Raw genomic sequence first — 69831 nt, forward strand, 5'->3', positions numbered from 1 at the left:
ATTGGACAGGCAGGCAGACAGCTACTCATGGACAATTGGACAGGCAGGAAGGCAGACAGCTACTCATAGACAGACAGACAGCTACTCATGGACAATTGGACAGGCAGGAAGGCAGACAGCTACTCATAGACAGACAGACAGCTACTCATAGACAATTGGGCAGGCAGGCAGACAGCTACTCATAGACAGACAGACAGCTACTCATGGACAATTAGGCAGGCAGGCAGACAGCTACTCAGACAGGCAGACAGACAGCTACTCATGGACAATTGGACAGGCAGGCAGGCAGACAGACAGCTACCATTAGACAGGCAGGCAGACAGCTACTCATAGACAGGCAGACAGTAAGACAGCTACTCATTGACAGACAGACAAATAACTACTCATGGACAGACAGACAGACAGGCAGGCAGGCAGGCAGGCAGGCAGGCAAAGAGCTACTCATGTTATGTTATTATGTTATTATAACAGCTACTCATGTTATGTGCAATAATTTGTGCAGTTATGGAAACAGCTCTTTGTGTTTATGCAAGAAAATGTAACACATTTATTTATTTACATATTGTGTGCATGCATGCACATTGTACTTTGATACATTTTGCGAAAATAAAGCAATTGAAAGAGAGAAGTTATCAAGTATCATTAATGTCGTAATTCTATCTACTGGCCCCTGGCCCCTTGCCATTTTTGTAATGTGGCCCACAGGTAAATCTATTTGAGTATCCCTGCTTTAAGGGATACGGGGTGGCGCAAGATACAGCCCACGGCATTTAGCCCCCTTTTTAATTCATGTTATTTTGGTCCATCTGTAGCTCTCGCTACAATAATAAGTATCCATCTAGGTGTTTTCAGGCAGCCATCCGTGGCTGGGCTGAAAACACTCTAAAGCAATTAGACCATCAGACATCATTGGCCACCTCCGACACCTCACACTCTCGCTCTGCCCGCCTCCAGTAGTTTTATACTGCCACAACGTGTGTGTATATCAATGATGGGATATGGGTTTTTTTTTATCCAATTCTGATCTGAGATCAGACCTGCAAGCTCGTAGCGCGCCACTCTGTGGCCCGCTATGAGCTTGTAGAGCTTCTATTTTTCAATAGCTAAAGCATAGCATAATGCTGACACCAAAAGGGGTTCCCGCCCAAGATGGGTTATATTGTAGGCAAGCAGGCCGCCCCAAGGTGTGTAGCCTTTTTACTATACACGTTTGTCACAACTACCAGGCCTTATATTCATGAAATATTTCTGTACATAAATGTATTCATGAAGGGCTGTGTATATGATGTGGGCAGATGTTGCTGTGGCTGTCAATCCACTTATTTATCACTGCATATAGAGATGAACCTGCACAGGCAGCTAGAAACATACGCTGTGTGTGTATGACTGTATTGTGCATGTGTGCACCCGAGATGGCACTTATTTGTGACGTGGTCTCCTCCCTCAACAGCGTTGATGTGGTTTGAGTTATACTGTCAGGTAGAGAATGATTGTGAATTATGTTTCACTGTTATGTACTGTAATTCATGCCATGCAAAGGACAGAAATTCAACTCTTGTTTAAAGGAGAATTCCATGCAGGCTTTCTTACCTTTATTTGTAGTTGTTACGTCGCCACCAACGAGGTCCAGGTGTTATTTTGTGCAAACGTGCATTATTGGCTATTTCCCCTAATCATATTAGGGGAAATAGCCAATAATGCACGCATACTTTTTATAAGCCCTCAATGGGGGTTGGGTTTTTGTGCTAATTTGCTTATTTGCATCGAAATAAGTAGTAAAGTGTGCCGCTTGGGATACTATTTACATTATGAAGAGAGGATATATACAAACAAAAAGCGATGGAAATTAAGCGAATTAGCACAACAACCCAATACCCCATCCGATTCAATGCAATTCAATTGAATTCAGGGCTTATAAGGGGAAATATAGCCAATAATGCGCTTTTGCACAAAATAACACCTGGACATCTTTGGTGGGGACGTAACCACTACAAATAAAGGTAATGGAATAGCATGGAATTCTCCTTTAATGCTTTTACCGCTGTACCCTCACCTACTGCATCACAGCTTGGTATGGACGTTGTACTGTTTTTGAGTGGAAATCTGCACTGCAGAGGTGGTGAGAACTGCTCGTATCAACGGTATCATAGGCCCTTATCATTACCACCATGAGTACCGTATTCACAAGGCCCTAACCACACCAACCGTTTAACCGCACCTAACCTAACCACACCAACCGTTTAACCACCCCTTAACCGAACCACACCAACCGTTTAACCACACCTAACCTTACCACACCTAACCGTTTGGACCCAAGGAGTTGCATGGTGACCCTTTGGTGTGATTAGGGCTTTAGGCCCTTAGTATCATCAAGGATGCCTCCCAGCCCAACATGTCAGTCTATAAGGCCCTTATAGAAGGATGCCTCCCAGCCCAACATGTCAGTCTATAAGGCCCTTATAGAAGGATGCCTCCCAGCCCAACATGTCAGTCTATAAGGCCCTTATAGAAGGATGCCTCCCACCCCAACATCAGACTGTCGACTGGCCAAAGGGCTACAGATGCCTCAAACACCTCGACCGCCAGATCCCGGAACACAGCATTCCTATAGTACCTCAGCCGTTATTAACCCTCCCCCCGCCCCACTCCGCTGTACAATATTAACTCACTGACTTTTCCTATTTTTTGTATTATTGGCATTATTTTATGTAGCTCTTTTGCATTGCATTGGATTGATGCCATCATGGATGGATGACTCATCCATCCATCCATCCATCCATCCATCCATCAATAAATGAATTATTGGTTCTTCTCATAGAAATGCTTTGGTTTAAGATTGCTGGTGCAATATAGCAAATAACACATGGCAAGGCCTCTACCGTCATGGTAAAGCACACCACTCAAGGGTGTGCTTTAACATGATTATTGGCACTTCAGTGCGTAACTGGACTGCACCTGGCCTCTGACCACATGGCCTCTGACCGCACCACTGTCCTGTCAATAATCATGGTACAGCACACCCTCAAGTGCGATATTGCTTGAATGAAGATCAATATTGATGAATCTTGAAATGTCAAACAACTTCATCATTTTCATTTTTAAATGAGCAAGTAATGGATTTCACATTCAGTATACCAATCCCAATATTAAAAGTATTGTTATATTATTGTAATGTAGTATCCCACCAGCATACATTTGGTTCCTTTTGAAAAATGATCCCATGTGTCAAATATCAATCTCTTACCCTTTCTCTGTAATATGGCTTTTTCGCCACTGATGTGGCAGTGGCTCAGGGGGTAGAGTGGCCGTCCTGCAGGTTCAATCCCCGGCTCCTCCTCCTGGCTACGTGTCAAAGTGTCCTTGAGTCAAATAAGCGACACTGTGCTTTGCATGGTTTCCTCCGCCATCGCTGTGTGAACGTCAAATATATCGAATAGTGCTATATGATATAAATGCAGTCTATTTATGATGCCTAATCATGGGCCATGCCGCAAAACCCTTATTTTTGCACCAAGAACCTGCATAATGCAGATGACCAGCAGGTTTCCGTTCCTCGACAGACTAGCTTATTAGGCGTGACAGCCTGCAGGCCCTCAAATTTCATCACACGCAATCTTCTTCATCTGACTGGAGTTTTGGCAGTACACAAAGCAGGCGGTGACAGTATCTGTCTTGAGCCTGTAGGGTTTGGATTTGAAATGCTCATCATAGTGACAGTGCCTAGCTGTGCGTGCTCTTTGAGATGTCACTATGAATTGAACATTGAGAGATTTGCTGAATGCGAAGGGAGGAAATAGTCTAATGGACGCTATTGCTTAGTATGCACTGGCTCTCTCTCTCTCACACACACACACACACACACACACACGGTGCCTAATGCGAAGGCTAAATGTTATGTAGACAGATGCCAGGCCATATTGATCTGACATCCTATAGTGTTTAAATATTCTAGCCTGGTTTCCAGACCATAGACCCACTCCACTGCTTCAGAAAGCTCAGAGTCTGATAATCAGGCTACAAATATATTCTACTGTTAGAATGGTGATAGGTTATTTGTTTACTTATGATTCTATTTCTATGCATTTGATGCATTACCATGTGTTGTTCTTGCTTACTGTAAATCACTCTGGATTAAGTGTCTGCTGGAGTGTGTGTGTGCGCATGCGTGTGTGTGTGTGCATCAGTTTGTATGTGTGGGGGCACACTTTGACTTAAATGAAAGGCATTCTCAGTAAATATAACTGGAACAGATAAAGCACCTCTCAGTGGGTAATGAGAGAGCTGGAATGTTATAGAGGAGCCCTGTGGGAGACATGAAATGAAGCATTACAGAAGATTGGAAAATACATGTGTACACACACACACACACACACACACACACACAGTCACACACACACACACACACACACACACACACACACACACGACACGACACACACGACACGACACACACACACACACAGGTAACAAAGCATTGAGGGAAAGAGAGCCTGGTTGAGGCTGATAACATCCCACGGTGGCAGATGGGGGACAATGGGCCGTGCAAATGGTGCCACGCTGTCTGATTCCTCGCTGTACACAGCTGCACCACGCACGCCCGCACCGCACCGCACCGCACGCTCACCCGCACGACGACGGATGGACTCGCCGGGAAAGTGGGAGCACGCGATAAGGAGGGAGGAGGACTGAGGAGGCAACGGTATATATCTCGGAACAAAGGGTGATCAACAACCGTCCGAGGCTGGCTGGCTGGCTGCGGTTGGCACTCGGCATGCAGGGCGTCGCGATGGCTTCGTGCCCGCATGTGCCACGGCTGACGGGGACAAAACCGAACAGCTTTCCCACCCTGATCCTATAGACCAGATTAAAACAAACGACACGTTGTAATTGAATTACAGGTGCGGCGTGCGTGGGTGAGGCCGGCCGGTGTTACAGTTTGACTAGTGCCTGGTTTGTCTGGTTCCCTGGGCTGGCTTTGCGCGTGCATGAGCCGTCTTTCACAGCTGTTTCATGAAGGGGGCGGAGCTATCTTCTATCTTCTCAGAGCTCGGAGCTATCTTCTATCTTCTCATTAAATATCCATCCGATTGTTTGTGGAATCTCACTTGTATGAAACAGTGACAACATGCACTTATAAAACACAGTTAGAATGATGAAAATAAAAAAATAAATGAAAATATCTGTGGGATTCGAACCGTCTTTGCAATGAACCAAAATAACCTGGGAAGCTGTGCGCAGCGAATCACACTATGATGCGCTGACAACTGCTGTAGGAAACGATGTAATTGATCCTATGTGTGTCTGTCCAGGCGTGAACTTGGGAACAGTATAGTCACATCATGCCATTTCATCTTGTGACTCTGGTTTTTTAACGAATATAACCACTCCGATTGAACTGATCAATGAATAGCTGTAGAAACAAGTCAATGATGTTGGTATAGTCACATCATGAAACACAAAGGGCCGATTCATACTCCTATTTTACGCTGTTTCGGCGCTGTAGTGCCGAAAATGACAATGCAATGGCAAGAGTTTGTTTCACGTGTGACTATACCATATTATATCACAGTCACAAGTTGACATGTTGCACTGCCTGCTAGACAACAGCAGGTGGTGCTGTTTTATGCTCTGCACAGTGTACTCAGTTAAAGTAGTCTCTTCGGTGCTACTGAAAATTTCTGACGAGCCGAAATCATTTTCGGCACTACAGCGCCGAAACAGCGTAAAATAGGAGTATGAATCGGCCCTTTGTGTTTCATGATGTGACTATACCAACATCATTGACTTGTTTCTACAGCTATTCATTGATCAGTTCAATCGGAGTGGTTATATTCGTTAAAAAACCAGAGTCACAAGATGAAATGGCATGATGTGACTATACTGTTCCCAAGTTCACGCCTGGACACACACATAGGATCAATTACATCGTTTCCTACAGCAGTTGTCAGCGCATCATAGTGTGATTCGCTGCGCACAGCTTCCCAGGTTATTTTGGTTCATTGCAAAGACGGTTCGAATCCCACAGATATTTTCATTTATTTTTTATTTTCATCATTCTAACTGTGTTTTATAAGTGCATGTTGTCACTGTTTCATACAAGTGAGATTCCACAAACAATCGGATGGATATTTAATGAGAAGATAGAAGATAGCTCCGAGCTCTGAGAAGATAGAAGATAGCTCCGCCCCCTTCATGAAACAGCTGTGAAAGACGGCTCATGCACGCGCAAAGCCAGCCCAGGGAACCAGACAAACCAGGCACTAGTCAAACTGTAACACCGGTCCCCGACTCCCTTGTGATCTGTCGCTTTTAATACGGACACCTGTCGGAGCTGCTGTTAAGCAGCCTAGATATAAAGATCGCCATGCATGGCATCAGCACTGAGAAGGTATATACAGTATGTGTACTGTAGCCTATCAATCTCAGTGGTTCCATAACTTGTTCATGTCAAGTATAGGCCTACCCCCAAATCGACACTAATTATCCCGCGGACGGCGGACCCCCATTTGAAAAGACCCCCCCATAAGAGAAGATTCTTACGGCTCTATAGCAGTGATTCTCAACCAGTTTAATTTCAAGGACCCCCAGTTTGGCATGCATTTGGTCTATACGGACCCCCCCCCCCCCCCCCATTTAATGGCATTTCTAACTCTGGGACGCCAATTTGGGGAAGCAATCCGATTGGTTGAAACGGTTTCTAGCCGTGGATCAAACCAGCACCGTTCAACCACCTAATCAAAACAAAGAATTCAGCCGCTCTGTTTTCCCAGAGCGCTAGCAAACTCGGTGGCTATGGCTAGCTAGTTTCTTGGGACATTTGTGGTCGTAGTGACATGATGTCACTACAAACACAAATGACATCCAAGAGGCATGGCATCAGTGATACTTGCGGAACTCTACTTCGTCTCTCCTCCTTACCGCATCACTGTCGTGGCAATAATCACGTTAAACAACACCCTCTCGTGTAATATTGCTTAAATCAATGTCAATTTAACTGTGAGAGTGAACAAATGGAACCAAATGGACCTGCAGTTATAGGGTCCATTTGGTTCCATTTGTACACTCTCAGAGTTACAGGACCCATGAGGGTCCATTTGGTTGCAAACTATCATTTAGCCCCCTGCAGGAACTCCCTCGAGGACCCCTGGGGGAACCACTGTTCTATCTGATGTACAGTATATGTTCTATCTGATGTACAGTATGTTCTATCTGATCCCTGCCATGCCTTTTGGACGTGTTATAAGCCAATATGGTGAAGCTCCCCGTTTAGCCGACAATCCAGGGCTTTGACACGTTGAGTCTTTGCGCGCCTGCAGCTTCCTGACACAAATGCAGACGCGTCTTTTTTTTTATCTTGGGAGGCCAGATGGAGAGAGAAACCGGCATGGAACTGATGACAGCTCCTTGTCCGGGTGAGATATATAGAGTTCGCTGCAGGGGCGGCCGGGATTTTGAGAATTACGATGTGGTTTGTTATGTTTTGGCTAGACAGTTTTTTGTTTGGCTGGATAATTAAGTGTTATTGATATGGCAACAAGCAAACGGAGAAATGTGAGTATAGGGGAAATGGATCCTTAAGAGTCAATTAACCCTGGCTAGATGGGGGTTGCAATGCACTTGCTTTCAAATGCCAGGCTGTAAATTATAGATCTCTTGGCAAAGCATGGCCTGGGGAAGAGATGTCCGCGTGCCATTATAAACAGGCTGGCATGCATTCCCTTGAAATCATTTCAATTATGTGAAATCATCAGCGAGCAAATTTTCAAATTAAAAAAAGTGTCAACGTTATGGCGGAAGGAAGGAAAGAAAATATTGAAATATTGAGAGAGGAGAGGAGGCTGCCAGGACATGTTTGAGATTTCATAGAACTATAGGATTGATGTAGCTTAGATTATAATGTAGATGAATTCCATAAATAAAAATAATAAGTAGTGAAAATAGCTGATCTATAAGCTCGCAAAACACAGCGCGAAGCGACGTGCTGTGCACTTGTATAGATCTGCTATTTTCACTAGTTTGGTGCAAAAACGTCTAATCTCTCTTTTGGGTATCGTGACCTGAAAAGTCTGGGAACCACTGGTCTAAATGTAGGAGAGCAGACCCCCCCCCCCCCCCCCCCCACCCCGTCCAATGATCCGTGGGTCGGAGGTTCGAATCCTGGCTATACTCCTCCTGTCCACATGTCGAAGTGTCCTTAAATTGGGCAAGACACTAAAAACCCTACATTGCCTCCAAAAGTGAGGACGCTGGCGTCGACTGTTCGCTCATAGCGCAGCACCTAGTGCTATGAGCTATGAGCTTACGGATCTGCTATTTTTGAAAAATCGTGAAAATGTGCATACATGGTGCAGGCTGGTGGTAATCCAGTCTGGCAGTGTGCCGCGGGTTCGACTCCCGATCCCGACGGCCTTTACTGCATGTCACCCCCCTCCCCCGCCATCTCTCTCCCCATTTCCTGTCAGCCTACTGTCTTTCCCTCCATAAAAAAATATAAAATAAAGGTGAATAATAATTAAAAAAAATAATAATAAAAAAAGTGGCGCAAATCTTTGTGTGTATATATATTCTTTCAGAGCGAACGCCAATTTAATATATTTGTACAGGGGGTGCTTGACGTGAAAATGTTTTGAGAACGACACAGAAACATGAGGTTTTTCAGAAAACACAAGAGCCCAGCCGAGCCGTGGCCTGGTTTGGTTTTAGAGAGTCAGACACTGCGAGTCAGCTGGCTCCAGACCACATGTGCGCAGCCTCCGGGCCCGGGGACACAGAGAAGCATCAGCTCCACAGCTTTCATGGTGTATTCATGACCCTGCCGGGCTTTCAACAAGCGCCAGCTGAAACAGTTTAAAAATAAATCATGCTCGCGCATCCCTTCGTGTCTCTGTCAAGTATACAGCGGCCATCATCACATGGCTAAAAAGATTGTAGATACAGTACACTGCATGGCATGGCTCTGTCTGGCGAGGGCACACCGAGGTGCTCAAAGAAAGTGCCAACTTCCCCCCCCCCCCCCCCCCAATGTTCAAACGGTGCCAGCTGTGATTCTTTGCCTCCTCGCAGGAGATGAATAGCACTCTATGGCTGTGTTACACTGTGTGCGTGTGCGTGTGTGTGCGCGTGTGTGTGCGTGTGTGTGTGCGTGTGCGTGCATGCATCGTTTTTTTGGGAGACAAATAACACTCCAGATATAACTCCTTCCCTCCTGTGAGAAACCCTCAAAGCATTTATATCAGCACCAAACAAACGAAAACAGCTCATATACTGTAAAATAAAATGGTTCACACACACACACACACACATCCATACACTGATTGCAGCGGAAGCCATGCAAGGTACCAACCATGCACATCGGGAGCAATTAGGGGTTCAGTGTCTTGCTCGAGGACACTTCGACAGGAGGAGCCGGGATTCGAGCCGCCGACCCATGGATCATTGCACGACCTGCTCTATACCTCCTGAGCCCCCCGAGTGCTGCGCTATAGCCTATACTGTACTAATAAAATAAGCAAAACAAAAATCGATAGATGCAATAACGGATTTGTTTTGCGTCGTTGCTCCCTGGTGCCGTCCCCAGAAGTTCATAAAGAACATCTTGGGTCTCCAGACAGAGCTTTAATCTTATTAGCACAAGAGAAGCAGATTGGACGGCGTGGCTCATTGTAACCCCAACCCAAAGGCAGAGACAGTGTTGGCACGCCGACTGAAAAGCAGATTAGAGTTCTCAGTGGACCTGAAATCTTTTAACCCGAACTGAACCGACGCCCGTGGATTGATTGGCTCAGCGAGTCCCACAGAAACAGGGGCTCTCCGAAGAGCTTTTGGCTGTTTGCGTCAGTATATCACATACCACTGCATCGATTGTCATTGTCAATATATCACACATCACTGTGTTCTATTGTCAGTATATCACACGTCACTGTGTTCTATCGTCAGTACGTATATCACACATCACTGTGTTCTATCGTCACAGTACGTATATCACACATCACTGTGTTCTCTGTGCATTCAGACCAAAGGGTTTTCGCTGTTATCAAACTTTGATAAACCGGCATTGGTTTGTTTTATGATTTTATCATTGTTTTGTGCATCAGTGCATATTATTGATCTCCATATATTTACATTTGTCTCCATCTACCGACCGCACCACCTATTAATTGTAATGTAGGGTGTGTTATCATATTAAAGATTACGACAGGGTGGACACAGCAATCTGTAAACTCTAAAACTCCTTCACAAGAACCCTTTTTGGCAAGATTCCCTGATAGATTATAGGCACTCACTCTCTCAATGACTTTGATTTCATGGTTGTTCAGACATGGTGTTTTTGTGAAGCGGTTTTGTACTTGAATTTATTTAATTTGCCAATGAGACAGCAACAGTAAGACGCCTAATTCTGTACTGGCCATATAAAGAGCGTGTCTTGAGTGTACAGGGCTTGATGAGACCAGATCAACATTATGGAATGTCAGAACAGGTAAGCTCCATATATGGAGATCTAAGGGTGGCAGCGGGGGCAGTGTCTTGAGTGTACAGGGTTTGACGAGGGCCCATACCCGAGGCGGGGTTGGCGAAAGGGCCTTTCTGTGTGGAGTTTGCATGCTCTCCCCGTGTCCCCTAGGGTATAGGCTCACAAAAACATGCATTAATCCTGGTCTCTAAACTGCCTCCCCCTGGCCAGCTGGGGCACCTGATGGAGGGGAAAAGGAACTGGTTGGAATAACGTGTTCCTTCCACGCGCTACGTCCAACCTGCAGGGAAACTCCCCCCTGTCTGGAGTAAAGGAGCAACTTGGACACTCAGGCATGAAGGAAGCATGAGTTCAAGTCCGTTCTCCGATTCTACAAAATGTCTTCTAAATCATGACAGTTTTCTTAAAGACCTATGTTTCTATGTCAGTCATTCTCAAACATTTTCATGTCAAGGACCCCCAAAAATATATGTAATTGGCCGCCGACCGTCAGCTGAAAATATGTTGTTCCAGGGACCACCCCAGAAGCAAAGATTTGAGTTAAAAACGTTCACTCTGAACGAATATATATTCAAAGATTTGTGCCACATTTTCACGATTTTTCAAAAATAGCAGACCTATACAAGCTCATAGCGCCCCACTTGTAGATCTGCTATTTTTCAATAGCTAAATTATAACATAATGTTTAAAACACCAAAAGGGGTTCCCGCCCAAAATGGGTTAACTGCGACAGCAGGTCGCAGTTACTACGACATATAACCGTCCCTGGTGATGTCACGTGATGTCACGATGACATGGGCACCATATATGGTGGCTGATGTCACGTGATGTCACAAGGACCGGGCGGGCTTGCGACGTTGTTGGGCCAATTGTATAGTGTGGCTGATTCTTTAATTTGCTTCGAGCCATTGTTAATTAATGTTGAAGTAGAATTATGCAATTTGCATAGCAGTTGATGACTAGGAGTGCTCCATAGCTGACGGAGAACTCAAATCAGCATCTTGTTTTTCACAACATGGCTTTGAAAACATTTCTTTAGCCCATTTTGGACGGGAACCCCTTTTGGTGTTTTAAATATTGTTATAATTTAGCTATTGAAAAATAGCAGATATATATACAAGCTCATAGCGGGCCACCGAGTGGTGTGCTACGAGCTTGTAGGTCTGCAATTTTTGAAAAATCTGGAAAATGAAGTGCAAATCTTTGAATATATATTCTTTAAGAGCGAACATTTTTAACTAAAATCTTTGCTTCTGGGGAGGTTCCTGGAACAACATATTTTCAGATGGGGGGGGGCGGAGGCCAATTACATATCATTTTTGGGGTCCTTGACATGAAATATTGAGAACCACTGATACAGAAACATGAGGTTTTTCAGAAGGAAAGAAAAAAAATACATTTTAAAAAGGCAATTCTTAAAATGTCGACGTCGGGCCTAAAGGCGTTAGTAAATAAGATAAGCGCCGCAGCTCAAGAAACCGGCTCGCAGAATGAACACACGCAATCTGCCTTTTGTGGCAACGGAGCGTTAGTTATCTGGCTCTCAGTGTGTGCCAAAACCCCGACTGTGAAGCGACGGCTGAACAGGATATCACCACATGACAGTATGTGCAATCTCCGACTTACAGAGCTTGTTGTGACGAGAGAGGGTCAGTGGAAGGGACCCCATGGTGGTTGTGTGTGTACACACACAAGGCACGCACGCACGCACGCACGCACGCGTTCGGGGGGGGGGGGGATCCGAGTGAGGGATGAGGACAGGGTGTCAGACCACATCCTTTGACATTTACTGACCTTTCGCTGCATTATCAGCTCCTCTGCAGGCAAGCCTCAGTGAGCAAAGGAATCAACGTAGAGGGAAGGGAAGGCCTCTCGCGGAGGAAATGAACAGACGGCTTCCCTAAACCCAGCAAGAGATAGACATGCTAATCAGGAGGTGTGTGCGTGTGCGTGTGCGTGTGCGTGTGCGTGCGTGTGTGTGTGTGCGTGCGTGTGTGTGTGTGTGAAAAATGAAAAGATGAGAGATCTAGACATGCTAATCAGGTGTTTTGCGTGTTGGGGTGGAAGAGTTCTGAAAGAATATGATGATTAAATTCGCTGTCGGCGAACCAAGTCCCAATTTATCCCTGTGGCTTTTTGTGTGCACATTTGTGTGCCACGTGCAGGGAACACAATCGTGTTTGTGTGTGCGTGCGCGCGCGCGTGCGTGCGTGCGTGCGTGTGTGTGTGTGCGAGTGTGTGTGCGCCTCCATAGGGCCCTGCCGCAGAGATCCCTCTTCATATTGGGCCCCCCGCGGTGCGGCGGCTCCGCCGACACTCGCTCGTTATCCTGCCCTTCCGTGTCTCTGAATCCCTGGTAATGCCCAGCGATCTGTACAGAGGCAGATCATTTACCCCCCTGTCTCCATGTGAGACAATGACGCTTCACAGGGGGTTCCAAGACGTTCCCCTCCCCTCCCCTCCCCCACACACAGACATAATGAGGCCTGGCCACCTGGAAAGATGACCAGTATAATGTGCTGCTGGCATTTTACTGCATAGCTATAGTAAAATGTCTTATTGTCTTCTAGGAAGTCTCATACTCACCCTATAGAAAAATGTCTTATTGTCTTCTAGGAAGTCTCATACTCACCCTATAGAAAAATGTCTTATTGTCTTCTAGGAAGTCTCATATACTCACCCTATAGTAAAATGTCTTATTGTCTTCTAGGAAGTCTCATACTCACCCTATAGTAAAATGTATTATTGTCTTCTAGGACTGTGGTTCCCAAAGTGGGGTCCGGGGACCCCCAGGGGTACTTGAGGGAGTTCCAGGGGGTGCCCTGCAGCTAAATGACTCTTAAATCAAGCGTGCAAATAAATCAACATTGATTTTACAATATAAATTGAGGGTCCCAGAGAATGATAAAGTATATTAAATGGGGGTCCGTAGCCTATAGCTAATGCATGTCAAGCTGGGGGTCCGACAGGCATTAGTTCAACAACGCCGTCGCTCCCGACATGCACTGCCGGTTACAATGAATGAACCCGTGGCAGGTTAAAACTAACCCGTGCTGCGGGTTAAAACTCACATGTGGCTCCCGACATGCGCGGCAGGTTAACCACTTGACGCGTTTTCGCGTGGAAATCTGTCAGAGGGTTAACACACTAATTACCGTGTGTGTGTGTGTCTTTCTAAGATGTGCGGTCTATACAGCAGACCGGCAAAGTAGGTCGACTTATAAAACATCGGGGTCATTAGGATTAGATATAGTATAGCTCAATTTAACCAAATTATTTACACACAGTAGCCATGTATATATGCATACTAACTGGAAGGAAGTGCTTTTAAGAATTCTAATTCAATCCCTTGGTTTTCTGTGCCATGCCAATAATGTAATAGAACATTTTGTGTATTAAGAGCTAATTCTGAGACATGTTTTGTGTGTGTGTGTGTGTGTGTGTGTGTGTGTGTGTGTGTGTGTGCGTGTGCGTGTGTGTGCTTTGTGTAATGTCAAGTGAAGAGCTCAGAAAAACAGAAAGTCGATTCCTAGCGTTCTGTCTGTAGCAGAAAGTAATGATGCAGGATGCTCTCTCTATGCTTTTTATTTAAACAAAAGTATGTCCCTTATGAAAAGAAATATGACTCAGTCCTATATTTCAAGCTATGATAAGTTCTAACTTTTACTGGAGCAATTCTTGCCCTGTTTTGTGGGACAAGTATTAAACATAAATGGAACATCAAGGGTTCCATCTCACCCTTATCCCATACCCCTAAACTTATTTGCCATTTTTTTTACTGCAAGATATAACCCATACTGTAAAACCTGAATACCGTTATGTCTAAAGATGAGTGAGCAGTGTGTGACCATAGCCATGAAATTGAACAAAATATACAATAACAATTCATAAAGGCCTAAAGCTGTGTCAGCAATGTGAAGCTTAATGAAAAGGAAGGGGATTACACTTGCTATTTGAATGTTCTGATTAACAAAACAGGATAGGATCCAGAATTCTAACTGGAAAAACCCGCCTGTTCAAGTTGTTTTTGATTATTACTTCAGTATTAAAAAAATAGGTTTTCTAAAAACGGTTGGTCCCAATACTTGATGCTGGTTGGCTGGTACGAGTCGATAATCCACACCTTCAATCACTTTATATAAAAATAAAATGTATTGACTACGAGAAGGCGTTTGACAGTGTGGATAGACAGACCATCTGGAGACTGCTGAGACACTATGGGGTACGTGAGAAGATCACCAACATCATCAGGAAGTCCTACGAAGGGCTGACCTGCAGGGTGATACACGGGCAGCAACTCACCCATGCCTTCCAAGTGAAGACAGGAGTGAGGCAAGGCTGTTTATTGTCACCTTTTCGGTTCCTGTTGGCCATTGACTGGGTCATGAAGACATCCACAGCAGCGCAGAAAATAAATGGCATCCAGTGGACACCTTGGACACAGTTAGATGACCTTGATTTTGCTGATGACCTGGCCCTTCTTTCCCACACTCACCACCAAATGCAAGAGAAAACCAACATAGTATCATCAAACTCAACACGCCTTGGCCTCACCATCCACAGAGGAAAGAGCAAGGTCCTCAAAATAAATACAGACAGCGTTACCCCCATCAAACTAGAAGGACAAGCACTAGAGGAGGTGGAGAGCTTCACCCATCTAGGCAGTGTTGTCGACAAACAGGGCGGAACAGATGCCGACGTAAAAGTCAGGATTGGCAAGGCAAGAGCAGCTTTCCATCAGCTGAAGCATGTCTGGGGAGCCTCAGATCTTCCCACAAACACAAAGATCAGGATTTTTTAATTATATGGTGAAGTCGGTCCTGCTGTACGGAGCAGAAACCTGGAGAACAACTTGACAAGAATCCAGACATTCATAAACACCTGCCTCAGAAGAATCCTCCGAATACGCTGGCCAAATAAAATCAGTAACCGGGAACTGTGGCAGCGAACAAGTCAACACCCGGGTGGAGGAGGAAATCATCCAAAGGCGCTGGCGATGGGTCAGCCACAGTCTTCCCAAGCCTGCATCTAGCATCACAAGGTATGCCCTGTTCTGGAACCCACAAGGGAAAAGGAAGAGAGGCAGACCACGAAACACCTGGCGCCGTGAGCTGGATGCAGATGTGAAGAGATCTGGCCACACATGGGGACAAGCTGGAGAAGATGGCCCAGGACCGTGATGTCTGGAGAGCTCTTGTTCGTGGCCTATGCCCAAAGTTGGGCTATAGGCGTAAGCAATCACTTAGTAAGTAATCACTTTATGTCATTCCCAGCTGATCCCGCAGCTCTGCGGTTGAACTGGGGAAGGGGAGCGCTTGATTGCCTTATACACACCCTGGCCGTGCCGGCTTCTAAGCACCGCCCGCGCTCATATGACTGTGAATGTGTGGCGCCTCGTAAAGACATCAAGCACCTCCTATTCGTCACAGTGAATTTAGTAGTTTTATGAGGTTAATATTGCTGTTTGCTGTTTGTAACCATTTTAGAAAAGCAATAGGCCACGTGAGGTCCCAGCTTACCGTGTATTTTATAATGACTGACAGGGTCGGAGACCCTCCGCTGCGCGTCGGGTCTCACAGTTATAAAATTCACGGTAACCTGACACCTCTTATTGCTTTAGAATAGGAGTGGTAAGTGGCTAATAATGTAAGTTGTTTGCAACAGATTAGGTTCCATTTTCACATGCAGGACATAATTAAGGTGTTTGCAAACACACTACTGTTATTAACCATAATTAGGCCTGACGTCGTTTAGTGTTCTAAATCCTGACAGTTTTCTGAAATACCTGTTTCTATATCAGTGGTTCTCAAACTATTTCATGTCAAGGACCCCCACAAATACATGTAATTGGCCACCGACCCCCCCATCTGAAAATATGTTGTTCCAGAGAGAAGCAAAGATTAGAGTTAAAAATGTTCGTTCTGAAAGAATATTCAAAGCTTTGCGCCACATTTTCACGATTCTTCAAAAATAGCAGACCTATACAAGCTTGTAGCGCGGCACCAAGTGCCGCACCGAGTGCGAGCTTGTAGATCTGCTATTTTTCAATAGCTAAAGTATAACACAATGCTTAAAACACCAAAAGGGGGTTCCCGCCCCGGAATGGGTTAACCATTTTCAACCTGGCATCCCTATTTTGGAACAGTGTTGCATTGTAACACAGTGTGACAAGTTAACTATAAAATAGGGTTTAAATGCTACCTGGGGAGAGTCCCGAACTGAGTTCTTATTTTCTGATACATAACACTGACACACATCCAACATCTCCTAGCTCACCAACATGGCCTCCTATATAATTGCTTAATTGAGCCCAGGAAGAGGAGATTTAAGATGCAAAAGAAACTGAACAAAGAGAGAGAGAGATGATCGTCAACAAGACTGCATGCAATGGAAACACGAGAATAAAGGTCTAATTTAAGCAGAAAGTAAGAAGGTGTTCTTGTGGGGAAAGAAGAAAAACACTATAGGGACCAAGTCTGTGTTTGCTGCCCTGTGGGAGAGTGGAATACAAATCATCCCCATCTCTGGAATATCTGGGGGGGGGGAAATCCATATTCATGATGGCAGAAAACTGGAGCGACTCACTGTGTGAGTCTCTCGCGCGCACACACACACACACACACACACACACACACACACACACACACACACACACACACACATATTGAATACAATAATGACATTTGGGTCAAAGCCAGGGGGAAGGTAGGTATGGATGAAGACAGGGCATTGATACCCAGGGTGGTGCCAGCAGTTTCTGGTTCAGTGCAAAGCTTTGCATAATTACAGTTGGACAGACACCTCTCTCTCTCTCTCTCTCTCTCTCTCCCTCTCTCTCTCTCTCTCTCTCCCTCCTGCAAGAACACGAACACTTTAATCTTTTTGGTGTAATATTCAAAGGTCAGACTTTCTCCCAGAACTTCTCCTCTCTTCTCATTTCCTCTCCTCCTCTCCAGCAGCCCCCCCCCACACACACACACACACACACCTTAACTGCTATCTCTGGCCACCCCCACCACACACACACACACACACCTCCAGCTGGCTGCTATCAGGAGTTAGCTGCCAGTGCGGCTGACAGGCCACCAGCCTCAGTGGAGCGCACTGGCATGGCATCCCTCCGCGGGGGGCCCCCGAGGACGCGACGTGTCGTGATCCGAGCAACAGATACAGGTTTCCTCAGGTATCATCTCTGGCCTGCCCTCGCTGCCCTCAAAGATAAGGTGGTGGAAATTATGCATGCAACTGTGTGGACCTGCAGAAATGATGGACCACGTGGAATAGCGAGAGAGAGAGAGAGAGAGAGAGAGAGAGAGATGGAAACAGACGCAGCACCCCCACAGAGCCAACATCCACCACATTTTGCACATTCATGTGATTCTTGGCCGTGACTGAGAGTGTGCACACATAGCCTCTCCCCTTGACAGAGTGCATGATGCGTTGCTTCACTACTTCATTGAAGCGCAAAGGGATTGAGGAATCCCTTCCGGAAATCCAAAATACTGCGTGGCTGATGGGTCCAAGTGTCGCTGTATTTTGTGGATGATGTGGGATGGAGAAAGAGAGGACAGACACAGATTATTGATACTGCAGAGGCTCATTGCATACAGGAGGGACTGGGTACAAGAGCTGAATACACAACACCGCCCCAAATCATCTTCTGCAACCATAGGCACGCACGCACCCACACACACACGGGGGTCGAATAATGGAACTGAATTAGGGACATGAGAAAGATGCAAATATAATGCCGTATACAGATAATACACACAGACTGAGTTAAAAGTCAAACGCCTGAGCCCCTTCATCAGCCAGTGGAAATAATAGAGCCCTAAAGACAGCGGCAAAATCCTCCGCATAAATCGATGTCGAAATAATCTAGGAGCTGTTCTTGCATTCATTATCTCTTGACCCATTACACTCAATCCAATTCCAAACGCTCGTCTTCTCAGCCTCTTTTTGGACTCCGTCAATGCTCCTGCTGCCACTCTGCTGCCACTCGGGCCTCAGCCTGAATTCAGGCTTCAGATGCTGGCAACTATATATATATATAGCATTAATGTGTACTTTTTAAAAGTCTGCCTGATCCCAAGTCCAAGGTTCAAGGTCTTTATTAATGTCCCAGAAGGGCAATTAGGTTTACAGCAAGCGTAGTGGTTTAAAACATACAAACAATACAGGACAACAACAGACATGAGACGCCATACACAGGCTTAAATTTCCTCTGAGGAAATTTAAGGCACCAATAAAGCAACGGAGAGACTATAGCAATAATATTGTATTCAGGTAATGCCCTAACAACTACTTAACAAACTTCCAACTTCCCAATTGTAATATAGGATATCATTGTTTGTCAAACTTATAGGGCTCAGCTGGGCACCCCTGTAAATATACCTTTTCCATCCATGGCACATGACTGTTACTTTTTAACACCTTATTGCATTTACAGCACGGAAATATGTCAATCTTTCCCCCTAAGATACAGTATGTCACAAGAGAATATCCGTTTCCATTAGGAGGACAGATTGAAAATAACTTTATACTCGACATTTAACCACTTGAACGTGACACGTTTGGAGCTTGTAGATTGGCTGTTGTTGGTGAAGAGAAAAAGATAGAAAAAGAACAGATCAGGCATATTTGTTTCAAATTTGCAGTGTCTCTGGGGTCAGATGTTGAGTCTTTTGTGTGTGTGTGTGTGTGTGTGTGTGTGTGTGTGTGTGTGCGCGCGCGTGTGCGTGCGCCTGCGTGTGTATGTGCTTCTTTGTCTGCTAATTATGCCAAAGTATTGCCATGTTCCTTCAATTAATGTTGAAGTACAGAAAAACATGGCTTGCTTATTGTAGCTATCAATTGGGCACATCGTGTGTTGTAGGGCAGCTGATAGGTCATTTATTGATTGCAGGTTTTCAGCTTAACGACTGTCGGTGCACATGGGCGGACGCCAAGGGCTTTTGGGCAAGATTACAGTTGAAGTGAAATCTCTCGTTATTGTCCATTATTGTGTGTGTGTGTGTGTGTGTGTGTGTGTGTGTGTGTGTGTGTTGTTTATTGTTTATTGAATGGATCCCCATTAGCTGACGCCGTGGCGACAGCCAATATTTCTGGTAAGAAAGTAATCTTCCAGGGGGCCATATAAAATACATGCAAAAAGTACATAAATACATAATTACAAATACATTCAACAAGATTAAATACATGAAAATACATAATTACAATTTTATTCTATAAAATTACATTATGGTCATCTGGTCAGCTGTATAGTGTTCCTTTAAAGCATATTTGAAGCATATTTGTGCGTGTGTGTGTGTGTGTGTGTGTGCGTGTGTACAAGTCGTTTCATACACCTCTCTCCGTTTATCTATACTGTATCACTGCACCCCCCCCCCCCCCCACCTCTCTCTCTCTGATGACAGCCATCAGTGTCAGAGGATGCTTTTCCAATTCAGAGTCAATCAGGGAGAAAATGAAAATCTTGCTGTTCTGTATTATTTATACACAAAGACCTTGTCTCCTTCAGCACACGCGCACACACACACACACACACACACACACACACACACGATGGCTGATTCTTCGCTTGTGAAGATCATAGGAGGAGTTTATAGAGTTAGGGGTCCTATAGCTTTGCTTTGCGGCAGCCAGGCACGTTCATGTTGGTATAATCCGATCCTTGATACGCAGATTCTCGGGCAACTGCATGGTGCACTTGAACCCCTGTCCTGATGCGGCTGCGGTAGAGGTCTGGGTGGCCTGCATGGTCACCCTTTCGGCGAGCACGTTTGTGCATTGCAGCTAGCCGTCTGCCTGATGTTGCTGAGCTAGCTTCACAGCAGCTACATTTACAGCAGAGCGCCAATAGTTTGTGTCAGTGGCAGTGGACTCCCGCGTTTTCGCTTGTTGTAAGCCTGCTATACCGTAAATTGGTATTTGAGCTGGTCTTTGAAACGTTTACGAGGTCCGCTTCTGTCCTGCTTTCCCTGACACAGCTCACTGTTTTGGCAGCCTGGTGTGTCCTCCATGCGTGAGACCAGGTGACACATTAACACACCTGCATGTGGTGAGTAGGCCAGAAGACACATTAACACACCTGCATGTGGTGAGTAGGCCAGAAGACACATTAACACACCTGCATGTGGTGAGTAGGCCAGGTGACACATTAACACACCTGCATGTGGTGAGTAGGCCAGAAGACACATTAACACACCTGCATGTGGTGAGTAGACCAGGTGACACATTAACACACCTGCATGTGGTGAGTAGGCCAGAAGACACATTAACACACCTGCATGTGGTGAGTAGGCCAGGTGACACATTAACACACCTGCATGTGGTGAGTAGGCCAGAAGACACATTAACACACCTGCATGTGGTGAGTAGGCCAGAAGACACATTAACACACCTGCATGTGGTGAGTAGGCCAGAAGACACATTAACACACCTGCATGTGGTGAGTAGGCCAGAAGACACATTAACACACCTGCATGTGGTGAGGGGGCCAGAAGACACATTAACACACCTGCCTCTGATGGAAGAACAAAGAGGACGCCAGGGACGTGCAGAGATTGTTAGAGGGGCAGCTAGGGGCTGAAATCCCGTAAGAGGGCCTTTTTGGACAAAAATAGCAGATCTACAAGCTCACAACACGTCGCGCTGCGACGCGTTGAGAGCTTGTAGATCAGCTATTTTCGGGGCGCAGCCAAGCACTCTTTATCTACTGGAGATGCGGTGTAAACGACATGGATTTCGAAAACAAATTTGTACAACACAAAGGGCTGTATTTTGCGTGTCTTAAGTACCAGGTCTTATTCCCTAACTTGAGTAAACTAAAGACCTGGAGGCGTGATCAATGCCATTTGGCTATTCTGAGTGGCCAAAGAGCATTGACCACGCCTCCGGGTCTTTAGTTTACTCAAGTTAGGGAATAAGACCTGGTACTTAAGACACGCAAAATACAGCCCAAAATGCTGTGTTCCAAGCAATTCTCCGAAATGCTGCCTTTTTCCGGCACGGCATGGAAAGGAGGGGCATTTCTTTCACCATAGCAAATGCTGCATTCGTGGTCTGGAGAGGGCAGTTGTTTTACAGACCGGTAAAAGGGCAAGGGGCTGAAGCCCCCTTTGATTGCACATCCCTGGAGGACACCAGGTTGCAGCAGTGGAAAATTGCATCTGTGGGGGAGTGAGATGTGACGAGGACCATGCATTCCCTTGACATGGGAGAGGTTAAATCCTCCCTCATTCCCGATGTGGGTTTCATACGCCAGCACACATTTATTCATATAGCTTTGCGTGGCAGTTCGCTAATACTAAAGTGTCATCTCCAGTCTCAGACCAGGATGGAAATGTAGAATAGCCATGTTCCTCACAAATATATACAGCTGTGATATGAGATGGTTCAGCAAGATACGTTTAGGGCTGTCAAACGATTAACATTTTTAATCACATTAATCACAAGTTTAAAATGAATTAATCATGATTAATCACCATTCCAACTATGTCCAAAATATCCCATGTCTTTTTTCTGTATATTGTTGTGGGAATGGAAAGATAAATGACAGAAGGCGGATACATTTAACACACTGCACATACATATAATTTGTTATGCTGAACAGCACTTTATTCGTGCCCCTTTGCACATTTTCCCACTATTAATGCACTGTTGCTGACTTTGCCACTATTGAATGTCATACATTCTCTGTCTCTATAGTCTATAGTGCCCTGTCCAATTTCCCACAAGGGACAAAGCTAAGCATGATACAGCGGCGCTTGTCCATGACTCACTCGAACATGCATGCACGGTACTCGTTCACATGTTTTCGGCCCAGCACGTTCACTTATGGCCCAATTCCATCCCAGAATGCACTCTGTTGCAACCCGGGAAGAAGGGGTGAAAACACCTTATGCGCTGTGGGAGAAACTCAATGCAAGAGAAGTGGATGCAGGGAGAAGAAATCCGGTGACGTCTCTATTATTTATAACTCCATGGGACAGCACCTATCTTGCATGTGGTTTGCACCTCTGTTCTTAAAAAAGGCAAATGGAGTGAAATACTGGCACTTTAGAGCCCTGGAGTAGCATCCCATATAGCCTGAAGGGATGATTGTGCAGATTGACTTGGTCGTTACTCGTTAGGCCAATTGCCGTAACTTCTTTATTCCGTGATCCATTTTCGGAGAGCTTGGGGCCGCATGTTGTGGTCGAGCTAAAAACTACGAGGCAGACTTTACTTTGAAGCTGCAGGCAAGAAATACAAAGCCAGGCTGCCATGTGTCAAAAAAAACACAGATGGACGAAAAAGCTGAAAATAGTGCAGTCAAGACTCAAAATAACCAAGACAGCAGAGATGAAGAATCTGCCAAGACTGAAAACACAGACTCACACTACAGGAAAAGAAGGTACATGGATGAAGTTTCTGATCCATGGGGAAATTGTTGTGACAAGAGTAACCCCTGCTATACACCCTAAGAAGCATCAACTAGAGTTGTCATGATCATTACCTGTCGTACAAATAATTGCAATCAATGATTTAATTGTGTTTTTGGCATTGGACACTGGCATATATGAATAAAAACAAATATTTTTTCTTTGACTTTTAGGCTTAATTCGTCTTGTACCAATGCCCTATACCAACAACAATGCCCATTAAAATTGTAAATGCAGCTTTGCCCTCCATGCCCTCTGTAGCCGCATACCTGACAAACTAGTACGTCAAAAAAGTGAGCGACTCCCACAGCCACAATACAAGAGGAAGCTAGAACAACGATCTGGTACCACCCACTTTCAAAACAAACATGCATGGGCAAATTCTCCTTCTACAGCACTGCCACCCAAGTGTGGAATGTCCCGACTCCCTCCCTCAAATAAATGCTGATCCCTGGCGTCCTTTAAAACAGGCCTGAAAATCAGCCTTTCAGCGTGCCAAAGGGAGAGGAAATGATTACCCCTCCTCAACTCAACAAAAAATTAAGTGGCACGTGACGTCAGTACAGTTTATACAATCTAAACATTCTTAACGCATCGCATCCATGTAATAAAATACACCAACTGCCTTATAGTGGGCGAGTAGATGCGTGCACATAAAAAAATGATAATAGACCGACGTAAACGAGCAAGGAGTCTGCATGTCTAAAATAACCTTGCGTTTTTTGTGTCCGTTTGACTGCCCCACACAAGGAACAAAACAGACTATGGTCTTTTAGTCTAGTGACTACCCCCACCTCCTTATAAGCCTTCTTAGTTCCCCAACCTGTACATTATTTTTTACTTTTTTAGGTGATCCCATTGGACGTGTGTTGACTGTACCCTGTACTGCATGATTACTTTTCTGTTTGACTGTACCCTGTACTGATTACATTTCTGCCAATAATGTATTAAATCAATCAATTTGCCATGCTAAAGTACAACATTTTAGTTTGTTTTGTAAACACAGAATGCAGTTCCAGTTAGTCATCTGCTAGCAACATACTGTGACGCCGCTAATAAATATTTGAGACAATGTTTTTTAATGGTTATTAAAACACAAACTAACAGCGGTCCTTTATAAGGCCTATAAGCAATGACAACAAAAGTTCAGTAGGCCTACATGCAGAGCACAACAGCACGGACCTATACGCAATGACAAAACATTTCAACACTACACAGTTCACAACATAATGTAAGCACAACACACACACACACACACACACACACACACACACACACACACACACACACAGTAATGCACAAATATAGCATGTAATGTCTATAAACCCAATATAATCTACAAACTGTCAATAATAATGCAAATCAATAAAAGGATCACCTTACCAAATAGCTCTCGAGATAAACACATGAACCCTCTCTCAATGGTCACAGGAAAACAACCAGGCCCCTGTCTCCACCTGTATCTGTTAAGCAATCACATAATCCATGCAAGTTAGACCCAAAAGTTACACAGAATCACAGGAAATCACGGAAATATATGAACTCATCTTTGTTCAGCTGTGCACAAAATGATAACCTGTCACAAATGATAATACAGTACTCACACTTCTCCAGTTTCAATGCCTACACGCTTGGGGGAGGCCACACCCCAAACAATTGACAGGAAAACATCTGCTGTTACAGTCAGCAACAATAGTACAGACCCCTTGACAGATCGGCTCACACATCCCCCTCTCAACAACACTACTGGCAGCGTTACTTGTGAGGCCCCATGGATTTCAGACCTGTTACCTGCCTGTTCAGAAAGGCTTTAAATACCCCTGACACTTATATGACGTCGCATATTTCCCTCTGCCTCCCTCTAGGGGCTACAATACCATGGACAGTTTTGAAGAAAAGTTCCTTAAGGAGGTTAGGAGGAGGTACAAAGCAATACAATCTCTCTCTGCGTGGTGGCAATTAAATAATTGAGAGAGAGAGAGAGAGAGAGAGAGAGAGAGAGAGAGAGAGAGAGAGAGCACACTTTGTCCACAGTGTTCGTCTCCAGAACAGGTGAAATCTCAGAGACATCACACAATTATGTCAAAGTGGATCTTTCTTGACATTTCCTGACAAAAAACAGCAGGGATTTGTTGTAGGAAAAAAAAATCACTTTCCAGGCCCGGTATGCAGTGGGCAGGTGTACACTTTTCATCCTCTTGACAACTTTGTTCGTTTCAGCAAGACATGCCGAAGCCAGAATAATGTTACATTTGGACTGTATGCTGCCAGCATTGCCCGGCACCCGGCAGTCAGTAATGGTGATGGATGCATACCTGTCCTTTACAAGTGTGGACATTTCTACATTTTACCTATACCTGTAATCAACATGTCACTCACACACAGTTAAATGCCCGCCTTGTCGTGCATTTGGATGGCTTTTAGTGCAGCTGGATTGATCTTCAGCTCAAGAAGAAGGAGAAATCTCAGAGACATTGAATTAATACATACAACTTCAAACTGCTTCTGCTTGAGACCTTGGTTCGGTTCATAGATGGACTGTACAGAAGTCATTTCCAACCAATTGTTTACATTATGTGACACTTTTTTGTAATCATCTATAACTGTGTGTGTGTGTGTGTGTGTGTGTGTGTGTGTGTGTGTGTGTGTGTGTGTGTGTGTGTGTGTGTGTGTGTGTGTGTGTGTGTGTGTGTGTGTGCGCGCGCGTGCATCCATATATATATATATATATATATATATATACATGTGATCTTCGAATAGTTACCAGCACACAGAAAATATTGTTTGATGGCCATGATGCGCAATTTGGAATCCCACCAACGCTCCAGGATAGACCCGGGCAGGCATAATTGTACTGAGGTTAGGGTTAGGTTTAGGCATAGTTTTACTGAGGTTAGGTTTATGGTTAGGGTTAGGTTTAGGCATAGTTTTACTGAGGTTAGGTTTATGGTTAGGGTTAGGTTTAGGCATAGTTTTATTGAGGTATAGGGTTAGTTTTAGGCATAGTTTTATTGAGGTATAGGGTTAGGTTTAGGCATAGTTTTATTGAGGTACATAGTTTTATTGAGGTTAGGGTTAGGTTTAGGCATAGTTGCACGAGAATGAGAAATGTCAATCACAGCGACTATACTGGCCAATCACAGCAGCATTTTCCTGGAGCTGCGGTGGGATCCCAAATAACGCGGCCATGATACGGTGAGTGGACGAGAACTCGGCGAGCTTCTCATCAACAGTCAGGACAGCTGTGTCCGAGAGCAGGCCCTTCTGCAGTTTTGGCAATGCAGCACAGATGGCATCAAATAAAGTCATCATTCACTTCTTTGTCACAGCTGCTGCTGCCCCTGTGGTCTCCTCATGCCTTCCTCTGCACGCTGCAGGCTTGCCTTCGTCAGCCACTGAATCACTTGCTCTGTATGCTGAGGCTATAGCGAGAAGGGCAGACAGGCTCCATGCTCACCTCCAAACGGAACAAGAAGCTGAACTTTATACTCATGTAACTCGGGAAAGTTAACACTGCAGCCTATTTGGTCAGCAGAAATAACAATGGCGCTGCCGCGTCCTCTGGGAGATACGTATATATGTGGGTGTTCCCAATCCCAACGCTTAATCCTCCAATTTCAAGCACAAAGCACAATTTTTCATATCTGTCCTCCTGCTTGGAGAAAAAAGAAATGCCATTGTTATTCTTGAAAATTAAAAGAACTTCAAAGTCTGCATTATTTTTCTTTAATTCCTTCCTTTCCGTTGGTGCAGCAAATGCACCATGCGGTTTCCCGAACAATGACGATGACAGGTATAGGTTCTACAGACCCCCTGCAGAGGTTTGATTCAGAACGACGAGTGGGCCGCAAAGTGAAATTCCCTCCCAGAGGCCATGAGTCATTTGTTTGGGTGAGGAGGCAGCACTGATGGGGGATTTCAAGCACGACACCTGAAAGGTCAGAGAAAGTGAGCGAGACGGACGCACGGAAGGGAGGAAATAGTAGTCCATCAACAAATGACTTCCTCTTTCAGCACCTGCGTGGAGCACTCTAATCAATGAGAGGGAAGTGAACTCAAATCCAACTAATGTAAGATGCTGCCTGCCAGCAGCTTCTGACCAGCCTTGTCTGAAGCTTAACACTCTTGATGCTTGCCATCGGGAATCAATCTTGATTTCTCTCTCACCTTGAGGCAGTGAAAGGTCAAGCTATACTGGTGAAACAGAAATGGGACGCTGCTGGTTTAATGTGCATTAAACCATATTGAGACGTCAGATACATCTCGACATGCTGGCGGTATCGATAAGATAAGAAAAAACGCAATGGTTTTTGTATACCACACTTAACCCATCCCAAGGGCAATGGGCGCTACGGGGGTAGCAGTTATAGAGGGACCTTCTGTTTCCCAAGAGGCCTCAACATGCCATGGAGTGACGCATTGTGAGCTTGTAGATCTGCTCTTTTCAAATTTCTCTTTTGGGCCAATAAGGACTAAAAGGTTTGGGAACCACTGTTCTAATCTATACCACACCCCCGCCTGTTCATAGTGGAATGGACCATGAATGGGAGAAGATGAGAGGGGAGGAGGGTAAAGACAGCGCAAGGAGAAGGGGAAGAAAAGAAATGGGGTCACGCCCGGAGCTGTAATGACTGTATAATGTGCAGACGCAATCTCTACCACAGCACAGGATAAATCACATGATCCAGCGCTCTTCACAGATAATAACTAATGTCTCCTCATCGCTCACCCCCACCTTCATGCGCCACCCAGGGACCGGGCCGCATTTTGCACCCAACGAGTCAGACAAATGAATCTGCCCGCCATGCAGTGCCCCCCTCGCCTCCACCAAAAGACCCCCACAACCAATGACACATAACTCCACCTCAGAGGCATCCAAAACAAGATTGATCAGAGGGAGAGGTATCAAGCAGGAGATTACGAGGCCAAGTTCCCTGACTTCCCATTACCGGCCTCCTAATCCTTTTATGATAATATATGTTCTTAATGGGCACACACGGTGTGTGCTCTGTGTGCGCACGCGCGTGCATGTGTGTGCTCTGTGCGTGCGCGCGTGTTCCTGACGTAGGCCACATTTATGTGTATATCAGGAATATTGTCAAATAGTGTAAAACATGTGTTCTCAATTTGATTTTACTGAAGTCCCATAGTGTGAGCGTAAGGCTTGGGGGTTACATGGCATGAATGTATAGTTAACATGCGTGCGTGTGTGCATGCACGCAGGGGAGAGCGAGGGAGTGAGAGAAAGATCATGTCATGTTTGTACCCCAGAGAAGGCTCTGGGACAAGAGGGAAGGTTCATGTCAGTCAGTATCCTACTTCAACATTAAATTTACTATATGGCCCAGTACGTCCGATTGCAGCTGCACTTCTGCTAGAAGCAGCGATAGGTACACGTTAGAAAGATTATTGTTAAAGACCTCTCTAGTTAGAGACTAGTGTACTGTACAGGAAGAGAGATAGGAAAGGGAAGTGGGCGTGCAAGCATGTCAAGCATGACGGTTAATGCCTGCCACCCTCTCCCACCTCGACAACTCTCCATTGGCTCCCGATTAAACAAACGATTGATTTCAAGGTCCTTTATATTTACTTTTAAATCCCTTAATGGCCTGGCTCCCCCTTATATGTCTGAACTTATAGATCGCCACAACCCACCTATAGAGCTCTGAGGTCTGCTGACCTAGTCACTATTGACAATGCCAACAGACCTGACCCGGAAAATACAAGAGGTGACCGTGCTTTTGCGGTGGCGGCCCCAGAGTTATGGAATAACCCCCCCCCCCCACATTAGAGCTGCCCAATCCATAGAGATGTTTAAGTCCCTTCTTAAAATCCACCTTTTCTCTCTGGCTTTTAATGTTGTTTGATCTAAATGGTTACATATAATTTGTTTCTGATGCTGTCTGATTCTAATGGTTATGTATTCTATTCTAATACTTTCTTGATGTCATTCTTCTATCGTGTTTTTATACTTTGTCTACTTTGGCCAATTTCCGGTGTGTAAATGTGCTATAAAATAAAGGTTGGTTGGTTGACAACGGGTGGAATTGTTCCAACGCCATCATCAAGTCTGCTGATGATGACAAAGTGGTGGTTGGCCCGATCACACACAACGAGGAGGTGTGGCAGACTGGCACACATACGGTAGGTACCAGTAATAAGGGAACATTAGCCAAATGTGTGGCAAATCTGCAAAAAAAAAAGCTTACCACTAGCTTTCTCCACAGATAAAGGTGTCGACAATCACATATTTGTTCCAACCCAACTCCCTTGGGAGACATTGTGACAGCTGCTGAAAGTTGGGGTACCATTATCAACCAATATAAGGCAAAATAATTTCAAATTTAAGTAGCATATGACATGCAAAACTATGGGGTTTTCATGATTCTGAATCCATTGCAAGCATTAGTTTTGCACAAAAAACACTCCCTAAAAATGCCCATAGCCGTCATCACAAAATGCGTGATGAGGTCAGCACATTTGGGCACATTTGGTGGCTATATGGCAGAATTTAGCCCAAGAAGTGTTTTTCATGCAAAGCTAAAGCTTGGAATGGATTCAGCATCATGAAAACCCCCTAGTTTGACATGTCACATTATACTTAAATACTTACTGTATATTGGTTGTTAATGGTACCTCAACTTTCAGCTGCTTTCACAAAGTTTCCCTAGGGAGATGGGTTGGAACTAAATTATATGTGATAGTAGACACCTTTATGGACACATTTGTGAAGAAAGCTAGTGGTACCAATTTTTTTTGCAGATTTGCCACACATTTAGCTAATTTTCTCTAACTACAGTACCACAGAGGATTGGGTTTGCTCACACTCACAGCAATTACTAGCGCAAACCTCCATCTCATACAAAACAATTTACTGAGAGTCTCCTCCTGTTGCAGTGCAAACACAGTGGCACACCTGACTCTCATGATGTGTTCATGAGCTGTGCATGCATGTGGAAATCAGGAACAAAATAAAACGTACTTTAGAGATCTCTCAGGTTAAGACAAAAGCGATCTGGCATGATGTGCTTGCAGAGTGACAAGGCGCTCCTCCAGGCACCATTTATCTGAGCATGTTTTCTATGGCTTGCTGCCTGCTGCTTTCATTGTCTTATGAAAGGCAACAGGGTTGCAACCTGCACTCAGGAGTTTTAAAATCTTACATTTCATGATGAATTGAACATGGTGGGCCCTATTGTAAACAAGTGTAATGCTTTATGGTGGCGTCCACAGTTAACAGTTTTGTTTTGAGTTGTGCTTGAAATGTACTGTAATTCTCCAATCTGTTAATCAATCAATCAATCAATCAATCAATCAATCAATCGATGATTTGGAATCCAGTAGCATCACATTCTCAGGGCCAAATTATCCATTGGACCAGTGGGGCCGTGGCCCAGGGGCCCTTGGCTCTCAGGGGCCCGGAAACTGGATTGCGCAGAACTGGGTTTGAGGCCCTGAAATTGGCCATTGATTTAGTTAAATTTAGGTCAAAAATATGATAAAAACACGAAAAAAACACAAAGATGTCACGTGCTCGCACGCTATGGGGGCCCCAAAAACATTACCGGCCCAGGGGCCCTCGTGGGGGTTAATCCGTCCCTGACTATACTACAGCATGAAAACAGATCGTCTTAATATTAACTTAAACATCCACACAAAAGATCATACAATTATTGAGACAATATAGGCTTGCCGGAGCAATATGCAAATGCTGTACCTTGACAGGGTGAGATCACAGATGCAGATGTATAGATTGATAGATTGATTATTCAATTATTCAATTATTCAATTGTTATATTACATGTACCAGAGATTCTATGTAGCTTATACTGGTAGTCAGATGTACTCTAGAATCTTCTGAGCTTTTTCTCCGTATTAGTAGGAGTGTTATTTCTAGTGACACTGACAGCCAATGACATTTTTCATTTGCATGAACCATGCAGTGGTTTTAATATATATTTCAATTAAATGCATCCAACCTTCCTTGTGTACCTTCATCCTTTGTGCCAAACTGCCTATCTGATGAATACACATATGCACGCACGCACGCACACATGCGCACACACACACACACACACACACACGCACACGCACACACACAGGAAATGTTTTGCAAACAAGTCAAACAACAGCTTGGTACATTAACATTTAAATGTGTTCTTGTCTAGGATATTTTCCGACATTTACATCTATATAGAGAAATGTAGGCACTGTATACACGTCGAGAATATTCATCTGACTAAAATAACACCACAATGAAGTGAAAGTCTAGTGAGATGTAGGGAGAGACATTTATGACGACATTAAAAACCTTGAAATTGTATCTGTCTGAGGGGAGAACAGCAACGGCTTACAATAGAGGGTATTATGCGCATGCTTAAAGTGAATGGCACATCGAGTGGCAATGCAACAGGCAAAGTGAGTTTAACATGGTTTAATATGATCAGATAGGACTATTTTCTGTTTGGATGGTATGGGGCTGTCAAGGCCAGAAAGTAGTTTTTTGTCACTCAGTAGGCATTCCTGCATAACTTCCGGGTTTGATGATGATGCCACGCGCATATATACCCTCTATATAGTATAGAGTCTATTTACTGACTTGGGTACAGGATGTGCTAGCCTGGCTAATAAGCCAGACGCGAATCAGCCTTTGGCAAAAAAAAATGCGACTTTAGCCATGGGCTAAGGATGTGCAGCCATAAGTGACTACAGGTCTCTGAATGATGAGTATAGGCTAATGAAAACAGATTAACTGAGAGAGAACATTGAGGAACATTAAAGTTTGGGCCATTGCATCCCTATCTAAACATGGATTCTTTCTTTTCGACCTCGCTTCTCAACTGTTAATGTGTGCCATGTGTGATCGTGTGCGATCGATGAGTTTGCAATGAATATTCATGCACATAGCTGAATGGGGTGAGCTGCCTTCTCAATCAGCCACCAGCGGCCCTATAACCTGTGCAGACACACTACTCCACTTAACGTCAGTCCACGGATCAAATACATTTTCTATAGAGAGCAGTAGATCTGGCCGCACGGGTGGATATGACACAGTACTGACACGTCAGTCGACAGACCAACCGCAGACCAATCTGAATTTGCATAATCATGAGTGACAGCTACCTCGTGCAAAATGTATGCAAATTTGGTCCGTCCATGCGGCCGGTTCATGAAAATCAGATGAAACTATCAAACTACAGGGCAGATCTAATAAGAAGCAATAAGCGATTCAAACAAGTGGGGGAAAAAAGTCTTAACAAGCTTAACAGTGCAAACAGCAATATTATTTTCACCAGTGTAATATAATTAATCTCATACTTTGAAAGACATTATCCTGCCTGTGTCAATAAAAATAATTTGCATGATTAAACTGCAACTAAACATAGACATGCATGCACGCACACACACAGGCAAGAAGCTGTTATATAGCACACACGCACACACACAGACTGCCAGTCTGCCACTGATAATTGTCAAGGGGAGAGTTTATGTTCTCTTGTGTTTCACCCAGGTGGACAGAGTTTTGAGGTTAGGTTTAGACATAAACAGTGTCTGTGAAGTTAGGGTTTTACTTTTGTCATGTTAAATGTTAGGGTTAAATGTTAGGTAGCCTATACAACCAGGAGCGACAGCAACACACCAATGAAAGGGGGAGTTCCAACTAAGCGTCAAGCCCCTCTGCTGTGCCTGGCAGCAGGGCATGTCTTTCGCTCTTGTCTGTTGGCAGGTGCCTGGATTCACCCATGGACTAATTTGGGATGGGAACACCTGGTTCTGGTGCCCTAACCCCTGCTTGCCTCTCTCTCTCTCTCTCTCTCTCTCTCTCTCGACTTCCACAATCAAGCCTTTACTCTATGTAGGCCTATTCAATTTAGTTGAAACGTATTTGTCTTTGTCTGTGTTTCTGATTCCAAACGAGCCAAATGAACCCCTCAGTATGTTGTCAAAATCAATGGTTACGGAGAAGAGGAAGAATAGTGATGTTTCACTGCCCCCTGATGGGCTAAGTTGTGAATTACAGAAGAGCGGAGAGAAACGGAGAATATTTCACACCTGTGACCTGTCTGTAGGGTGACCAGATCCAAACTGTTCATTTGAGGGACACATTTTTAGCCTATTTTAGCAGGCTTAAAAACACATCTAGCAGGAAGAGACAATGAGAGAGCTTACAACACAAAGCCAACTATTAGGGTATACATGTTTGCCTGAAAAGGAATCTTTGAAATGTTTCATAGTTTTAGAAATATAGTGCTTTCAAATTTGACAAATTTACAATGAGGCTCAATGGCATATATTGGCACAAAAGCACTTTCACCTAGAAACTCCATTCACACTTTTTATAATTCAGCTTACTGTGGAGACAAATGCTGGAACATTTTACTTTGAAATGTTTTGTAGTTCTGAGTTATTTAACTTAAACGCCCAATGCATTCTCAATGGCAATACCACAAACTTTGGCATGCTAGTAGTCCTACATACTTACACCTAGAAACCCCATTCAAACCTACGGTGGACATGTTTGCATGAAAAGGAATATTTTAAATGTTTCATAGTTTTAGAAATATAGTGCTTTCACATTTGAGGTATGTAAAATGGGGCTCAATGGCAAATATTGGCACGTCAAAAAAGCACTTTCACCTAGAAACTTCATTCACACTTTTTATAATTATAAAAAAAAGTTCCATCATGTGTCTCCACCATAGTGGAGACACATGATGGAACTTTTTACTTTTAAATGTTTTGTAGTTTCTGAGTTATTTAACTTAAACGCCCAATGCATTCTCAATGGCAATAGCACAAACTTTGGCATGCTACTATAGTCCTACAGTATGCTGTGCATTTTATACCGGACTGTTAACAGTATTACAGTACTCAATCATGAATCTAGTATTCAATCGATCTATCAACAAAGAAATCACACTTGTGTGAAGTGAGGGGCACTAATATATTAAAGTCTAACTCATGTTGATGAGGTGATGTAATAGTTATGTAAAACAAACGGTGCAAACACAAAAGCCTAAACAATAAAGAGACAATATGACGTAATGAGGCACATTGACGTCATTTTCCCTTCATTGTCAATGGCATTTACAAAACAAACATTGAACTAAAGACAAACATTAAACCAGCTGTTTATAGGAGGGGCTGGCGCCCCACAAAATAATTGTTGTGTGCTCTAATGGTTCTGTTTTTGACAGGTTTAATGTTTGTTTTTAGTTCAATGTTTGTTTTAAAAACGCCATTGACAATGAAGAGAAATTCATGTTTGTTTTGTCCCTAACACAAACATTAAATCCCAAAGAATAAAGAGATTTTTTGTAATGTTTTTTTGTCAGTGAGGGCCGTCGGGATCGGGAGTCGAACCCGTGCCAGACTGGATTACCAGCCAAGGTGCCTGGACCACTGAGCCATGGCCTATAGGCCTAACACTAAAGAGAATTTAATGTTTGTTTTGACACAGTTTGTTTTACATCATTACACCTAATTATAGCAACATCAGTTAGACTTTAATATACACGTAAAACATACCTGTATGTATTAAGTTTGAGTCGTTTGAGTGGTTGAATACTGAATTCCCTTCTCGATGTTGTAAGATAAGAGCGCCCCTCACTTCACACAGGTGTGATTTTTATATTATTATATTATACTATAATAATACTATTATATTATAGTATTATAAATAGTTCTGTTTTTCTGAGCAAACTGAAGAGGAAGACAATTATTTTCTTGATTATATTTATTCTGTATATTCACACAAATACAACTTTTCCAAGTGACTGATTGTGTACTAATTAAGGAAGATGCAGCAATGATTGTTAGCAGTGCTACAGCTGCATATTACATTACAATACTTTGATAATATTTGGAATTTATCATCAATATCACTTCAGTTTAACCAATTTGACCCTCTGTTTCACAGTGGGTCAAACATTCCCAAGTTTTTCATGAATTACATTTTCTTTAACTTGTTTCGGTCCTGGGCAAACGTTTTCTCTTTGGGGTCTTGATGAGCTAAGATTTTTTTTTGGGAACCACTGTTCTAGAGTTAAACAGTACATTCTTGTTCAATCTACACCATATCTCCTATATCTACAAGCTCAAAACGCGTTTAGATCGGCTGGTGAATGTTACCCTATGGGTGCTGGGGTTCAACTGGTTAAATGTTATTTTCAATATTTCCTGATGGAAAGTGAAATTCTCTCTCAAGTTCTGAGAGCTTGTAGATCGGCTATTTAAAAAGAAAAATTATAATATGTTATACATCTTGTGAAAAGGGACCTTCTGCATAATGAGTAGAGCCTATACTCTTACTTTAGGTAGTCTACTTTATGTAGACCTAGATTTTGATGCCAATACCTCTGTACTTTAACTCAACTAAAATGTTGTATTTCTACTTATATAGTGTAGGTACAAATCTAACCACGAGGTTGGATTGGTCGGTGTCGGTCATCGTGGCCTCCACCCTGAAGCCGTGCTTCATTATCATAAGCGACTGATCGTGGCGATCCGGGGACTTTGTGTCGTCGAGCATGATTTTCATTTCTTTGTACAACGCCTCGTCGCAGTCCCGATGATACGGGAAGAGAAACATCGAGAAGCAGTTGTCGTTGACGTTGAAGTCGTATGGCACGGAGAAAATGAGGATGAACTGCTTGGGCTCGGCGGCGGCGTCCTTCAGGGTGGTGTCCTTCAGGTCGTAGGCCAGCACGGCCGAGGCCTTGTGGGGAGTCTTGGTGAACAGTAGGGTGGTCTCCATTTTAACGCCCACGCTTGACGGCAGAGGTTTCTCGTTATTGCCACTGTCAATGTATATTCTTCATTCATGAGGAAAAATCATATATAATACTGTATGTTAATAACTTGAAATGTACATAGAAGGTAAACACACACACACACACACAGAACTGAAAATACATCCTTCATAGAAGGAAAAAATGTGCGTGCGTATAGCTGCAGCTATTTTCAAAAGTGTGAATGAGTATTTTTACTGTTGGTTAACGAGCTCATAGTTAGCAGTAAAGTTCTGCAACTGGATCAGACACTGGCGTTGGTTCGGCAGCAGTTTGTCCACAGCTTTGGCGATGTCATCGATGGTACCGGCCTTGCGCAGAGGTATGGCAGCGCCTATTCCAAGATCTTCCATGATCGGAAAGTCAGGAAACCTGTGGCACAGAAGAACAATTTGTTATAGCTGGGCTCGTAGGCCATAACAAAAAGGAGGTTTACATTTAGCCCTCGATCCCCAACAGCTCTGGTGGAGTGTAGGTTAATAACGTTGAGGAAGAGCTGAGCTGCGGATGCTGCTGCTCTGTACAATCACGGTGGGTAGTTTCACAACTACTGAACAGTGCCACACAGTTTATAAACCAAAACACAGTTAGGGCTGCACGCCGCTGACCTGAACCACTCATTCTAGGATATACTGTAAAAGAAAAGGGTTAATCCGGAATTCTCCTTTAAGCAGTGGTGGAAAGTAATACAAGTACTAATTACTTACATTAACATTATATACGTGTGTACTTTACCTATTTTTGTATTTAACATTTGGTTAACCAGTGAAACACATTGAGACAAAGTTTAAAGTCTCTTATTCAAGTGTGAACTGGCCAAGAGGCAGAAGTAAAACTACATGTCTTTTCCAAACAAACTACAAAATAAACAATAGGAACATAAACTACAAAAAAAAGAACGATAGGAACATAAACTACAAAACAAGCAATAGGAAAATAAACTAAAAAACAAACAACTAGGACATCATGATACACAACAAGTACCTAAAACATGTCCAAAGTGATACAACGTCAGCAATGCAAACAATAATCCTACATTAAATAGAAATACACAAAATGTTTGATACCAATACATTTGTACTTTTACTGTACTTATCTTGAATACTGAACTTGTATCAAGAGTATTTCTACAAGGTTCAAGGTTCATTGTTACATCTTGTGTACAGGTACAAAAAACTTATTTTTGTTTGACTTCATTCAGACAATGCAGCAGCAAATATAACATCAAAGAGTAGACAGCAAAACACAGCAAACTGTGTGTGTGTGTGTGTGTGTGTGTGTGTGTGTGTGTGTGTGTGTGTGTGTGTGTGTGTGTGTGTGTGTGCGTGTGCGTGTGTGCGTGCGCGTGCGCACGCAACTTCACAGTTGGCTATGTTTACAATAGGGTAGGCTATTGATACTTTTACTTACTACTTCTTCCATCACTAGTATATTGCATAAACAGTACCAAGTATGACAGTTACAAAACATTGTGTTTACATTAAATAAACTAACGCTTCTTTTACCTGGAATGAAGATATGTCGTCTGAATGAAGATGTGTGTCGTCTGGATTCACTTCTTCAACAGCTTCTGGTTATTTGACACAAATGAGCAGAAGTATATATAGCGGCATTTCTTATAGGACCCTCCCTCCCTCCCTCCCTCCTTTCACTCTGAAAATACATTTCGACATCAAAAGTTATGTCGACATCAAAATATTGAGTCATTGTTCAGGGGAATCGCTTTTAAAGAAATTTAAATTTATTGACGTCAGGCAATGATTCAGCAATGTAAATTATATCCTCTATCAACTGATCCCCCCCAGGCATGCCAGTTCTGTGTGGTCGCCCCACACTATAAATTATATGCTGCAGAGCCCCTGCTCTTAATGCTCAAAATGTCTTTTAATTGCTACATGATGATTCAAGTTTCTTTATTAGGAAAAAGACCCCTTGAGATGTACCATCTCGTTTTCGAGGGGCTCCCAACACATATACATGTCACAATCATTATTGTACATGTAAACAATAAAACAAAACAAATTACATACAACGTACATGGACAGGACAAAACACTGTACATTGAAATCCTTGAAAATAGCCAATCTACAATCACTGCATAATGAGTACTTTCTACTTTTGGTACTTTAAGTACATTTTGATACCAATGTGTACCAATGTGTGTAGTTTTAGGAGGATTATGATATTGAACGCTGGGCTGTAGTCTAACAGCATTCTTTTGTGCACTGCACTCTGTTCCACGGAAATGTGTCAAATGTCAATGTTACTGCCAAGTCTGAGGTTGATACACTTCCACGGAACAAGGGTACAGGTAAGTGTATACCAGGTTGACACATCCTGCTACCCTAATAGACAGGGGTACATAAGCACATGGCCGTTTATCCAACAGCTTTCTCCGACCCAACCACACTTTCACCACACATCTCTATCTCTATATGCAAAATAAATTCGGCACACTCCCAGAATACATATAGGCTACATTTCATTGAAAGAAATGTCTTAATTACTGAATAAATATTACTTTTGTCAACCACGCCATTGTTGCTCAACATCAACAGCCTACGTCAGAATCGTCATGTTGGCGTCTACTACGCCAACTACGTTCACTTAATGGGGCCAGTCCTTCACAGTGACACACGCGTTAGATGAACCACGCGACCGGGATGGTTTCTACCCCTCAATGTCGTGCATTTGCTGCGCCCTTCTAATGCTGCGCCACGCCTACTCTATACTGCTCCATGCGACTCGAACAGCGTCAGCAGCAGCAGCTCCGAGCCTCCGTCAGAAAACACCCAAATTAATCGAATGAATGAATAAGGCGCTTATATCGCTTTTGCTCAGTGGATGGGACATTTACATTAAAAGCAATCGGATGGACGCGTGGATAACGGCATGGTTGGGTGCAATCGGAGGGAAAGCTTCCATAATCCATATAGCTTCCATGCTAGCTGCTTCAGACACAGGGGAGGGGAGGGAGAAATAGTGCGAAATAGCGCTTATGCAACAATTACCCTAAAACACAAACACCTCAACTCGATGTCATTGTGAATAAGAATTTCGAGCGAAATAATAATTTTTGGAAGGACACTTTCACCCAGTATGAAGCTCAATGTGGAAGCCGTGTGTGTCACACCAAAACGGGTGACCTATAGATTCCTGTAACCAGCCTCTCGCACTGCCTGCGAGTTGGCTCCGTCTAAGGCTCCGTCTTATGAGCAAATTTAGAACTTCCGGTCTGAGAGCTAGCAGATTTAACACATCCGGTTGCTTTCAGAATAAAATAAGGTTATTTAATTCGTTAATTAAAGTTTTTTTTACATTACATTATTAGTATTATTATTACATTACAGTTATTGTAAAGACACACATTATGTTTCTGTGTAAAAATAAGTAATTAAATAACATAAAAAAGTTATCTAAATGGATAAATGCTATTCACTGGAGTGCATGGACTTTATAAAGTGGACACTGGACAAAAGACGGCTCCGCCAGGCAACTATCTGGACATACCCACGCGTTTGGGAAGATGTCCTCTACCACCCCACAGTCTCCGCTAAGCGGGAGAGGTGTAAAATTCACAGCAGCAGAGCTTCTACTGGGGTCAATGCAAAAAAATGTACCGTTTCCGGACCCAGAATGGACACTGGACAAAGAGGCCTCCGCGAGGCAACTATCTGGACATACCCACGCGTCCGGGGAGATGTCCTCTACCACCCCACAGTCTCCGCTAAGCGGGAGAGGTGTAAAATTCAGAGCAGCAGACCTTCTATTGGGGTCAACACTCAAAAAAGTGCCGTTTCCAGACCCAGAATGGACACTGGACAAAGAGGCCTCCGCGAGGCAACTATCTGGACATACCCACGCGTCCGGGGAGATGTCCTCTACCACCCCACAGTCTCCGCTAAGCGAGAGAGGTGTAAAATTCAGAGCAGCAGAGCTTCTACTGGGGTCAATGCAAAAGACATTACCGTTTCCGGACCCAGACTGGACACTGGACAAAAGACGGCTCCGCGAGGCAACTATCTGGACATACCCACGCGTCCGGGGAGATGTCCTCTACCACCCCACAGTCTCCGCTAAGCGGGAGAGGTGTAAAATTCAGAGCAGCAGACCTTCTATTGGGGTCAACACTCAAAAAAGTGCCGTTTCCAGACCCAGAATGGACACTGGACAAAGAGGCCTCCGCGAGGCAACTATCTGGACATACCCACGCGTCCGGGGAGATGTCCTCTACCACCCCACAGTCTCCGCTAAGCGAGTAAATGGGTGCTTATATTTCTATGTGAAATGTGGTGATGCTGGCATCACAATAGATGCCAGCATCACGCTGCCTCCGTCTAATAAGCACATTTACAACTTCCTGTTTGGAAACCAAAACACATGCTTCTGACATTTGCCTGTGCGTGCTTAATCGTTGTACTTCTGAACACATTTCCCAAATCTCAGTGATTTATCCACACATCGCTCTGTGTGTGTGTGTGTGTGTGTGTGTGTGTGTCGCGTCGCCCTCCAGCTGCAATTGCGAGTGTGCGCTGTGTGCAGGGCACACTACTGAGTTTAAAACCACAGCTGAAACATGAAGTGGAGTCTGTCAATTCCCGCAATTTCCTTCTTCCCATATTGCGCTGCAACGACACTAGGATTGAGCCCCCCGAAGGGGGGCGAAATTCTAGTGCAATTAATTATGGGCACATTTCCTTATAATGGTGACTCAACCAGGCAATCCAGTAACTGACAACATCGACATGTCACCACGTAATTTACTGCATTGTTTCTCAACTTGTGGTCAATACAATCAATTAAAATACAAATCTTCACTTTCCTACATTACTAAATGCAATACCTTCACGGACCACCAGTGGTCCACGGACCACCTGTTGAAAACCCCTGTACTAATGGAACGAAATGGACCCGTCCCTATAGGACCCCTGGAGGTCCCTGGATCCCACTTTGGACCCCACTGGTATATTGTCTACAGCAGGGGTGTCCAAACTTCTTTCAAAGGGGGCAATATTAGAAAATATTAAAACACCCAAGGGCCAACCTTACTATATCTCCTGACATAATGTAGTGACATACTGTCTATAACAAAGTCACATACATGTGCATTGCATTTAAACGATTTTATTGAACTCATCATATCATCATCAATATTTCATATCAATGGTCTTTTGTCGGGTGTGTGCTGTGAACAAAAAGTGTCTCTCAGCCTTTTTTCAGCCATATGTCGCATTGCCAAATGTAACCAGAGGAGCAACGTAAAAATAATAATACAAGGAAGAAGGAACAAGGAACACTGACAAATTATATTCTGGGAAATGCCCAGGTTAAAAAGCCTGATGGAGGGGAAAGGAACTGGTTGGAATAACGTGTTCCTTACTTCCTTCCACGCCCCTGTCGGGTGTAAAGGAGCAATTTGGACACTCAGGCATGAAGGAAGCATGAGTTGAAGTCCGTTGCTCTCCCCATGTTGGTGGAGGGTGTGTAGAGCCCAGGATCACAGTAGATGATTGACACAAGGGTGAAAAATGGGTTACAAAATCACAGGATAAAAAATATATATTAAAAAAAAAAGTTAAAATGCGGCCCTGGGATAAATGTAATACGGCCTGCAGCCGGGCCGTATTACATATTACACATACGTATTACATGCTCTAGTATATTAATCATGTGTCTGCTCAGGGCTCGAAATAAAAAAAACAGCATTATTTTGTGCACTGCACTGTTCCATGGAAGTGTATCAATGTTACTGCCAAGTCTGAGGTTGACACTTCCACGGAACAAGGGTAAGTGTACCAGCTTGCCTGGCTGAGTCCTTTGTGGCAATCCAGCCCGTTGTGGGCCTTTGGGTTTGTTAAAGTATACCGGTTTTACCAGTTGTATCGATTTTATTTCTGTTATTGCAGAGATTGTTTTTATTTGCTCTATTTTCATGTCTTCCTTTAAGCAACGATGGGTTGTTACATGTATATATATACACACACATTAGTATGTTATTTTTGTTTCAGTTTTGTTTTAATGTATTTGATTTAAAATAATGTTCAAAATAAACTCATTCATTCATTCATTCATTCATGCCAACGATGAACCTCTGGCCCAAATTTTCCAAAACGGCCTGTTGTAGCACCACCAGGAGGCCGACTTTTGTAAAACACATTTTTGATATTACTCCTCCAGATTCTGTCCAAAAATACCGCAAATCGTTACACAGTATCTCTATATCTGTCCGATATTTCATATTCAGTCCTAATTGGCTAACATTGGCTTTCAAAGTTTGCAGGATTGGCCCTTTTTGAACACAAAGCATCAAATCATGAACGCAGCGTGCAATTTACGCAAAATCTTTCACAGACTTTCCTACTAGGTTGAGGAATACATCCCACCCTTTTCACATTGGCCTTTTATATAGTGCCACCAACCAACAGGTGGATTTTTGCAAAAGACATTTTTGGAACAAAATGCCAAATGGCACCCTTTTCACATTGGCCTATTATAGCGCCACCAGGAGGCCTAGCATTGCCCCGAGGGGCACTTTATCTACTTAGGAAATGTGCCCATATATAATCATATCATCATGTGTCTGGAAGGAGTGTCTGAATGTCTGTCGGAATTAAGAATGTCTGAAACACTGTCGTAGCTCCTCACTGCCTGCACCAATCGCTCCCACTTTTCACACAGGCATTGACCATAATATTACGGAGGTCTTAACGAAGCCTTTTTTTTTCACTTTAACAAAGTGAAAAAACGTCTTTTTTCCTGTTGGGCCCAGGCCCAGGGGCCTCTGAGCTAGGGGGGCCCCTGAGCTTCATGTTGGTGGTCCAGGGGCCCTTAATCTCTAGATCCACCCGGCTTCCACTGCACCAGCTGCAGTGGTGGGAAGTATAGTACATTTACTTAAGTAGCCTACTAAGTAAAAAAAAGTACATTTTTATACCAATGTGTACCAATGTGTGTATAGTTTTAAGAGGATTATGATATTGAATGCTGAGCTGTAGTCTAACAAGATTATTTTGTGCACTGTTCCATGGAAATGTGTCAATGTGCTTGCCTGGCTGAGTCATCATGTTTGAAATGTGCCCTAGTATAGATAATAATCATGTCATCATGTGTCTGCTCAGGGCTCGAAATTAACTTTTTTTTAACTTGGTATAGCACTGGTGCTACCAATTTCAAAATTAAGGAGCACCCACCAAAATCTAAGGAGCACCAATATGTAATCGATTTTTTTACACAGTTTACAAATAACATAAAATGACTTAAGTGGTTAAAAATGCATACCAGAAATTAAAATGTTGCCATCCAGCAGGCTGCTGGATGCTCTACACATTAGAGGCGAGACCACACTGTATATGATAACAGAACTCCACACTTTTAGATTTAACTTTTCTTTTCTTTTGTCTTTGTCTGTTAATGTGCGATATGAAGTTGCCTTTTCTCTTCTGTACTTTTTCCCGGTTTCTTTTTGTTCTGTTTTGTTACAGTATGTACTTGCTATTTGCAATACGCGTATGTGAGTAACTTATGTGTATTTGTGTTGTCTTGTGAAAAAAAAGAAAAAAGAAAATTGACACTTTGCTGTAGTGCACAGTTCATTAATATCTATTTGTCAAAAAAAAGTAGTGTCCAGACTTGCTGTCCCTCATCCATCCATCTCTTCAAAGAGACTGAGGCATCAAACATCTCCAGATAAGGACCCTCTACTCTACACTGATTCCGATCAATCAGATCACCCGTTTTCCTTTTTTTCCCTTTTTTCCCTTTTTGTGATTTTCACCTTCATAGCCTATCCACGTTTTTCCCGGCCAACGTAGTGGGGCTCCTTGTGTGTGTGTGTGCTTTGCTTCCTTCAGGCCGTGTTTCCATGTCTGCTTATTATAAGTGCAACCTTTGGCTTGTTTTGTCTGTAAAGTCAATTGCAAATAAATTATTGGTAGTTGCTGGTTGATGTTTGTTTGGGCTTGATGTATAGTAGTTGCTTATTTGGTCTTGCTTCCACATTTCTTCACATCAAGGAAACCCAGATGAATACATGTAATTGTCCACAGACATCCATCTGAACATATTTTGTGCCTTTTTTAATTAAAATGTTTAAAAGATATTAAAAATATTTCGATTTATTCTCAATGTGTTTTTAAATAATGGATGTACAACCTCACAATGTGTCACTGTGAGCTTGTAGATCAGCTATTTTCCTTTGTGCTTGTTTTCATAGACCTGGCCACGTGTTTCTCTTGCAAAACTGGCAACACAGCAAGAGGAAGAGGAACTTATGCACACACAAACGCAAAGACTTATGGGCTATATGAAAAATGTGGATAGAGCGACACAGTCCCGCCCCCTTTCAGAACGACAAGTGGCACGGAAGATAATTCCCCATTCATTTTTCCCATAGACGTTTGAAAAAGTATTTATTTAAAGACTTTTAAGCCTCGGACAAAGACAACTATTGTTGTGACAAATCATGACAATAAACACAATGTTTTGTGCTGATTTTAAAAAAAAGGGGAAAAAAAGTGCCCTATTTTTCTTCTTTCTAATTAGGCAGAATTATTTCTTTAAAAAAAATAGTAGTATAGGCCTATATCATGGGGACTAATCTTGAATTGAGTTCTCCTTTGGTTCACCCATTTCTGGGGGAGGGGTTCTCAGTCACACTAAGCGCAGGTGAAATTCACTCAAACACAGCCTTTACAGAAAAAAGAAGGCGTTTGCAAAACAAACAGTGAACTAAAGGCAAACATTAAAACTGTATATAGGGGGAAAAAAGAGAATGAGAGAATGGCATAAGGAACCAAAAAAAAAAGAAAAGAGACTCATTATTCCCCTGAAGAAACTTCGACATCTGAACAATGACTCAATCTTTTGATGTCGACATAAGTATTGTATTTTCAGAGTGAAAGGAGGGCGGAGGGAGGGAGGGGCCTATAAGAAATACTGCTATATATACTTCTGCTCATTTGTGTCATATAACCAGAAGCTGTTGAAGAAGTGAATCCAGACGACACATCTTCATTCAGACGACATATCTTCATTCCAGGTAAAAGAAGCGTTAGTTTAGTTTTGTTTTGTAACTGTCATTCTTGGTCTGTTTATACAATATATAACCAGTGATGGAAGAAGTACTCTTTTTTAATTTAGTAAAAGTATCAATACTGGGTTAACCTTTTCTTACCTTATTCTGATTATGTTATTATATCCAATAATGAGTGGTGCACATGAAATATTACATGACAGCATATAACAGCTCCGACAGTGCACACTGGGTCTTATATCGCTTATTTTGATCACTAAAAAAGGAACAATAGAAAAAATGTGTTTTGTCCCAAAGGGAGCCTAAAGACCCAGAGCTCATGCTCTCAGCAAATTGCTCTTCTGTGCCACAGGTTTCCTGACTTTCCGATCATGGAAGATCTTGGAATAGGCGCTGCCATACCTCCTGGCAAGGCCGGTACCATCGATGACATCGCCGAAGCTGTGGACAAACGGCTGCCAAAGCCGAACCAACGCCAATGTCTGATCCAGTTTCAGAACTTTACTGCTGGACATCACCTCGTTAACCCCGAGAAGTAACCATTTCTTTTCATACAGTGATGGTAGAGGTACACAAAAATGTTTCAGCTAAGTAAAAGTATAAATATCACAATGTTAGAAGTACTCTGTTACAAAAGTAAAAGTAGTGTACTCAAGATCGGCATTAAAATGTACTTTAAAGGCCTGGGCCATATGGTTCAATGGTCCAGGCACCCTTGGCTGGTAATCCAGGCTGGCAGTGTGCCGCGGGTTCAACTCAACTCCCGATCACGACGGCCTTTACTGCATGTCTCTCTCCCCATTTCCTGTCAGCCTACTGTCTGTCCCTCTATCAAAAGTACCAAAAGTAAAATTAGGCTATATTATGCTTTGGAATTTGGATCCTACCAATACTCCTACCGGTAACTTAAAATTAAGGTTTTGGTTTTGAATCTTTGAAATACCTATATGCAAGACTGAAAACACGCTTTGAATCTCTGAAAAATATTTTAGCAAGACTGAAAAAAGTTTAGAATCTCTGCAATCACATTTTACAGTGTTTGACCAACACATGTTCAGAGTTTCAAAAATGTACAGCTTCAAAATATACATTGACACTGCAGCTCTGTTCTAAAACTCTGAAACAGCCTGAGCTCTTCTGAAACTCTGCAGGGAGGACACACACACACACACACACACACACACACACACACACACACACACACACACACAGCAGGGAAGTTTGAGGTCTAGTCCAATCATATTGAGAGCTATTAGGCTATTTCTGGTAATAATAATAACAATAATAGCTAATTATATAATAATATAAATAACAATGATGATGATAATAATAACGACGAAATAATGAAAACAATTTAATAATGAGTATTCCGGTCATGTGGTCAGCTGCATCAAGTGTGTCTTCAATGCTTTCTTGAAAGATAATTAATTTTGTGTAAGCTTAATGTGACATGGTAAGTAAAGAGTTCCAATATGATATTGATAGATAAATAACTGTTTGGGGAGATTAGTCCATGCTGGGAAAGGCATTCCTGGTGTAATAATTGTGTCTGTTAGTCTGTACAGGTTTTTAATAACTGATTGCAAAAATAATATAATCTGGTGTTTCATTTAAAAGTATGATGTAACAACCAAGGACTAGTCTCCTCAACCACAGGTAGGCCTATGTATCTATCATCAATTAGCTATTATTTTTGTTAATTATTACTACTTCAAATATGCGCTAATCTTAAAATAATTACCCCAAATAGCTGCAATAAGATTAGACTTAAAACTTCCCTGCCTTTGTGTGTGTGCGTGCATGTGACACGGTGTGTGTGTGTGTGTGTGTGTGTGTGTGTGTGTGTGTGTGTGTGTGTGTGTGTGTGTGTGTGTGCGCGCGCGCGCGTGCGTGTGTTGTGTGTGTTTTCCTCCTATGAAGGACTGTATACAGTGGAAAAGACTACACTACTATGCCAAAAGACGTGGGCGTTTCCTTGGAAACCACAGTGCTGTTCCTGAAGACGGAGAACAAGACTTCTGCCCAGCTGGTCTATCACCTGGTCGACAACATCAACGCCCAGGGCGGCGATGTCAAGAAATTCTTCCTCATCTTCGGCGTGCCGCACGGCGGAGGGATTCCGCATGACGAGGCGGAGAACTGGTTCTCCCTGCAACTCTCCCAGGCGACAGGCGACATCGGCGCCCTCAAGAGCAGCGAGAGCTCCGACGACCAGCGGAGACGCGGCGGTCAATCAGTGACGTTGATAAAGGAAGGCTTCAAGGTGGAGGGCACAATGACCGACGCCCCCCAACCCAACATCGTGGTGAAGATATATGACGACTTGGAGTAGGGAATTCAAGTCTGTGGGGACGCGGCCCCCTACTAGTGAGAGAGATTATCTGTTTCCTTCAGAACCCCAGCACCCCTAATATAATATAAAACACCACAGATCTATACACAAGCCCACAAGGCGTTGATCTGCTATTTTTGGCAAAGAGAAAAACCCACCTTTTATTTCTTCATGCAATTATACTGGGGGAAAAATATAAATTTTGTTTGTAATTCATGAAAGACTATTCTTTTTTTGTGAATGTTTCATGGACACGTTTTGAAATCATTAACAAAATGTACATTTAATGTAGGACACAAAACAAAGGTAACCATATTAACAATGTGACCCGCTGTTGATTGTCTATAAGTGGTAAAACACCACGAGAGTGACGAGTGATCAGTCAAACATGTGTTCTCTCCGCAGTAAATAAATAATCTGTCTGTATGCGATGATCTGACCATTATTATTTTGATTACACTGTCATGCTCGTTTGAGGACAGGTAGAGCATAGTAAAGTTCGAGGTAATACACCAGTCCAGTGAATCACTGATATCTGATATGTTTGATGTACGTAATTTCCAGCAGAGCCACGCCCACGCTTCAACATCACCACGTGTTAAAATACCTTCTACCACTTGTGAATAGTGAAGAAAAGTGTGGGGGGGGGGGGGGGGGGGAAGCAGAGCATGGTCTAAAGTGCAGCAGGTAGATATATTTAATTATGAGTGAATAAATAGATGTGCAGCAGAAGCTGTCCCTAGTCTGTTTAGCATGCATGTGATACTCAGAGTAATCTAGTAAGAGTGGCGACACGCTTTGATCTCGCTGCAAAGCCCGGGTGCCTATGCTACATATAGTTCCAATCATTGCTCCTATGGCTGGAACTATCCCATTGAGATAGAATGAGAACCTCCGCATTCCATTGTTACACAGAGTGTCAACAGAGTGTCATTACTCTCTTACTCGCGCCTGCCTCATGTTTATATTCTTCCTATTACTTACCGGTGTGTAAGGATGAGGATTGTCTCTTGTTGCTTTGTCTGTTCACAGTACATTATGCATTATACTGCATTTCATGCTGTTTACAAGTTTGTCCACCAGGGGATGGTCATGTAACACACTTCTAGGTTTTGCTCATGATCAGTTTAGCTGTCATGTTAGCACTAGAGCAGTAGTCTCTCAACAGACTGTTGACTGGCAAAGAGGGCGCTGTTTTTCCTTTATTGTTTGACGATGGGTTCTCAGATTGTGTTAGCAGAGACAGTGGTGACCCTGCTGATGTTTAACTTCTACATAAAATAGAACCAGAACCTACTGTACATGCCAACGCATGCATAGGCTACTAACATAGACACAAATAGCCCTGTCTATAGTCCAGAAGACTACCGGCATATCTCATTTGGCCAGGGGGACTGAGAACAAAATGCATTTATTATCAGATAGAATGAACACATGTTTTGCATATATTTTCCAGTGGCCCCGGCCTCAGTGCCAGGAACCCCCCTGAAGATGATGGAGAGTTCTTATCTCTGGTGTAACGTGTGCGCTGTGATGTTTTCACTCTGCATTCATTGTTTTTGTGTTGTTTACTTGTTTTGAATGAAAATGTGTTTGACGAGGATCTTCCATGGCCAAATCCCTCTTGAAAAGGGTTAGTGCATGTGTAATCCACGTTGGCAGTCTTTTATTATTTTTAAATTGTCAATACAGTATTTCATCTATGTTAAAAGGTCAGTTTAGTTACCATAGCAGCTTTCGGTTTAGATATGTTGAAAACACTGTGTGTCTCCTGCTGCTGCTGTTGGATGCGTTTGTGTTCATGGTAACCGATGGGAGCTTCCTCTACTACACACAACACATTGTGGAGAGAACATTCTTCATTTTCAGGACTTTTGTCTTTATTTCAAAAGGCACAAAGAAAAAAACATTACATTATCTCATCAATTCAACTGTTTAAAACTGTATGAATAGTTAAGTGACAACCGTCGACTTTACAGTAATGAAGGTGCATTCAGTTCCAATGCGCTTTGAATGGGTTTCATGCCTTCATAATGGACTATATGTACAGTATACCAACTTCAATGAGGTGTTCATCCAACAATAGAGATACTGTAAGTAACACAAAGAAAAGGATACAATACAAAGTAAAGTTGCTTAACTGTGATTTAAAAAAAATCTTTAAATCTTAAAGAAAAAGAACAAAAACATGGTAATATATCACATACATAAAAATTGTTATCATGAATCATACGTAAGCAAACAACCTAATAGTGGAATATCTATATAATGAAGCTATGCGCATACACTATAGAGTGCTACTGTATGTCTACATAAAATGCTATCTAAGTTGAGCCTATGCAAAGGAACAATAACCTCCTATTTACACTATGGCTTACTGCTCATAATAACACTGTTCTGTAAAAAAAATATATAAACAAAACACATATCATAAAATGGAGGGACTACACATTAGCTTGAATGACAATGCAAGATTATTCATATTAATACCCTAATCGCGTAAAATATGTAAAAGTAACTGTCAGGGTGCGAACAGAGGACCCAAAAGCAGTACGACCAAAAGGCAGGATTCACGGTTCAGGATGTTTATTAAACAATAAAGTTAAACTTCCCATAACATGATGGGGCAGGCAAAACATGTACACAGACACTGACACTCTGACATGAAATGACGATCTGACAAGGGACTGAACAAACTGGGGTATATAAATAGACAAAGACTAACTAGGCACAGGTGAACTCAAAATACAATCAAACACAGGATAGGCTAACAGGACAAAGAGGACACAGGTGAAAACACTGACACATCACAAGGTAGGGAACAGTAACTAGGCAGACAGGAAACACTAGGGACCATACTACAAAATAAGATACACAAAACCAACCGGGTAACAGAAAACCAAACAGAACAAGACATGGCAAAGTACTGAACATAAAACAACCACATAACCATTAAGGTCAAGCCACATAATATTAGTCCAGTAGTTTGGACCTAAGTTAATGCTCAAATACAAAGGCAGAGGAGCAAGGCGTGACAGTAACAATTGTATAGCAACCACTGACTATCGCCCTTCATCAAGTTGACAATTTTAATTATTAAAAAACTATTTACATGTTGCTGTTGCCTCCTTGGAATATTAATTCTCGGGGCACGGTTCCATAATCTTCTACAGAGGAACCACAGAGAGCATCCTGACTGGATGCGTCACTGCCTGCATAGGCGGCGGTTGAGCCTGACGTTTGGGACGGCTAATATTTGTAGTATTATACAGCGCCAGCATGGATGACTGACCGTGACACTAAATAAATTGATTTAACCATGCCCCCATAACAAGCTAAATAAAAACACAACAAGGCTTTCGTTTCAAAATCACATCTTCTGTCTGTCCTCGTTTAGCTATGGTCTGTGTGGACTGGGAGGAATTATTTCTATTTACAACCACAAACACCAGGTAAAGTACAGTACTTGTTCTTCTGTCTGTCTGTTCCTGTCAATCATTTTTTTCTTTCTTTCTTTTTTTATTTTTTGCCCCTTTTTATCCCCAATTTCTATTTACAACCACAAACATCAGGTAAAGTACAGTACTTCTGTCTGTCTGTTCCTGTCAATCTTGTTTTCTTTTCTTTTTTTGCCCTTTTTTTGCCCCCCACACACATTTCTGTACATTGTCACCTCACCTGGAGATCATACCGGGAGGATGTAGAGCCTTCATCTTATCTTACTACTACTTAGGATTATGTGCAGTGACTATATATATATATCACCCTCCCCGCCCGGCTTCTCTACCCCGAACATGGGCCAAATGTGTTTGTGTAGATGCTCGACAAAGCCAGATGAGGTGGATTCGAACCCCCCTAGACTCCGCAATGGTGGGCACAGCTACTTTACTGTGCCACCCGAGCGTCTCAAGTGTCTATGGGGCCTGGACTCCTGTCTCAGCACTGGGTCCAGCTTCAACAACTCCTTGTTGATCTATCTCTTCATACTGGTGGTATTCTGTCTCCTCACTGGGTCCAGCAGCTTCAACAACTACTTGTTGATCTATCTCTTCATAGTCTGAGTCTTCTGCCTCTTCAATGGGGCCAGATTCAACAACTACTTGTTCATCTATCACTTCATACTCGAGGCCAGTTTCAGAATCAGAACCAACAACATTATAATTCTCGATATCAATGTTCTCATTTCCGACATTATAATGAACTGTCGCAGTGTCCCACACTCCTGCATTATGTCTTCTGCTGGCCTGGAGAAACACAGAAACACCCAACGTTAAGTCACTGAATCACATCTGGCTGAAAACCCTCCTATCTCTCTCCTAACTCTGGTTTAACTGTCATTTATACACATTCCAGTCTTGTGTTGTGTAAAGATGTATTACCTTCCAGAGACAATAGAGGGCATGGATGGGTACCAGCAGCACCAACAGCAGCACCACCACAGTGACTGCAACTCTGATGCTGTCGTCCTCAGGTGTCAGAGGGACTGTAGGAGGGACTGTAGGAGGGACTGTAGGAGGGACTGTGAAAAATAAAACATCATCAAATCATGTAAGAACATTTGATAAACCTTCATGTTTGATTGAATCATGCCCGGAGATTCATATTGTACCCATTTAGACCTGAGGCCTAAATCAGTTTTCTGAAAAACCTGTGTTTCTATGTCAGTGGTGCTCAGCCTTTTTCATGTCAAGGACCCCCCCTCCCCCTGCCACCAGAGTTAAAAACATTCACTCTGAAAGAATATATATTCAAAGAATTGAGCCACATTTTCAAGATTCATCAAAAATAGCAGACCTGCAAACTCGTAGCGTGGCACTCGGTGACGCGCTACAAGCTTGTAGGTCTGCTATTTTTCAACAGCTAAAGTATAACATTAACGCTTAAAACACCAAAAGGGGTTCCCACCCAGAATGGTTTAAAGGTAATTTCATTCAGGTTACCTGTGACGGTGAGAGAGAGGATGTCGCTCTCAGAGGAGACATTGTGAGAAAACACGTTGGTGTGATTTATAACAACGTCGACGTGATAAGCACAGCTGTAATTCCCTTGGTGGCCGGGGCCTGCTTCGAAGAACAAGAAGTTGGCAGAGTGATTGACAGCTGGCTGGGTGTGGTTGTGTGTGCTGTTGGCTCCAGTGAAGGTGAGGTGGAAGGAGCCGTCTGGGTACTGTGGCAGGATGGAGCAGCTGATGCTGAAGTTGGAACCTTCCAACACCTGCTGCCCCTGCTGCTGGCCCTCAGAAACCCCGTTTAGAGACACGTGATGCCCCTGCAGCTGGCCCTCAGAAACCCCGTTTAGAGTGGGGAAGACGCTGATGTTTGGCTTAAACAGAAGATCTGTAACAACAAGACACGAGTGATTGAATTATAGTACAGCAGATATTTACATTTACAGTATAGAGTAGCCAATGAGATGGAACCAAGATTAGAGATCCAACATATTGTATGGCTTTTGCTGAAATTAGACGATGCAAAAAAGTTATTTTAAATTCATTCAGAAAAAGAAACATCCTGTTTCTATGCTGTAGATAGGTAAAGGTTAAGTGAGTAGGCAAGTAGACGGACGTCACTGTTTGTGTTACCTGAACAGATCACCTCCAATGTGACAGTGGAATTCTCAGACAGTGTCATTCCACACTCCCTCAGTGAAGCCTCGGTTCCAACACAGTCAGCTGTGATCCACCACACAGGTTGAACCGTTGAAGCAGGACTCCTTTGTGTTGAAACGTCAGAGCCACAGTCCATCTGCCTACACACGACAGAGGATGACTTCAGGTTCCAGTCGGACTGACCATCCACGGCTCTCCAGTCTCCCTGGTGTTGCATCTCCAGTACACCGCTGCAGTTACTGCTTCCTCCCACCAGCCTGACGTCATCAGGCTCTGTACAGAGACAAGACCGTTACAAACCATTTAGAGCAGACATGCCTTGTGAGCCGAAAGTGTTCAGTTCTCCCACTCCATGTTAATGGATGGTGGTGTTCTGTTGGGACGCATACTTTGGTTAGACATAGCATTGGTTAAGGTTGGTGAGGGGTGCGTTAAGACGACCGGATTAAAGTTGGTGAGGGGGGCGTTAAGGGTTGGGAGAGGGTTAAGGTTAGGTTTAGGTGTGCTGCACCAGCTCAGTGGCCTTGTGGTTAGAGTGTCCGCCCTGAAACTGGGAGGCCGGGGTTCAATCCCCGGCCGGGTCATACCAAAGACTGTGAAAATGGGACCCAATGCCTCCCTGCTTGACACTCAGCATCAAGGGTTGGATTAGGGGGTAAGTCCCTGTGACACACTAGCGTCATGTCCAGGGGGTGTACATCAAGCTGCCTCACGCTACAGAAACAGGAGTTAAGCTCCTGCCCTATGGGCCTCATGGCTCGGCAAGGCTACTTACTAGGTGTGCTGCCCCGTGGGAGGTTAGGGTGAGGGTGAGGGTTTGAGATATCAGACCAATGGTATGTCTAACCAAAAGCATGCACCCGTTCTGTTAACAGATGGTGGGGATCTATTCAGATTTCAGATTTTTATTGAAGGGACAGCCTCTTGAGATGCAGCATCTCATTTTCAAGAGGGACCCATAAAACCAAATACAGAAAAGCATACTTTCCTAACACTGTCTAACACTAACACATGGTGAGCTGTCACTCCCAAGACGGCAAACGGGTGACTTCTTGTAACGGAAATGACCAAACGTCAAACTCAAAACTCAAAGTTTGAGCACGGAATATCACACCCGTTATGCCATGCTCAGCCAATCACAGCACATAATGGGAATATCGGCACAGCTTCCAGCCAATCACAACGGCCAACCACATCGCCAATGTCGGCGCCATACATGGTTAATTTTGCTGCAATTCCGTCCTCAAAGTTTGGCGGCATAGATGGTAATTTTCCCTCCTCATATTTTGAGGACATTACTAAAATGATTAGATTATACCTGAGCAGGTGAGTCCAACAGTCTTGTCAGGTGAGCAGGTGGTGTTTCTAGTTGAGTCTGAGGTTCTACAGTCCAGGAGAGCAGACTCGTTGCCTTCACACTGGAACTCTTTGGTCCACATCGAAGCGTTCAGGCCTCCATAGAGCGCCCCCTGGAGGACTGAAGGAGCCCCGCAGCCAAGATCCCTACAGACCACCTCTGCATCCTGCTGGTCAAAGTCATCTTCACACACTGAGACCCACGACTGGTTAGATTTCACCTCCACTCTGCCTGAACACACACTGGTCCCATTCACCAACCTCACAGAATCTGGAGAGAGAGAGAGAGAGAGAGAGAGAGAGAGAGAGAGAGAGATAGGGGGGGAGGAGGGAGAGAAGGGGGGTGTCAATGTACATGTATCTTATTAAACACGCATGTGCATGCACGCACACACGCAGAGTTGTGGAGGTGAAGTGGAGGTCACTGTTTATGTGTTTTACCCGAACAGAACACCTCCAGTCTCTCAGTGGAATTATGAGACTCCTTTGCTCCACACTCCCTCAGTGAAAATTGAGATCCAACACATGGAATCTTCCACACAGGTTCAACGGTTGCATCAGACCTCCTTTGTGTCGAAACAGCAGAGCCACAGTTCAGTTGTCTACACACTACAGATGATGACTTCAGGTTCCATTCATAAATAGAACCCGCCGGTCTCCACTCTTCCTGGTGTTTCACCTTCAGGATACCAGAACAGTTACTGGTTCCTCCCTCCAACATGACGTCACCAGGCTCTGTACAGTGGCAAAAAAGAAAATAAACTACTATTACTTTCATTGTTAATTAGGAATGCGAATTACAAGTATAGTTGGTATTTTACTGTTTTATCTCAGGCTAGCAATGTCATTTTCATGTTTTAAACTAGAAATATGTGCTCATCTGAGCACAGGACTCCACTGACAATATAGTAGAGGTCAATCTTAGCCAATCAGGATGACATGTGAAATATTGGACAAGTCTCCCTTGATGACATTACTATAGAGGTAATCAGGGCCGCTGCTGGCCATTTGGGTGCCCTAAGCATAACATATTTGCGGTGCCTTGTGGTGCGGTGCTGGATTACTTCTTCAATTCAACCAATTCCACAATTCAATTGGACTACGGTGGCAGCAGGAAGTACAAGGTAATAGCCAAATAGCTCCTGTTTTACCACCTTGGTGATTCACAACCATGTGCTTATATTGGATGTGATTTCTCATCCCATCAGAATCAAAGTAATCACAGACATGACAGTGTCTGCAGCTAGAGTACATTCCACTCACTGCACAGGGAAGTGAATGATGCCAGGCTGCAGGTGACCACAAACCAGTCACATTATGTGAAATGTTCTTTTCTAGTTATGATTATTATTACCTGAGCAGGCGAGTCCAACAGTCTTGTCAGGTGAGCAGGTGGTGTTTCTAGTTGAGTCTGAGGTTCTACAGTCCAGGAGAGCAGACTCGTTGCCTTCACACTGGAACTCTTTGGTCCACATCGAAGCGTTCACTTCTCCATAGAGCGCCCCCTGGAGGACTGAAGGAGCCCCACAGCCAAGATCCCTACAGACCACCTCTGCATCCTGCTGGTCAAAGTCATCTTCACACACTGAGACCCACGACTGGTTAGACTGCACCTCCACTCTGCCTGAACACACACTGGTCCCATTCACCAACCTCACAGACTCTGGAGAGAGAGAGAGAGAGAGAGATCATTTTAATCATAGAACATTACACTTTTCCAGGACTGCTCCGCTCATCTCTGAAATGCAATTTTTTTAAGAGTGGGGATCTTAGTTGAGATCATTCAAGAATCCATTTTCCAACATCACCGCGCACAAATAAGGAGTTGTCTAAATGTAATAACTAACTTTTGTGTATTCATAATTCCTAACATGTCTCTGTAATGGACAGTCAGGACTCGGTAACCTATTAATATGTGAGCATTTTGTTGGTGGTACTTTATTTTGTACTTTAGGTTAATACAACTAAAGAACGTGTAGCCCTCAGTGGCAAGGGAGGTGTGTGTTCTGTGTGACAGACAGACAGACAGACAGACACCTGAACAGGTGTTACCTGAACAGATCACCTCCAGTCTGTGGGCTGAAGTATAAGACGCATTTGTTCCACAGTCCTTCAGTGAAGACTCAGAGCCAACACAGGGAGATGTTATCCACCATACAGGTTGTTTTGCAGAACCAACCAGTCTTAGTGATGAAACAGCAGAACCACAGGCTAGCTGTCTACACACTACAGATGATGACTGCAGGGTCCAGTCAGATGCATGCACTGTTCTCCACTCATCATGGAGTTTCATCTCAAGTTTTCCAGCACAGTTACTGGTTCCTTCCACCAACCTGACATCTGTACAGAGACGAAAGTAAGCAGTAAAAACAAAAACAAAATTAGAAAATGCATTACTTTCATTTTAAGTAATCGACACAAAAGATGCTACACATACTCGTATTCGGATCATATAGGTTACTGGATAAGTTTGTGAAAATTGTGGCCGAGTCTTACACACAGTCTGTCCTGCAGGGGACACAGAAAGCACCACCGGTACGTTCCAAAAATATCTGTCAACCTAAATCAGAGTAAGTAAAGGGGCAGTGGGTCAGGGGTAGAGTGGCCGGTAGAGTAGCCGGTTCGATGCCGGGTTCCCCCAGAGTTAGTGTAGGTTCTAAGTAGGTTAGACACTAAAGGTGGTTGCACACCGGCCGCGTTTTTCGGAAAATCGATAGAAACGCAGCTAAAAATCTGAGAAACGCGCTCGGTGTGTGGGGACCTTAACTCTGCCATCGGTGTGTGAATGTGTGTGTGAATGGGTGAATGTAATGCACAATCTATGTAAAGCACTCTGGATAAAAGCACCATTTACCATTTAAAGCAAATCACACGCATGTTGAAAATAATGCTAATTAAAGTTATTGAAATGATACGCTGCTGTCATAGGAGGAGGAGGCAGAGGAGATGGGTCAGGTGGGTGTGTCCACATTTTAACACATACTGTACACCAGCGTTACTCAACCCGCGGGCCGCGTGCGGCCCCTGCTTCATGTCTCTGCGGCCCATCGTGGTCATGCCAATTAAATGATAGTTTTTGTACTTTCAGTGTGGGGAAAGCATTTGCAATCGTGATGAGATTCAGCTGATATAGGAAAGTGACCTGGTATCTGTTCTATTCTATTTGATGTTGTTCGTTTCATTAATGTATTTAAGTATTCTTTTTGTTTGAGTATATATTGCTTTACTGCATCATTGCACTGGTTACAATTTGTTCTAGATCCTAGTGTTCATTTAAAATGAGATATTCCTCTAAATCTGGGTAGTAAAAAAGAAAATAATCAGGCCACAGCCCTGGCTCTCCTGGTCCCTCTGCACGTCCCCGATTACCTGAGCAGGTGAGTCCAACAGTCTTGTCAGGTGAGCAGGTGGTGTTTCTAGTTGAGTCTGAGGTTCTACAGTCCAGGAGAACAGACTCGTTGCCTTCACACTGGAACTCTTTGGTCCACATCGAAGTGTTCCCTTCTCCATAGAGCGCCCCCTGGAGGACTGAAGGAGGCCCACAGTCAAGCTCCCTACAGACCACCTCTGCATCCTGCTGGTCAAAGTCATCTTCACACACTGAGACCCACGACTGGTTAGACTGCACCTCCACTCTGCCTGAACACACACTGGTCCCATTCACCAACCTCACTGACTCTGGAGAGAGAGAGACAAAGTGTGTTCAACATTTTCATTCATTAAAGGTAGGCTACAACAGATGAAAACATGACACACACACACGCACGCACGCACACGCACACACACACACACACACACACACACACACACACACACACACACACACACACACAAACACACACACACACACACACACACACACACACACACACACACGATTTATAATGTAGGCATTTAGCAGACGCTCTTAACCCATTCAGGACGGGAACCCCTTTGGTGTTTTAAGCATTGTGTTATACTTTAGTTATTGAAAAGCGCAGCACTAGCTTGTAGATCTGCTTATTTTTTTATCGTGAAAACGTGTGCAAATCTTTGTATTTAAATTATTTCAGAGCAAACGTTTTCATTTCATATGTTCGCTTCTGGGGGGTCCCTGGAACAACATATTTTCAGATATGCCAGCCACATACATTCTAATTGTTCTGGGGGTCCTGAAATAGTTTGAGAACCACTGACATAGAAACGTAGGTTTTTCATTTGTAAAATAGTTTAATTGGGTTCAATTAATCCAGAGCGATTTACAGTAAGCAAGAACAACACGGTAATACAGCAAATACATAACACACACACACGCACGCACACAGATAGACATGAATCAACGGATGGACAGACGTATGGGGACAGACAGACAGACAAGCCAGATCAATTTAATAGCAGACTGTACAGATTACTGTTATTGTTGAAGTATTGTTTGTGTTACCTGAACAGATCACTTCCAGTTTGAAGGGAGAGTCCGTGTCAGAGCTCATTGCTCCACACTCCCTCAGTGAAGACTCAGTACCATCACAGGAAGATCTAATCGACCATACATCAGTACGACCAACAAAACGACTTTGTGTCGACAGAGCAGATCCACAGTCTAGCTGCCGACACACTACAGATGCTGCCTTCAGGTTCCAGACAGTCGACTCATCAACCCCTCGTCTCCATTTTCTCTGGTGTTTGATCTCCAGTCCACCAGTACAGTTACTGCTTCCTCCCACCAACCTAACATCATCAGGCCCTGTACAGAGACAAGTGAGAATACCGTAAGTACAGTTAAACAAAGTACTATTACTTTTCCTTACAAAAAAATCCTAACAAAGAGTGTAGATTGTTATGTCAGGCTATCGAAACCACATCCTTGTGTTTATTTTCTGTTTTAACTGATTCTAGCCCCTCCCTGTGTCTGTGTCCATAGTCGTGTCATAGTGTCTGAGCAAATAGACAATGTGTCAAATTTTACGTCATGCTGATGTGCCCCTCACTTCACATGGGTGTGATTTTTCAAATAAGATTTTGGTTTGTAAAGCATGTAACCTTTGTCCTATTTTTGTCCAGCTATGTCCAGCTTTCAGTGTTTACACAAACAGAGACAAAAGTGTGTAAACCCAAACATTGAGGACAAAAGTGTGTAAACACAAACATTGAGGACAAATGTGAGGACGCAAATTGTAATTGGCCGGAATGTGATGATGTATGATGATAAGAGCGCCCCTCACTTACACACGGTTGTGATTTTTATTATTACCTGAGCAGGTGAGTCCAACAGTCTTGTCAGGTGAGCAGGTGGTGTTTCTAGTTGAGTCTGACCTTCTACAGTCCAGGAGAACAGACTCGTTGCCTTGACACAGGAACTCTGTGGTCCACATCGAAGCGTTCACTTCTCCATAGAGCGCCCCCTGGAGGACTGAAGGAGGACCGCAGTCAAGCTCCCTACAGACCACCTCTGCATCCTGCTGGTCAAAGTCATCTTCACACACTGAGACCCACGACTGGTTAGACTGCACCTCCACTCTGCCTGAACACACACTGGTCCCATTCACCAACCTCACAGACTCTGGAGAGAGAGGGACAGAGAGAGAAAGAGAGAGAGAGAGAGAGAGAGAGAGAGAGAGATCATTTTAATCAAGAACATTAATGAGAATCATTTGAATAGAATGAAGGCGTGAACGAAGTATGACATTGTTACAGGAGGATATTGATCTGTTATCAGCTAGGCAAAGCAGTAACCATGCAGTGGGAAATCAGCTTTTGATGGGCACAGTCTAAGATGAAATAAATATCACTTCTGTGAGGCAGGTTGTCGCAGACCCCCAGTGAATGGGCTCCAATTTTGACAACCCGTGCCCTGCACGGTCCATAGACCGTCCAGTCACCAGCGATTATATCAGAATACAAACCAGACCCGCCCCACCCGTCAAATTAGGGACCCATTGTAAGCCCTGTTACCCGTGATTACATAAATAGCCTACAGCCAGTCACTCAATTTAAAACTGTTAAAATGCTTTTAACACAAGACAGCAGCCGTCAACAATAGCGGTACATTCAGTGGTCAAGTTCGTTCATAAATCTACACGTCAAGTGAAGAACGGAGGAGTGAGCTTTCCATATAGCCACGCGCCAGAACGTGCATACATGCAGTACGAACGTGTCGTTGTTTGCATTGTCAGATGATTTTTATTTGAAGGTTAAACAGGATGATAAATGTGTTTTTGTGAGTTAAGTCAACTGACCGGCGTGCTGTATTAAGTTACGTGCTAGTGCTATGAGGATGATATCCCAAAGCGCCCTCCTGCTCATGAAACATATGTTGGACTCGGGCCGTAAATTAAAGCCCCCCTAAGTTTGCAGCATGTGTGTGTGTGTGTGTGTGTGTTGTGGCGTTCACTGTGAACAGACAGGAGTGACTGCCTGACTGACCGGTTTCCTTATTATAGTAGGATAGGATAGTGAAGGTAGCAGATCTACAAGCTCACAATGTGTCACATCGGAACATGTTCACTGTATTTGAAAGTGCATTTAAGTGGTTAAACATTTCCCTTCCTAGAGATGTCTTTGAAATGTAGTGGAGTAAAAGTATACAAAAATAGTACTTAAGTAATAGTACTCAATACAAGTAAACATACTTTGCTACTGTCCACCACTGTGCATAACAGATACGGACATGAGTTTCAACAAATACACAGACAGACAGACAGACAGACAGACAGACAGACAGACAGACAGACAGACAGACAGACCGACAGACCGACAGACCGACCGACCGACCGACCGACCGACCAATTAAATGAACAGTACAGATTACAGTCATTGCTGAAGTGATTGTTAGTGTTACCTGAACAGAATACCTCCAGGACCATTTTGGAAGTATCAGACGTCTTTGTTCCACACTCCCTCAGTGAAGATTCAGATCCATCACAGGACACTGTCATTTTCCATACCGGTTGTGTTGAAGCAGAACTCCATCGTGTTGAAACAGCAGAGCCACACTCCATCTGCCTACACACTACAGAGGATGACTGCAGGTTCCAGTCAGACCGACCATCCACAGGTTTCCAGTCTCCCTGGTGTTGCGTCTCAAGTCTACCAGTACACTTACTGCTTCCTCCCACCAGCCTGACAGGCTCTGTACAGAGACAAGGGAGAAAGTAGTAAAACAACGTTTTATTTCATCAAAAACTAAAGGTGTCGTTATCTCAGAGAGTTCAGTGTCTTTTTGAATATCTTCAATATATTTAATAAGGCTGTCACGATTCTCGATACGAATCGAAATTGACGAAAAAAAAGAGACGAAAAGCCAGCTGTATCGGAGCCGTGCCACACACACACAGTCAGTCACACACACACACACACACACACACACACAGAGAAAGAGAGAGAGGAGAGAGGAGTTGACAAAAGTGAGAGAACGAGACCGCTGTTGCGTTTCACATGGCCAGTGCTGTTGTAGACAGACGGCTGAGCCATGCAGATCAAATTGCACTAACAACAGATGGGTCTATATACTATTTGTCTTTTTTTTCCTTTCTTTTACTTACTTAGAGCTTAACAAGAATGTTACAAGTCATCTCATCTTAAAGAAACATTTAAAAAATGTTAGGGCATAAAACCCAAAGTTGTTAAACCTTTTATTATTCTCATTCTGATTTATTTATAGAAAATAAATATGACTTATTGGGAAACAAGTGTTTTTCTTTACAAACCAAGATATTGGCCTAAATTATAATTAAAATATAGCCCTCAATGCTGAAAACGGAGGTTTTTAAAAAATAGATTGAAAAATTTGAATCGAACATCGAAGCAAATCGTGAGCTTCAAATCGAAAATTGAATTGAATCGTGGACTAGGCGAATCGTGATAGCGAATCGAACATAGAATCGAATCGTGAGCTGCAAATCGAAAATTGAATTGAATCGTGGACTAGGCGAATCGTGACAGCCCTAATATTTAAGTTGATACTTTTTGAGTGGTGCAACCACTCCTACAACCAGCAATGTCCGTGTCCGCCTAACTATGTGTGTCTGTGACGTTAATGAGCACGAGCATGAGTACCAGTAGGGGCACTATTGCGAAAGTCCTCGAAAAACTCATCTACAAACAGCTATCAGGTTACATCAACTGTGGCAACATTTTATCCCCCCTTCAATCAGGTTTCAGACCACACTTCTCCACAACCACAGCTACCTTAAAATTCACAAGCGACGTACTTCTGTCCTTTGACAAAAGCCATCTCACTGGTGCAATATTCATTGATCTTTCCGAAGCATTCGACATGGTTGACCACTACCTCCTTCTTGACAAACTCTTCTCTGTTGGTTTAAATAGAAACGCTCTCTTATGGTTCAATTCCTATCTCCACAACAGGCGTCAATGTGTAGCACTTCAAGGCTCTAAATCAGACTTTTCACTTGTAGAAAAAGGCGTTCCACAGGGGTCTATACTGGGACCACTCCTCTTCTCTATATTTATAAATGACCTACCTGATATCTGTTCCCACTGTCAAGTCCAACTCTATGCCGATGACACTGTTATCTACGTTTCTGACAAAAACACTCACCAAATCCAACACCTCCTACAGTCCGATTTCAATCTGGTCCAAAAATGGCTTCAAAACAATATGCTTTTACTGAACAAAAAGAAGTCCTGCAGCATGCTATTCGGCCACTCACGCAGTAGTGCAAACACCTCCGATCTTTTGATTAAATTCAACGATGGTTCTAACCTGGAGAAAGTGGACACATTTAAATACCTTGGTATCACACTCGACCCTGAACTCTCTTTCAAACCCCACATTGATCTCACCCTGACCTGGCAACCCAGTGCTGTCAACTCAGTGCTGTCACTTGGACGCTGTTTGTCGCTCATCTCGACGCGCTTGCTACTACGTTTTTTAACAGTTTCCACTCATCTATTTTATACCAAACTTCTGGATTTTAGCCTGGTGACCTACATCTTTGTACTAACCCTGCAATCCCAGCGATCGGCACTGCTGATCACTCAATTTTACGCAAGTATCAGACTGTGTTGTTGCTGCCTGCTAGCTGGCGGAGGTTTGTTTGTAGCCTTGGTGCCAGCTAGTTTGGTGGCTTGTTTAGCTGGCTCGTTTTTTGAGCCTAGATGCTATCATCTCAACAGTCTGTTGGTGGTTATAGTGGACAGTCAGTACTCACCACTTCCATCAAAATGCCTGTCATGACAGAGGAATTATCCGCCATCAAAAGTGAGCTCCGATCCATATCGAGCCTGGTTAAAGACCTAATCCAGCGGCAATCATTCCTCCAGGGCCGCTTAAAATCCTTGGATCCCCCGGGTGCCGGCGCTGTACCCGGGATGTCTGCCACGGCTGCTACCATGCCGGGGAGCAGTGCTTCGCACGCCGGTAAGCGCAAACCGCGGCCCGTATGCGCTGACTCCTGGGCCTCCGTGATGAAAGGAAAACATCCGAGGCTGGCGTTTCCTCTTTTCGACCCGTCTGGGTCGGAGGCATGTAGCATGGCCGACATTTTCCCGTGCTCAAACTCATTCGCACCATTACAGGAGTCATTGGCAAACTCCCCCAGGAATCCTCGGCACCCGGACTCGCTGCTACCCCGGCCGTTGAAGCGCGCGGGACCGGACTCCTCCTCGGGCTCTTCACCTGGCTCCACCTCCACTCCCATCCACAGAGACAATGGTGGTCGTGTGACTCGTGTTGGAAAGCGGCCCCGACGACTCTCACCCAGTGTGCACAGGCCAGATATCTCCCAGTCCCTCTCAATCATTCACCCAGCACGAGGAGCAGTGCCCACCGCTCCCAGTCGAGCACCCTCTCCCCCCCTCTCATCAGATCCTGCCGTGTCCCCCCCGCTGTCATTGCACACTAGATCTGCTGCATCAATCTCAGCTAATAACAGCAACTGCCCCCGTACCCCTCCATTGGAATATTTAATTTTGGGTGATTCCATAGTTCGTGGACTTTCTGTGCCCCATTGTGTTACTTTTTCCTTCTCCGGTGCGAAAATAATTGATTTGATCCCTCACATTCCTGTCATTCTCAAACGTCACTCCTCCATTCACACAGTAATTATCCATATAGGCACAAATGACATCAGACGGCAGCAATCCTTCCAGATGTGGTCCGACTACGAGACCCTAGTAGGTGTTATCAATTCATTAAATAAAACCTGCATCTTCCTTGGACTAATTCCCACCCTCCTCCGTGGTCCCGAAAACTTTAGCCGCATCATGGGCGCAGACAATTGGCTGCGTAATTTCTGCCATGCCTGCGGGCTTGGCTATATCAATAACTTTGATGACTTTTGGAAATCCCCATCACTATATCGTGACCAAATACACCCGAATCACAAAGGTATTAAAATCCTGGCAAAAAACATCACGCAGCACCTCTCTGTATGACATCAGTTAAACCCTGCACCTAGTCACATAGCCCACACATTTTCCATTCCTGTTATTATTTCCCATAGATTAACACCAGTCATAGATGCATCACCAGTTAACAGCAAGCCTGTAGGAGCAAGCCTCAGCAATATCACACCACTCATTTCATCCCACCAGCTGCACCCACCCCCAAACCATGGGCCCCCCAGATCTATAAACTCAAATTTATCCATCCCAATGGCCCCCACCACAGTTAATCTGTCACCACCAGTCCAGCTAAACCTTGCCCTATTTAACATAAGATCAATAACTAACAAGCTCTCCTCAGTTAATGATATCATTATAAAAGAAAAACTTGATATCATCTTTCTAACAGAGACATGGCTTGGCTCCGACGGAGCTATACTATTAGCAGCAGCTTGCCCCTTAGATTACAGTTTCATTCACTCTGTTCGCAAGGCTAAGAAAGGAGGTGGACTGGCAAAGAAAGGAGGTGGACTGGCAATAATTTTTTCAGACACGCTAAAATTCAAGGCTCTGACCCTTGGCAGCTATACATCCTTTGAATACCAGGCCACTATACTACTTGGTCAATCCTCTATGCCAATGATTAGCATTTATCGCCCGCCAAAATGCAGTAAAGCAATATTTCTAACAGAAATATCAGAACTTTTATCTATCTGCTCCACTAACTATGATAGAACTCTTATCTCTGGCGATCTTAATCTTCATCTGGATGATGTTACAGATACTGTGGCTATGGGCTTCCTAGAGTTATTGCACTCCTTTGAGTTTATCCAACATGTTGTTGGGCCTACTCATAAACATGGGCACACTCTGGACCTGGTAATTTCTAAAGGGCTGAACATCATTGTGGAAAGGACTATTGAAAGGCCTGAGCTATCAGACCACTATTTGCTGTGTTTTAATATGACTGTCACTGAACTAGAGAAAAACATCACTGAATATACTATAAAAAAGCGTTTTTTTAGCCCTTCTGCAGCCGACGAGTTCTCTCGTCATCTGGGCCCCCCCCTGCCCGATACCCCCCCAGTGAATGATATGGTTCAAATTTTCAATCTTAAACTAGAGTCAGCTCTTGATATAGTGGCTCCTTTTAAAACAAAAAAGAAACATAACACCAGAATAACACCTTGGATAAATGAGCATACCCGCTCACTGAAGCAAGAGTGTCGTAGAGCCGAGCGAGCCTGGAGAAAAAACAAACTCACCAGCAAACTAGAAATTCTTAAAAAATCAACAGCCGCCTATAACAAAGCCCTGCGTCTAGCAAGGCAGGCATATTTCTCTGGCATTATAAATGAGAACAAGAAAAATGCCAGAGTCCTTTTCTCTACCATTGAACGACTTATAAACCCCCCCCAGTCCTACAAGCAGTCATTCCCGGCCTCTAAAGCTAAGTGTAATGAGTTTGCATGCTTTTTTGATAACAAAATATTTAACATTAGAGCCGATATTATGAATGGTGCTGCTGCTAGCACAAACCTTCAAACAGCAGCTAATGGTCCCAGGGTAGATCTCCCCAGGGGGAGCCTATTAACATTCTGCGAAATTGATGAAGACGAACTCCGCAAAACCATATCACAGATGACATCATCCTCCTGTTCATTGGATACAATTCCCACCACCTTTCTCAAAGAGGTCTTGGACAGTGTGATTGGAGATATACTAAAAAAATACAATCAGGTGTCTTCCCAGACTCACTGAAGACTGCTGTAGTTAGGCCCCTACTCAAGAAACACAATCTTGATCCCTCCGTTTTGGGTAACTATCGACCCATTTCAAATCTACCCTTTCTGGGCAAGGTTTTGGAAAAATGCATCTTTCATCAATTGGATGTATTTCTACAGAATAATAATGTGCACAACAAATTCCAATCTGGCTTTAGGAAAGGCCATAGCACAGAAACAGCACTTGTAAAAGTAATGAACGATCTTAGGGTGTCTGCCGACAAGAAACATGTATCTGTTCTCTTACTTCTAGATCTAACGGCTGCATTTGACACGATTGATCATTCAATTTTAATACAGCGTCTGGAGCACTGGATAGGCCTGTCTGGTACGGCCCTGTCCTGGTTTTCCTCCTACCTATCAAACAGAAGTTACTTTGTCAATCTAGCCGAGTTTGACTCAGACAACCACGACATCAGCTCTGGTATTCCACAGGGCTCGATTCTTGGCCCCTTGCTTTTTTCCTTGTACATACTGCCATTGGGCGAACTCATTACCAATCACGGAGTCAATTTTCATTTCTATGCTGATGATACCCAACTTTATCTTTCTGTTGCTCCAGATGATCCCTGTGCTTTAGACCCGCTGTTGACCTGTTTGTCTAGCATTAAATGTTGGATGAGTGAGAACTTTCTCAAGCTAAATGAGGATAAGACAGAAGTTCTCATAATCGGTTCTAGTGAGCAGAAACAATCAATAATAAGCAGACTTGGTAACCTGACTGTAGAAAGTAACAGTACAGTAAAGAACCTGGGGGTTATTATTGATTCTGAATTGAATTTTAATTCTCACATTAATCATGTTACCAAGATTGCCTTTTTTCACCTTAGAAATATTGCACGAATCAGAGCCTATTTGTCCTTGGACGATGCAAAAACGCTAATCCACGCCTTCGTTTTCTCTCGGCTTGACTACTGCAATGCACTTTATTCAGGACTGCCTAAGAAAACAACTGACAGATTACAACTCGTCCAAAATGCAGCAGCCAGAGTTTTAACTAGAACTAAGATGAGAGAACATATTACTCCAGTTTTGGCATCACTGCACTGGCTTCCGGTTGTTTTTAGGATTGATTTTAAAATTCTTTTACTTGTCTATAAAGCTCTCAATGGCCTCGCACCTTCCTACCTAAATGACTGCCTGCCTAAATATGTCCCAAACCGCCCCCTAAGGTCTTCCACTGCTGGCCTGCTCGCGCTGCCGAAAAAAATGGCAACTAAAAAATACGGGGAAGCAGCTTTTTGCTTCTATGGGCCGTCGGCATGGAACAAACTCCCACTGTACCTTCGTCAGGCAGCCTCTGTAGACATTTTTAAAGCTCAGCTCAAGACCCACTTCTACAACATTGCTTTTAATTGAGTTTTAATTTGCACGTTCCCACCCTGCCCTGACTGATTTGCTGCATGTGGTGTTTTTATTATTATTTTATTTGTTTTTATTTGTTTTTATTTATTTTATGTTCTTATATTCAATTTTGTTCTTTGCCATTGTTTTATCATTTTAACTACTTATTTTTATTGTATTCTATTTTTGCCCTGTGAAGCACTTTGCGCTACATTTATGTATGAAAGGTGCTATACAAATAAAGTTTATTATTATTATTATTAAAGAAAACCTACTGCAGTTTGTGTTCATTATACCCCTCCATCAACTGCTTTTCATTCGAAGTAAGGAAACGAATCATTAATCAAGTACTACTCCCCATTATAGATTACGCTGACATAGTCTATCAGAATACCACAGAAACCATTCTCAAACCTCTAAACGTACTAAATAACTCACTATGCCGATTTGTACTGAGATGCCCATACCAAACACACCACTGTTCCTTATACAGCTCACTTGACTGGCTGCAGCCTAAGGCAAGAAGACAACTTCACTGGTACCAATTCCTATTCAAATGTGTGCACCTCAACTGCCCTCCATACATGAAACAGTCACTGGTACTATATACATCTCCATACCCACTTAGAAATACTCAACATCCCTACTTTTCTATTCCCAGAAGAATATTCTCTGAATCCGGACGCAGGTCATTCCATTACAAAGCCCCATTTGACTGGAACAACCTTCCCCTTTCTCTCAGATCTGTGACCTCTCCCGGCCGCTTCAGGACTTCTCTTTATTCACACCTCAAAACAACCTGTTCAACCTGTTCATGCTACTAACACTGCCCATACTGCTGTTTACCTCTGACCCCTGTTTCAAATCACTGTACTGTACTAGTCTCAATATGCTTGTCCAAGAAGAGTTGGGGGATGGGGGAGTGGGTGGGAGAGAATGAGCAAGCAAACTGTATCTGTACATGTCTGTATTGTCTATCGCCCACTGTCTGTTTGTGTAACTGCACTGTAATGTATGTAATGTTTTTCCCTGTATACGGGACCCCCTCTAAAATGAGATGCTGCATCTCAAGGGGCTATCCTTTCAATACATTCTGACCAAATTCTGACCAGGGGCGCTGTTGTGCCAGAAACAGAGAGAGAGTGCTGCAGTTGCCTGCTAATGAGAGAGAGAGGGGGGGGGGGCACCACTCAGTTCACACGGGTGTGATTTTTTTTCTCATTTATTTCGTTTGTGTTATATTATAGTAAAATATGCATCTTGTTTTGTCAAGCCCAATATTTCATGACATGAAATAAATTGATTTAACCATAATAACAGTCACAAAAAGGCCAATATAACTGCATGAGGAACGCTTAAAACTATTTATTTATGAACGTGGAAACCTCTCCCTTTCTCTCATCTGTGCATAAACCCTTGTTTCTCTTCTGTCTGTGCGTAGGCTGTGGGCCAGTGGGCTGTGTGTTATTTGCAGAACCCTCCATACCTAGCGTAATTAACTGTGATGACAGTTGCAACCATTTTCTTTTTAACAGCAAATTATGAAGTGGTCATTGTGGCAATTTATGAACTTAAAGATGGAGTGCCACCATTTTTTTCCACCCTAAAACATGATCATCAGGTATTATTACAATATAAGGGGGAAGAACCTTTTCCAAAAAGTGTACAGTATTTGTTAAAATCATGCTTTTATGTGGACACGCCCACCAGTTCATTAAGTATGCCTGGTTTGCCTGGTGGGTGGTGATCCACCTAAACTGAAGCCGCACCCACAGCTGTAGTTGTATGATAAAGGGGGAGGGGTTAGGGGAGGGGCTGATAGTGTGGTGTCACTATATTACTGTTTACTTCATTGGCCCGACTGTCAAGGGTTCAGCCTCCAGGAAGAAACCCTAAATACAAAGTCAATACACAATTGCACATAAAAACAACTCCAGTCTGTCTAATTAAGTACTGTCACCTCATAGACACATGAAAAACTGGAAAAATACAAAAATTGTGGCACTCCATCTTTAACTAAGGTATATATATAAATTTACCTGAGCAGGTGAGTCCAACAGTCTTGTCAGGTGAGCAGGTGGTGTTTCTAGTTGAGTCTGAGGTTCTACAGTCCAGGAGAACAGACTCACTGCCTTCACACTGGAACTCTTTGGTCCACATTGAAGCGTTAACTTCTCCATAGAGTGCCCCCTGGAGCACTGAAGGAGCCCCGCAGTCAAGCTCCCTACAGAGCACCTTTGCGTCCTTCTGGTCAAAGTCATCTTCACACACTGAGACCCACGAGTGGTTAGACTGCACCTCCACTCTGCCTGAACACACACTGGTCCCATTCACCAACCTCACAGACTCTGGAGAGAGAGAGA

At 43.5% G+C, this 69831-nt stretch overlaps 3 protein-coding genes across 3 annotated transcripts; 1 reads left to right on the plus strand and 2 right to left on the minus strand.

The window, feature by feature from the left end:
* Nucleotides 1-30242: 30242 nt before the first annotated feature.
* On the minus strand, nt 30243-37305 carry LOC308320716 (uncharacterized protein; the record flags this gene model as incomplete). Its single annotated transcript, XM_080771368.1, has 4 exons — nt 37193-37305; nt 35886-36059; nt 35318-35711; nt 30243-30350 (listed from the first exon to the last, which is right to left on the minus strand). The coding sequence occupies exons 2-4, from the start codon at nt 36038-36040 to the stop codon at nt 30243-30245; spliced, it is 657 nt and encodes a 218-aa protein (XP_080627494.1). The 5' UTR covers nt 36041-36059; nt 37193-37305.
* Nucleotides 37306-44652: 7347 nt separating this feature from the next.
* Nucleotides 44653-47357, plus strand: LOC308314318 (uncharacterized protein). Its single transcript, XM_080761885.1, has 3 exons — nt 44653-44724; nt 45071-45253; nt 46639-47357. Exons 2-3 carry the CDS (start codon nt 45090-45092, stop codon nt 47048-47050), a joined length of 576 nt encoding a protein of 191 aa, XP_080618011.1. The 5' UTR covers nt 44653-44724; nt 45071-45089; the 3' UTR covers nt 47051-47357.
* Nucleotides 47358-50844: 3487 nt separating this feature from the next.
* LOC308320728 (uncharacterized protein) lies at nt 50845-54735 on the minus strand (the record flags this gene model as incomplete). Its single annotated transcript, XM_080771377.1, has 6 exons — nt 50845-51294; nt 51430-51569; nt 51991-52386; nt 52632-52931; nt 54456-54580; nt 54677-54735. The coding sequence occupies 6 exons, from the start codon at nt 54733-54735 to the stop codon at nt 50965-50967; spliced, it is 1350 nt and encodes a 449-aa protein (XP_080627503.1). The 3' UTR covers nt 50845-50964.
* Between the last annotated feature and the right edge of the window lie 15096 nt (nt 54736-69831).

The sequence above is a fragment of the Protomyctophum bolini genome (genome assembly GCF_963924005.1).
Source record: "Protomyctophum bolini genome assembly, chromosome: 1".
NCBI classification, from domain to species: Eukaryota; Metazoa; Chordata; class Actinopteri; order Myctophiformes; family Myctophidae; genus Protomyctophum; species Protomyctophum bolini.

Coding starts and splice junctions, on each gene's coding strand:
- LOC308314318 (XM_080761885.1), top strand. CDS start 45,090: ATGGAAGATCTTGGAATAGGCGCTGCCATACCTCCTGGCAAGGCCGGT. Junction 45,254..46,638: donor CACCTCGTTAACCCCGAGAA/GTAACCATTTCT, acceptor CCTCCTATGAAG/GACTGTATACAGTGGAAAAG.